Genomic DNA, 70,809 nt, shown 5'->3' with positions numbered 1-70,809 from the left:
GCGATAATGAATATTAACGAGGTGCCTGACACAGGGTAATAGTTAATGACAGCAAATTTGCAAGGATGTGAGAACGGCCAGAGTGGATGCACCTGGCGTGTGGTAGTGGCCCCCAAAATGTCCCCTGAAAGGAGACGAGGACCCTGAGTCAGACACTGAGACCCCACGATGAGAAGCTGTAACCCGGGGTCTCTCCCCTGCCCCCTCCTTTCTCCCATCTGGCTCTCCCTTCCCCCGTCTACTACTTTGACAGAAGGGTGGGATGGGGGGTCCGCCTTGCCCCCCTCCCGGCACCATCTGCTTGGTGGCAGGAGGGTGATGACCAAAGGCTGAGGTGTGGCCGTGTAACGGGTAATTGTACGTGTCAGCTCGATGGGGCAGACGGAGGCCCAGAGAGCGGGAAACATGATTTCTGCGTGTCTGTGGGGTGTTTCTGGAAGAGGTGAAGCACTTGAATCGGTAGACTGAGAGGGGTCACCCTCCCCGTGGAGGGGGCGCGTCATCCCGTCCGCCGACGGCCCGGACACAACAAGGAGTCGCAGGAAGAGCGGACTTGCTCCCTCCTCCGCCGCGAGGGCTTCCACCTGCTGCCCTCAGACGTCGCGCTCCTGCTCCTCGGGCCTTCGGGTTCTGCGAGCACTGCATTCCCAGAGCAGCTCCACAAGGGGCGAAGGAGGACGGTAGGCGCCCCACACCTTCCGGTGTGTTCCACACGCTCGCGTGCTGCCCGAGCGTGAGCGCCGGTCCCAGCGCTTGAGGCAAGTGCGGCCGAACATAGACACACCCCGTCCCAGCCAAGTGCCTGCCAACGGCCCCCCAAATGCAGGACCTCGTCTCTCCGTTCAGGCTGATAGAACAGAAACACTAGAGACTGGGTGGCTTATAAACAGCAGAAATTTATTTCGGACTGTTCTGGAGGCTGGGAAGCCCCAGGTCAAGGCACCAGCGGATTTGGTGTCTGGGGAGAGCCTGCTTCGCGGTTCATAGATGGCTGTCTTCTCACTGTGCCCTCGCAGGACGGAGGGGACGAGGGAGCTCTCCGCGGTCTCTTTTCTAAGGGCACGAATCCCATTCCTGAGGGCTGCACCCTCATGACCTGATCACCTCCCCAAAGCCCTCCCCTGCTACCACCATCACACTGGGGCACACAGACATTCAGCCTGTCGTCAGTGTTCATCACAGTTTGCTCGTCATGGCCCCAAAATGGAAATAACGCAGAGGCTCATCAGAAAGAGAACGGGGCAACAAACTGCACGTAGTCGTACAGCAGACTACCACGCCCGCACAGCAGTAAAAAGAATGCACCGTGGCCACATGCAAAAACATGGATGAGTTGGGACATGATGTTCAGTGAAAGAAGACAGATTCAAAAAATACCCCATTTATATGAAATTCAAGAACAGGCAAAACCAACCGCTGGTGATAGAAGTCATAATGGTGGTTGCCTGTTGGGGGTATTGACTTCCAAGGGGCATGCGAGAATTCTCTGGGGGCTGTAACTCTCCGATCGGGGTGGTGTTACTGGGGTGCTGACATATGTAAAAACCAGCAAGCTGTATACCTGGGATCAGTGCGCTTTACACACACTTTACTGTATGTGTGCCGTATCTCAATAAAAACGGGGAAAGTGATTATGTTCTTTTACCAGATTCTACTGTGTATAGAGGAATGAAGGAATCCAGTAACTGTCTTGGGAAAGCACACTTACATTGTATTATATTGTTTTTATTTTTTTTAAGATTTTATTTACTTATGTGACAGAGAGACAGCCAGCGAGAGAGGGAACACAGCAGGGGGAGTGGGAGAGGAAGAAGCAGGCTCATAGCGGAGGAGCCCGATGTGGGACTCGATCCCGGAACGCCGGGATCACACCCTGAGCCGAAGGCAGACGCTTAACGACTGAGCCACCCAAGCGCCCCTGTATTATATTATTTTTTTGTGCAAATGGCCTTAATTTTAAACAGGTACACATTAGAAATACGCTACGATTTTTGCAGCCTGTTTTAACGTTGCTTCCTTGTTTAACAAACCAAAGCTTAAAGAAAGGCAGCAACGGTCTGGCCCTCTCTGAGCTTCTGAGAGGCCCCATCATGGACACAGCCACAGGATGAATAAAGACGGTCAGGACCCCCACGCAGAGCCTGGAGAAGCAGTGGGGTTTGGCCAAGTGCCCAGTTGGGGATGCTGATGAGGCAGGAGGGCGACCTCAGAGTGTCCAGTCCACACACTGAGCCCTTCCTGGCTCTTGTCTGGGAGGCACCTGCCGCCATCCCAGACTTCCTAAAGCCCAGGCTATGCTGGTCCTTTCCACAGCTTTCTCGGCGTGAACCCAACCCTGGAAGAGAGGCCCAGGAGATGGAAAATGCCAGCAAACTGCCCGAAGTGGGTAGTCCAGACAGACTTCCTGGGCATGTGTTGTGTGCAGACACACAGGACCCTTGAATGATTAATACTCTGATGTCCCTGTCTCAAAATTCTTAATAGTTGTCGGACAAAGGGCCCCCCATTTTCATTTTTCCCCACAGATTTGACGGCCAGTCCTGGAAGTCGCAGAGTCTGGTGTTAACAACCCCGTGTCCAGCATTGGGGTCTGGTCCCCGCTCGGCCCCTCGCCGGCTGGGGCACCTGGGCCAGGCTGCTTCCTGTCCGTGCCTCAGGTCCCGGTCTGTAACGTGGGGGTGACAGCAAGACTCGTTCAGGAGCTGTTAGGAGAATTAAAGCAGCTGCAACAGTGGGCCTGCCACATTACAAGCACTCAGTAAAGTGTTGTGATTGGCGTTAAGATGATTGAGGGCCGATTATTGAGGCCGCAGTCTTGCCTGGACCTGTCTCAGAAATGCCTTTTCTAAAGGCAGGAGCCAAAGAAAGAAGCTTTGGGATTAACTCTTCGAAACTAGCAAGTGTTCTCTCCTCGGCATTAGGTCTAACACCAGCTGCATGATTACACCCCAGGAGAAATGTGTCCTCATCAAGTCACAAAAGCCTGGTTTCAACCCAGGGAGAGAACAAAAAATAGTCTGAAATCCTGAAAAAGCCAATAGCGTCAGGTACACGATATCCAGTCCATCTTTGATTTGGGGGTTCACTGAAGCATGGCTGACGCGTGGTTATCTTGGGTCCTAGGTGTCACTTCTGTAAATAGACTTTTGTTAAAAAAAAAAGAATTGACTGACTTGGAAAAAAACGAAAGAAACACGAGGAGCAGCGAGAATACTTTCTCTCTGTATCCTTTCCCACGAAATTGAAGGGTCTGAGAACTCCACGGATCCTGTGTGTTCTCATATTAATGAACTTCTTCCAGACCCCTTTCTGCCCTCATACGCAGACATACACAGCAGAGATTAGGAATGCAGATGCTCGAGTCAGACTCTGGGGGGTGTCTTAACACCCTTCCTCCCCAGCTGTGTGCCTGGGACCAGGCACTGGGCCTCTCTGTGCTTCTGCCTCCTCACCCATAAATAGGGATACCAATGGTAATTCCCTCCCGGGGTTCTCATGAGGATGAAGCAAGCTCATACATGAAAAGTGTAGAGAATGGTGCCTGGCACATGGTAAGCACTCCATAAATGTTAGCCGCACGTCATGCGTGTGAAGCACCCAGTCACAGTCACGCAGAATCATGGGAGAATAGCAGTAATGCCAGTCATTGTTGTTGTTTAGACTGCCCCAGGGACTTTGGTCGTATGACTGCAGATCCCTTCTGAGGAAGCCTCCAGAAGACAGGAGACCCATGAGGAGCACGAGTGATTGCTCAAGGCCTAAGGAAAACCTCAATCTAAATGAGATCTTCTCAACCTTTCAAGGGCAGTGGCCATAGAGCTCAGTCATTTTAGATGCCAGAGTTAAAAACAAGAACAAAAAAACAGACCTTAAAGGTCAGCAAGTCCACATCTCTCATCCATCTATGAGGCTCAGAGAAGGCAAGTGACCTGCCCAAGGTCACACAGCAGAATAGGGGCTCCACTGGGAAGACAGCACAGGGCTTCTGACTCGCCACAGCCTTGCCCTGCTCGTCGCCTCTTACAGCTCTTTCAGCCAGAGCTCCCGGCTCCTCACACAGTCCTCCCCACCTCTCATCTCTCTGGTGGGCTTTCTGTCAGCCATGGGCTCATCTCATTCTTGGCCACATCCTGCTGAAGACCCATTTTTCTTACTGAATCAGGCCGCCATTAGGTCCTGAAAGCCCCATACGTCTTCTATGGATGAGCAGATCCTTTAATCTATTATTCCACAGTCCTATTTATATATATTTATCCATATGGCTATATAAATAGGGCTTTGAGACATATACGTGACAGGTTATTGCTGTGGCATAGTTGTTCTCCCCAGGAGGAAAACAAAAATGGTGTATGGCTGAGGCTCTTTTCCATGCAGAAAGCTGCCGTCTGATTTATTAAGAGTGAGGCTGCAGCCACATGCTCTGAAGGTAGAGAATGTATTGCAAAGTTATCTAAGAACAGGACACTCCGTTCCACATGCCAAAAGGCAATCAAGGGCGTGTCGGGAGCTCAAGGCATCTTAGAGCTGTTGCTCACAGGCACTTGCCGTGTCCCGGGCTATTAACTAGGATTCCTCTGGTTGCTAGTTTAAGCAAAAACAGGGGGCGTTTCTATGAGGGTACTGGGTGTCTCCGGGAAGTCAGAGAGGAATGTGGCTGGGTGTCAGGAACGGCTGAGCCTGGAGAGATGGACGCCTGGGTGCCTCTCCCCTCTCCCAACTCTGCCCCTCCCCAAGTCCATTCTCTCTTCCTCCAGAGTGACAGCCTCCATATGGAAGAAAACAGGACAGCCAGTGGCCTCCACGGGCTGACTCTGTGCTTTCTCTGGAACCAAATACAAAACCCCCCGGAAGGGGACTCACGCTCCCTGCTTGGTCTAGGGGTCGTGAGCGGGGTCTTGGGAGCCCTGCGCAGCTGCCGCAGGCATCAGGACAGACGGGTGTGACAAGGAGCAGAGCTCCGACGGAGGTGGGGGAGCTCTGCGAGGAAGAGCCAGCAGACAAAGCAAGCATATGTGCTCCACTCGCTGTGTGGGCTCAGAAAAGCACTGAACGTCTCTGTTCCAGCATCCTTACCTAGAACGTCAGGACCGCGGTGTGCTGTGTAAAGGCAGAGAACTGTGACTGTTGGGTTCCCCGATGGACCTCCAGTGCCTAATCAAAGCCTGGAACGTAGTCATGTTCGAGAAATACTTGCAGAATAAAGAAATGAATGAGAACTCCCTTGCAGGACTGTTGGAAGGATTAATTGAGATAAAACATTTAGAGGGCACTTCCCCACCAGGAACTGGTCTAAGCACAGAATGGAATATCGGAAGCGAGCTTAGAACAGTGCCTAAGGGGCGCCTGGGTGGCTCAGTCGTTAAGCGTCTGCCTTCAGCTCAGGCCGTGATATCAGGGCCCTGGAATCGAAACCCACTTCGGGCTCCCTGCTCAGTGAGGAGTCTGCTTCTCCCTCTGAGAGAGCACGAGTGGTGGGTAGGGGCAGAGGGGAAGCAGACTCCCCACTGAGTGTGGAGCCCAGTGCGGGGCTCCATCCCATGACCCTGAAATCAGGACCTGAGCCGAAACCAAGAGTCCGACGCTTAACCAACTGAGCCACCCAGGGGTCCCAATAAAAAGTTTAAAAAAACTTTTTCTTTTGGTCATCTTATATTGACACTCACATTGCAAGGACAGTCCTGAGAGTTCTTGAATACCCTTCGCCCCATTTCCGTTCCTCTGCCTATTTGCTATCATACAGGACGGCATTGTCAGACAGGATATACGTTTGTCAAAACAAAAGACACCAACACATTAAGTAAAAAGATGTCGCTGGTTTTTCTACTTAGGTCCTTTTTCTGTTCCAGGATCCAGTCAATCGAGGCTACCACATTGCCATTAGTCAGACTTACATTTTCACCGATCCATACTCATTTCATGAGTAAACGTTACAAATGTAAACCTGGAGTTTTGTACTAATAAAATACCAATTTTATCTTATTTTGCAAAATGAAATCCTAGGAAGATTTCTTAGAGGGGAGAAAAGAAGGGATCCACTGCTTTCTCTTCTGAAGTTTGCGAACAAGTGGAGGGGCTGCTCCTAGAGGCCGGGTCGGACGGATGGCCCGGTGGCCCGCAGCCCCAGCACAGAACTAGTTCTGTTGGGACTTGCCAAGGACAGCCAAGGGCCTTCAGCTCACAGGGTGGAAGTTTCACACCCATTTCAGGATGAAATTATCTCTATTGTTCATCCTGGGGGGGATTGGGACGCTTTTCTCCAATAAAATGAACATGAGCCGGCTGTTCACTTATTCATTCTTTCTTTTGACCTGCTATGTGCCAGCAACTCTAGGAGCTGGAAATACCAGTGAACAAAGCAGACAAATGATTGTCTTTGTGGAGTTTCTATTCCGACAGAGGAGACGATGACAAACGAGAGGGAGGTAAACTATATAGTGTGATGCCTAGAGAAAAAACAAGACAGGAGAGGGGGAAATGAAAGGTTGGTGAGGGGGAAATTTTAGCAGACATCTGGGAGAAGAGCATTCTAGGCAGAGGGGGAAGCAAGTGCAAAGGCCCTGAGGCAGAAACACACCTGCGTGTTGGAGGAAGAGTAAGGGGGGCCAGGGTGGCTGCAGGAGAGACTGAATGAAAAGGAGAGAACAGTCAGGAGGCTGAATGGAACACGAAGAAATGCCGATGAGAAAGCCCAGAGCCTTCCAGAAATAGCTGGGCACCCTGCGGGGCAGCAATGAGGCTCTAGCTTGGTAGCAGGGGCTGGATGTTCGTATGTGAGCTTCACAGGAGTGTGACCATTGTGCACCTCTGCGGGCGGGGTCCAGAATATGCCTTGGCACGGTTGAGAGGCACAACTGTGTCCAGCTTGGACCAAACTGGTAGAGCAGGGCTAGCGTGGACACCATGCTCAGCGGTCTCCAGGACCTCTTCTGACCCAGCTCCCTGGGGAGCCACAGACAGGAGGAACAGGTGTTAGCCTGCCCCCGACATCCAGGGCCCAGGTGGCCGATGCGGATAAGACGATAAGGGCAGAGTGAGGCCCGGGATGGCCCAGGGCCTGAGGTTGGGCGGGTCTCCCCGTGCTGGCAGCAGACCCTGAAAACCAACAGACAGAGAAGTGAACCCCACAGCCTTTGGGGCTCTTAAGGATTGAGGAGAAGCCTGGAAAGAGAGAAACATCTTGCCATTCATGGCACGAGGGGCGTTGGACATATGTTCATTTGAAGATCAAACCCACACATCCTTCCACAGGTGGCTGGATAAACAGTGTGGTACATCCATTCAATGGAACGCAGCACAAAAAGGAAAGAGCTGGTCGCACACCGGCACGAATGAGCCTCAAAGCGTGCTGAGTAAGAGGAGGCAGGAGGAAGAGAGTACACATCGCCTAATTCCATTTACAGAGAACCCCGGAAAACACCAACTAATCGACAGTGACATTCAGCAGATTATTGACCACCTGGGGACGGGGTCAGGGAAGGACAGGGAGATGAGGGACTCAAGTGAACTACTGGGGGTGACTGGATATGTGCATTATCGTGACTGTGGCAATGCGCTCACCAGGGCGTTCATGTCGAAACTTACCAAGTTGTATACTTTAAATACGTGCAACTGACTGTATGCCAATTACACAGCAATAAAGCTGAAAAACGTAAATGGACTGAATGCTCCAGGTAAAAGTTAGAGATGGTCAGAGTGGGGAAAATAAAAGATTTGACTTTGTGTCCCAAGATTTTATATATAGAATATTTTATGTATATACATAAATTATACATATTTAAAACATTCTTACATGTTCTATATTTTATGTATAATTATATACATGATTATATACTATAATGTGTGCTTTTATTGTGTTACATTTGTATTATGGGATATAGTTAACTTTCATATCTTTTTTTTTAAGTAGGCTCCACGCTCAATGTGGAGGCCAACGTGGGGCTTGAACTCATGACCCTGAGACCAAGAGCTGAGCTGATAGCAAGAGTCGGACACTTAACCAACCGAGCCACCCAGGCACCCCTACCTTTTATATCTTTTACATGTTATCTCTTTTATGTGATTTTTTAACGTTTATAAATATATTTATACATATTATATATCATTTATTCATATTGTATGCAATGTATAATTTTGCATTTATACATTTTATATATTATGAATATATTCATGTATGTGTGTGTGTTTACTTAATCCCAGATGTCAGCCACAAGAGACCATGGCAGGGCTCTTGGCTCCATAACTGGTAACGTTGATAGGATTGCCCCATCCACAATTCCCCAAGATTTCTCCAAATCCCCAGCTGCCTGAAGTTCTAGACTTCCAGCCTCCCCTGGCTCTTGCTCTCAGCCCTGTCTCCCGGATGTGGCTTTATCAACACCCTGACATTTGTTCACAAATGAGACACACACCTCTTCTCCCCGCCCACGCCCTAAGCAACTCAAATACAAGGCTATGCCTAAAAACCAAATTTTCCATGAAGACTCGGGAGTGACATGGACATTTCATGGCAAATAGCTTAAATGACAGGATATTCCTTGAGCCGCCCTGGTTGAGAAGGTGGGGGTGGGTGGGATTCTCCTTGGCCACACCAACCCAGCCCTCCTCCCTCCCATCTCCTCCCCTCCTGTGCAAATGAATCCCGTGCTAACCCAAAAAGCAGCACCTGAGATGGGCAAGCCGCCCCTCTGGGTTCCTCTCTCCCTTGCCCACGCCCACGTTTCTGGGACGTGGGGGCTCCGAACCCCTGCCTTGCCCCCCTTACGCTCTGATGTGCCTTCCCTTCCTGTCCTAAACTGGGGCTCGGTGTCCCCTGTCTCCCCCTCTGGGGGCTGAGCTTCCTGAGTAAGGAGCAAGCCAGCCAGCACAAAGGCTGAATAAACAGTCAGTAGAAATTAACTTGAACGTTCAGGGAGAAGAACAAAGACCTTCAACGTGAGCTGGGGAGGGAATCCTAATTGCCAGAGAGAGAGGAGCGCCGGGTACCTGGCAGGACACACGAGACGCGGGATGTTGCCGGTGGCTGAGACAGGCTGGTGCGCTGCTGATTTGGGAAGTAGAAGGGCAAGAATTCTAATGGAATGAAGACACTGTTGGGAAGGGGAATTAGGACTGAGAGAGGAGAGGCAGGTGAGGGGTCCCGGAGGCAGCCAGCCGAGGACATGTGCCTGGGTGGGGGGGTCCCAGCCTCTCCCACAGCCTGGCTCACGAGAGGGCATTTGGGAACAGGGGCCTGGTTGGCAGGTGATGGTGGTGCCCCCTGCAGATGGAATTACAGTGAAGGAGGCATCCCGTGGTGGTTCCAGAGGACGAGGAGGGAGTCGAGGAGATGGGTAGAGGGGTCTTCAACGTGGGGGAAACGATGGGCCTCCTGGACCCAGAGAGAGTGGGGAGACCTCATCCTGCGACACCCCGCAGAAGCAAAGATGACCAACTGGTCTGAGAGACTTCTACAGATCTTATCCCCATACCTACCCCATGGGGCAAGCCAAAGGGTACAAATAAAAAACCAAATATTTATCAAGTGCCTCCTAGATGCCAGGAACATTTAGTTCCCACAACTAGAGGTGACCCTAGTTTACAGATGTGCAAACTGAGGTCCAGAGACATTAAGTAACTTCCCTGAGACCACACAGCTCTTAGCTGGTATGCCAACCCAGAGGCATCCATATATGTAGATTGCCTTTGAAGTTGGGAGGTTTCAGTCTTAGTGGCATGTACCAGTGGTCAAATACATCGTGTTCCAGGGCCTCAAACCCAGCAGGACATGTCCTTTTTACCATACAACCTCATGCCTGAACTGCCAAACCTAGCCCGGATCCACCAGTCCTAGACCTCCCCGCCGCTGGTGTGAGCCACCTGCCAACGGCCCCGCACACATTTTCTCCCATAACCTCCTCCAGCTCCACCCGAACGCAGCTCTCACTGGCACAGACAGGATATGAGGAAGGTTCCTGACACAGAGACGGGAGAGGCTGGAACCCAAGACCAGGTAAGAGGCATGGAATCCCTTTCGGGCATTTCATCCTACACACTGCGTTTCTGTGGGATCTGTTTGAAGGCAAATGCCCTCAATCACTTATTCATTCAAACCAAATATTCTTGAGGGCCTCTGACATTCTGGGTCCTATTTCACACACCAGAGTCACAGAAATAAAAGATATGTGCCCTGCTCTCAAGGGACGCACACCGCCAGGAAGTGACGTCACGGCAGCAGGACGAGTGGCCTGCTCTGGGAATGAGTGGGCTTCGGGCTGCATCCCACGAGTGCGAGGAAGGAGTGAAGGCAGGAAGTACTTCCTGGAGGAGGGAGCCTCAGTGTGTTAGGGGAAGAAGGGGAGAACCAGCAGGGGACACAGCCCTCGCAGAGGCTCAGAAGGGAGAGAGGCAGAACTTTCCCCCGTCTGCAACAACGGGAGTTGAAGGTTGAGGGTGGCAGTGAGCCAGGGGCTCTGGAGGCCCACAGGGTTTTGGAAGACCTTCTCGGTGGCATCAGGGATCTCCCCTGGGGATGGTGAGAATGGCCGGTGCCCCCATTCACCCAGGAAATGGGGATAAAGAAACCTTCCCCCAAGAGAAATGGAAGAGACTCCCCAGGCCCCTAACCGGGGCTACCCAGGCTAGTCCACAGGATCTGAGCTTGCGCACCGCATCTCCTGGAGGGTGACCGCGCCGGGCCACCTCCGGACGCCCCCGGAAAACCACAGGAGGGACGCGCCATGTCCCTGTTGCCGAGTTGCACCGTGTTCTGTATGTCCTCAGGTCCGTGCGTATGCCATAAATATTCATGGCTGCAAAAACAAGGTGACGGTCCTTTCGTGCTCCGGAAGAAACCGCAGAGGGCACCTGGCTTTCACGTCCTCCTGCCTTGAAAGGCTGTGTCAGGGCCCAGGAAGGACTACACCTTCTAAAACCCGGCTTCCTTAATTTGTTTAACAAAAGACATCTCCATGCTCTGTGGCCTCTTAATTTCCGTAGATGTTAAAGTGCAGAGAATTAAAGAATCAATGGCCAATTAAGAAGGCACTGGCAGCTTCTGGCCAACAGTATATTATTTATTTATTCAGCCAGCCACGCTCATTTTTAAAGCCCCAACTTTCCATTTTGTTTCTGACATCAAAAATAAATCAAACTGAACTGTACACGTCATAGCTGAAAAAAATTATTTGCATGATGCATTGCCCCTCTGAAAGCTCGGTAGCCACCTGCAAAAGAAATTTTTGTCTGTGTCAAAAAAAAAAAAAAAAAGAAAGAAAGATATAAATTCATGCTGGCAATGGACTCCCCTGAGGATACAGATAGGATTGAAAAGACAGAAATAAGATTTTAATTCACCAGTGATTTTTTTCCCCCTACTCTAGCTTCTTTTTGATTTCTGAGCATCCATTTTCCTGGATTGTCCTGGGAGGGTTGCAAAGGTTTTAGTCCATTAACACAGTGGTGCTGTGGTGAAATGTCAGAATGGACAGAGGGAAACAGCCATAGTGGGGACATAGGCTGGCCTTTTTCTGCTCCTGGTCCTGGCCTTCCAACCAGAGTGGGGGTTACCCAATGACCCCCTTTTTCCTCCATCCATATGACACCCTTTGGCATGCCTTACCTTAAAAGAAATACAAATCTGCCACCCAGTCTCTTGTTCCTTAACTGCTCCCCGATTTGCACGGCCCTGCCCAAATTTGGACAATTTGGAGTTGTTCCTGCGATGGGTACCTTCACTTTCTCCCACTCTTCCCCTTATCGCTGCCTCCCCCACCCCTCCTCCCCTCTCCCCCCCATCTTACCTCACTCCCACCTTTTCTCCAGCAAGCCCTCAATCCAATTTCCTACTTATTATCTACCCAAGCTACCGCAAGGTCGACTCTAGGACAGTGATTTCAAACATCCATGTGCACCAGAACCACCTGGATGGCTTGTTAAAAAACAGTTTCTGATTCAGTGAGTCTGAGGCAGGGCTTGAGAATTTGCATTTCTGGCAAGTTCTGAGAATGAGACCATACTTGGAGAACCACTGTGGAGGCAGGTGTAGGGAGGGCATCCTTCCAGAAACTTGTGCTATGGCGCCATCTAGTGGTCTGAGGCCACAGAGGCGGCGACCTGTACAGGGAAAGTTGCAAGACCCTGAAATTCACCCCTCCCCGCACACCAAGAGCGTCTTGCTTTGAGTGGAGGGCATTCACTTTTGTTATCTCTACGTTCTTGGTAAGATTTTTATTGAAATTAAATGATCTCTTTTCACCCTCGGAACAACCACAGGGCAGAACTGAGACTGAAATCTTCTGAGGCCAGAAGCGACACAGTGTAAACAGACCTTGGTGTTTGTCCTCCAAATACTGCTAACCAAAGGCGTGACAATCCTAGCACACTGAAAGATAGCAAAACAGCCATCCAGGTCACACAATACTCAAACCCTAATTTAACCCAAAATTTGGTCCTGAAAACTCCTGGTAGCCAAGTCAAGGGAGGAAATAAAGAGTTTCATCTTGTCCCAATCTGAAGCAAAGAAGCATACCTTCTAAGAGGGAAATCAAATTACCCCAAGTTCCTGCAAATTGCATTTTAAGCAAGCCCTCCAGGTAAGTTCTGAAGCAAACGGCCTGAGCCCCAACTTGAGGCTCCAACAGGAGCCCCGGGAGATGTCCACGCGTCCACCAGCCACCCTTTAAAAAGCAAAAAGAAACACGTGTGACTGATCGTATCTTGTTTAACCCACTATAACCAAAATGTTTCATTCTTTTTCTCTAATCGTGCTTTTTCTCCCAAGGTTATCGTTTACACTTACACCACCTCTCCATCTGGACAAGTCATGCCTCAAGTGCTCCGTGGCCCCACGTGGCCCCACATGGCCAGTGGCTACCATGATGGACAGCGCCGCTCTTGATGCGTTGAAACTTGGGGCCAATGGAAATGTTCTTCCATGATCTGCATTTAGGCATCATTTATTGAACACTTTCCACCCGGCTCTGTGCTAAGTGCTTTCCATGCTTTATGCCAGTGGTTTCATGCCAACCCTCTTAGCACTCTTGAGATAGAGAGGATGCTGGGAATCGTCCACTGCCACCACCATGGCCACATGTCCGGAGGCTCCAGAGGACGCAGAAGGAAGAGCGTGATTCCACCGCTGCAGGTCCTGTGGGCTCTGGCGGGAGAGATGCTGGGGCGAGGCTGGAATCCAATCAACCGGGATGAAGTGGATTCAGGGGTGGGGCGGGATTGGCCTGGAACCACACACCTGGTTAGATAGGATTTATAGTGGCAAGCAACAGAAATGGATTAGGGATTATCACCAGGAAGGCCACTGGGCAAGGCGTCAGGACAGCAGCTGGAAGGGCAACTGGGTAGGAAGAGCTCAGAGCGGTCTCTCTCTCAAGCAGGGTTCTCAGTCCCAGAAGCACATCAGAGTCACCCGGTGAGCTTTTTTTTTCCTTAAAGATTTTATTTTTTTAAAAGATTTAAGTAATTTCCACACCCAACGTGGGGCTTGAACTCACGAGCCTGATCTCAAGACTCACATGCTCTACCGACTGAGCCAGCCAGGGCCCCCCCCCTCCCGGTGAGCTTTAAAAAATCCTGATGTGCCAATAACTACTGAAGCTAAACATATTGCGACCCCCCGGCCCAGGAGTCCTCCAGGCGCAGGCCCAAGAGAAATGTACACGTACATCACCGAAAACCCAGGAAGGAGTCATAGCAGCTTATTCCCGACAGCCCCAGAGGGACACCTAAATGGACACTCATGAAGGAATGGGAAGAGAAGTTGTGTGGTGTTCACGAGGCAGAAGCCACACACCGTCAGACCCGGCGGCCAGTGGAGGGAGCGGGATGCAAGAGTACTTGCTCAAAGTTCCGAACAGGCAAAGCTAACCTTACAGAGGTCAAAGAATAATGGTCACCGCGGAGAGGGTGCTAGCCAGACAAGGGCATGAGAAGAACTCCGGGGTCCTGGGAATGTCCGTCTTCCCCTGACTAGGGTGACCCAGGTGTATCTGTGTATAAGCACATCGCGTCCTACCCTCAGGCATTGTGCACTTTATGGAGTTTAACAGAGGTGTTTGTTACACTCCAGAAGTAGTAATTCTAAAAAATATATCTCAATGCCCAGGCTGCCACCCAGCCCAGCAAACTCTGCATCTCTGAGAACGGGTCCATGCACCGGTGGTTTTCAAAGAGATTCCAGTATGCGGCCACAGTTGGACACTACCGGCCCGGAACAGCACTTCTCGAACTCGTGTGAGCACATAAAACCCCTACGGGTCTTAGTAAAAGGAAGAGTGGGTTCAGTACGGTGGGGCTTGGGATTCTGCTCCCAGGTGCTGCCGGCACTCTGGGATGGTGGACCACACTCTGCTGCCCAAAAAGGGTCTTCCTGGTCTACCCTGGGTTCGTGCCCACCCTGCGTCAGTGGACAGTTCTGTGCTGGATCACCCTACCGGGAACAAGGCTTCTACCGGGAGGGGATCTACAAGACACAGAGCTGCCCACCGCGGAGAACCTTAGGGACCCTTTAGATTCTGTAATGCTCAAAGTCTAAAGAATTCACAGTTGGAAAAGAGGCAGGAAATACTAAGGACGCATTTAAGTTTGGTTGAATAGGGGGGCAAATATGGAGGGGTGTTTACAGTGGGGAGGTCAGCAAACTTTTTCTGTAAAGGACTAGTTTTTGTTTGTGTTTTTTTTTTTTTTTTAATTTTATTCATTTGAGAGAGCACAGATGGGGAGCTGCAGGAAGAAAGGAGAAAGAGAAGCAGACTCCCTGCTGAGCAGGGAGCCTGATGTGGAACTTATCCCAGGACCCTGAGATCATGACCCGAGTAAGCCGAAAGGCAGATGCTTAACCGACTGAGCCACCCAGGCGCCCCAAGGACTGGGTATTTCTGACCTCACAGGGCATACGGTCTCTATGGCAGGTCAAGTCGGTGGTTGTAGCACAATGGACATTATGCAACCCAATGCCGTGGCTGTGGACCAATAAAACTGTACTTACAAACACAGGTCTGGTTTGTGGCCTGAGGCCGACACTACGCTGTCATCTGTGTGTGTGAGGGATGGGCCCTCTCGGAGAAAACACGAGAAACTAAATCATCTCCCTGGAGAGGAAACGAGGGGGCCTGGGGCACACGGCAAGGAGACACCTTTCACTGGTTATCCTTCGATACCTTTGGAATCACGAATTGTATCACCTGCTAAAAAAACTGCAAGGACGAAAAGATAGGACTTCTACACATGAAGTATTTGCAGACAGCCTCCCGTGAAGACGTGCTTCCTCTTTTACCATCCCTTTCTCCAAGTGGCCCTGAGCCAGAGCTACAGGACAACCCCCATCCTGTGGGAGGGTGGCCCTTGCTATGCAGTTGTCCCCTACCACCCTCACCTCTTTCCTCGGCCTTCTCTTCCTTCAAGGTGGTGGGAGGCCACCTCCCGCAAGGAGCCCGCCCAAAAACACGGGAATGCCAGCCTCACTCACCCTCCTGGCAACACGGCCCTGTGGTTAAGAGCGGTGTCTGGAGTCTGGAAGGCCCAAGTCCCCGTCCTGGTGCTGCTGGTTTGCAGCCCGTCTCCCACCTCACCAGCAGTTGCCAGGACCCCCTAAGGAAGTGAGGGAAGGCCCCTCCACAGGAAAGCACCATCTGTGTAGAGATCACCGAGCCCCCCTCCCCAGGGAGCAATGCTCCTACGGACCGGCGTGTCTCCCTCGCAGCCCCCTCGCAGGATGCCCGGCAGACAGCAGGCTCTCAGTGGAGAGAAAGACATGAGTGGGAGCAGGCAGAGCTCCTGCCTGTCACCAAGCCAAGGAAGCTGAAGAAAGGCAAGAAATCCATCCCAGGTCGAGGTAGGAGGTGTCTGCCTTCTGGGGCCTTCCAGGGCTTCTCAAATGGCGTCTGTCCGACCAGATGTCAGCCGGGCCTATTTCTAGCAACGAACAGCCAAGATCTCGCCTAGATAATTTGCTTTGTAAAAATACAAAGTCAGCCAGCCTCGTTAACGGGAATCTTCAGGAAGGCTCTTATTTACAGAACAAATCAGTCTAAAGGCAAAGCTGGCAAGACCTCTGTGTTCATCTAACTCACCCCCAGGTTTTACGGATGGAAGGAGGGGGGTAGAGAGGGGTAGAAACTTGCCCCAAGCCCCATGGCCAGAGCTCTGAGTCCTCAGAGGAAAGGTCAGGGGCCCAGAACGAGGGACCATCGATCAGGTCAGGCTAGAACAGGCTGCAGAGAACACACCACCTCAATCTCAGTGACTCAGGACAGACTTGCTCCGCACACCAACATCCATGCGGGACTGGCTGCAAGTCTGCTGCTCGGTCGTCTTCACGCCGGGACCCGGGTGCACGGACTGGGCTCCACCTGCAGCACAGCCGCCGCAGGGAGGGAGAGAGCAAGTGAGTCCGCCTCGGGACACACTCTGCCTCTACCTGCCGAGCACACGTGTACGAGGGTGCACCGTCCCACCGCAGGGGAGGGGGGGGGACAGGCTTTTTGGCGGGAGACCTTCACTCCAGCAGAGACGCTCAGCTGAATAACTGCTGGTGTCAGGACAAAAAGACAGAAATGTTCAGATGTACAAGGCGTTCTGAAAACCAAAAAAAGTCAGGCCTACTCCACACAAAAGTAAATCAAAATAAGGACCTCAGGAGCAGGTGTGTAAGAAATAGTAGGAGTAATGCTGGTGCATTATGCACCATTTATGCAAAAATGTTTCCCGGTAACATGACTAAAGTTTAATGTCACCATTCTAAAACTCTTGAGATAGATGCTGATATGAAAAAAGTTTGAATTCTGAACTGGATTCTAGAGGATTCTAACAAAACCCAGGAGACAGAGAAAGTGTGTGCATTCACACTTGTAGGAAGAAAGGCAAAAATCTTTCTGCTGAGTCTCCCTTTTGGGGGGAAAGGAGGACTTAACTATGTGATATTAAGAGAAATACAAATTCAAAGTTACTGGCGAATAACTGATATCCACTGATAACAAAGAAACAAGACGTTAAGTGCTAAATTTAGGGGGTGGCTCAGTCAGTTAAGCATCTGTCTTAGGCTCAGGTTATGATCCCAGGGGCCTGGGATCAAGCCCCATATTGGGCTCCCTGCTCAGTGGGAGCCTGCTTCTCCCTCTCTCTCTGCCCTCCCCCTCCCTCACTCCCTGCTTGTGCTCTGCCCTCTCTCATGCTCTTGCTCAAATAAATAAATCTTTTAAAAAATAAAAGCTAAAATCATTACAAGGAAAAATTCTGATCAAGCAAATGAGAAAAGCAAAAACAAAAACTACCCAAAACCAAAACATAACAGAAAAATGAACTACATGGCAAATAACATCACAACAGTGACCACAACGAACAAGCCACATTCACCTGACCTCTTAGATTTCACTAAAAGAAAATTTTAAAAACTTCTAGCAGTGTGCTGTTTATAAGCCATCCACCCACCTCATTAGTTAAGTGACAGAAAAAAATATAAAATTTAAAACAAAAAGCACCAGACAGAACACCAACGATGAGAAAATATCACCCATGGGCTTCTTTCAGAAGTTTCCACCTAAGAAGAACAGGAAAACGTTGATAATACCGGAATCTTTTAATGCACTTTTCTTGGAAATGGAAAGTACAGACCCCCCCCCCAAAAAAAAAAGTGAAGGGAGGGGGCAAGAACGAAAAACTAGATATGAATAATTTACAAGCTCAATTTAATATAGTACATAAAACTTTATAACAAACCAACAACATGCATTATTTTTTCCAAATGTCGGTAGAACATTCACCATGATTGCCTCTCAAAAAAATCATGCTAAAGGTCATCTGGAAAAATAAATGTGCAAAAGAACCTAGAGCTTTTTGAATACGGACAAACAAAGGTCAACCTAAGGCCGTCAGTACTGGTGTGATGCTGATCAGTGGGACAGTCTGGTACCCAACAAGGCAGCCACCTGTGGCTGAGCACCTGAGCCGTGGTTAGTCGGGAAAGACAGGCTGGAAATGTGAAATATACACACAGGATTCCCAAGACTTACTATGAAAATACTATACAATCTCATTGATATTTCCAATGTGCATGACGTGTTGAAATGTTGGGCTAAACAAACTATTCAAATTAGTCACACCTGGTTTTTTCCTTCCTAATGAGGCTCCTAGAAAATTTTAAATTACACACACGTGGCTCACACGTTTCTACTGGACAGTGCTGGTCCAGAAACCATCCAGATGTTCTCTTAGCTGTCCATATCCCTGACGACCTTTCCCAGTGGAGATTTTTTTCCTTTCTAGATCATCAAAGATCAAAAACGTTCACTCTGGCCTACATGCTACCTCTTCTTCTTGGCTTTATTTGCATTTCTCCAATTTTAATTTCTTATAGAAGCAAAATGATTGATCACCTTCTGCCATGGTGTTTTTCCCATTCTCAGTTTAAGACTGTTTTGCGGGCTGATGACTTAACGACTGTAACCTCTACTTGGGGATGCGGAACGAAGTGTGATCAGTTCTCACGTTGCTCCGGAGGAGCTGTGGTCAAGACCTGCCTTGGGACAACAGCCTGGCTTTGAGGGTCCAACTGCAAACCACTCTCTGAAGTCACCATCTATTTCCAGGGTCAGTCCCTGCCTCCCTGGGGTTTCATGAGGACCAAGTATCTCCCACAAAACAGCACACTGACACAGTAAGTTCCCCATCACCCCGGCTCATCTTGACTTATCTCAAGCCCGTGATGGTTAAGGGGCATGCGCGAGGCTGTACAAGGCGTAGCAGTAACCCCGGCCCCAGCCTCCAGGCTGACACCCTGCTGGGAGCAGCCACACGTGGCAGGGCCCCGAGGACTGGAGTGAGAAACAGTTGAAATAAACACCTGTAGTGAGAACAGGCTGGAAGCTCCAGCCTCCCACGCCCAGCTCTCCACCTGTCTCCCCCATACCCTGGGCAGGTGACCAAGTCTCCCTCCAGCACCATGAGTTTTCAGTCATACTTAAGCTGTCCCCTGGATGGCCCGGTTAACTCGGAGCACATGTCTGAAATATACTGGCCAAAGGACTGGTGTCCAGAATGGGGGAGCCGGGACCTCCATAAATCTACTCCTCTGTAAGATGACCAACAAAATGGTCAAAATCAACTTTTTCCCAACTCCGTAATCTGAGAAGGGTTAACTCAAAGAGTACATGCCCTTCACCAACCTCCAAACTTACTTTACTCCCATATACCAAAGCCTTCTTAAATGGACCCAGCCCTCGGGCTGAGACTGTAAGCCCTGAGCAGCCCACCTCCTCATCCCCACTACCTATCTGCCCCGATCCTGGGGGCCTTGTCCAAGGAATCCTGACCCATCACTTGTCACCCCAGGAGTTGTCTCACTGGGAGCCCTTATCTTGTCTGGACCACCCCATCCCCCACCAGGCAACAGAATTCTGGGGCTCCCTCCATTAAAACCTCTCAATAGCTCCCAAAGGCCAAATCTGCACACCAGGCTTTGCGACTCTCCTCAAACTAGCTTGAAGGCTCCCACACCCCCTTGTCTGCTCCAGTGATGCAGAGTTTACAGAAAAAGCTGAGACTGGGTGTAACCCAAGCTGGCCAATGTCACAGCCCATTACTGCTGGGGCTTAGGTCATCCTGCAGCTATGATCGCATGAGAGCTCGCCTTGGGCCAAACTCTAATGGAGCACACTCCCATGATTTTACTTCATCGCCCTGAGGTTGAGGTTAGTCCCATGAGCTGATCCTACAGATGAGGGTAAGCAAGCACTCATTACCTACAGCTAGGGGAGTGGCTGCAGCTCTGTGGGAGGATTCCCTCAGGGTGAAGGGTCCTCAGTCCGTCAAGCATCAGACCCTGGATTTCCACTCAGGTCATGATCTCAGGGTCGTGAGACTGAGATCGAGCTCCATGTTGGGCTCAGTGGGGCGTCCACTTAAGATTCTTTCTCTTTCTCCCTCTTCCTCTGCCCCTCCCTCCTATGTATACATGCTCTCTGTAAAATAAATAAATATATAAAAAATCAAACGTCATTCTGCTCTCCCCATGTAGGCATATATTGTTCCTACCGCTGCAACCGATGACGTAACTTCAAAGATCTATTGAGAATGCCCAAAGAATTGTGGAAACCAGTGCTTTAAACTCAGGCCTGGCTATCTGAGACACTCACCAGGGAAAGCCAGAGGAAGCTTGGCTGCCACCTTGAGGGGCAAGGAGAGGGAAAAATGGAAATTTCTGGCTAACTGGTCTTCCCAGAGCCCTGGGGCTCCTTTAGAGGGGCCCCTCCAGCCCACCACTCACCACCACCTCCTCACTCCCCACCCCAACCCTCTCACCCTGGAAGAAATGGACTCAAAGCTACAGTGTATACAGTTCAAGATTTATATAAGTTACTTTCTTACGTCGGCACAATGCTGAAGCCAGTCTAAAAAAAGAAACACACCACAGGAAGGTAATTCAAATGAGTTGATTTTTTTTTTTTTTTTTTAACAAATTTGTACAGGGGAAAAAAAAAAAAATCCCCGCTCACAATCTATACCCTACAGTCGCCCTGTCCAGTATGCGGGAAGCCACAGGAGGAGCCCGCAGGGGTAGCTGTGCGCTGCAGAAGTTACTTCTGCTCACAGATGATGTGGGGTGTGGAAAAATCTTTAGTTCCCTTTGTTCTCCAGTGTATCTTATACAAAATATTACATTTTTTAAACATATATTTACAGAGTTTGCACAAATAGAAAATGGTTACAAATTACAACCAGGCTTGGCAAGATAACCGTTCCCCTCCCCCACCGACCAAGGCCGAAGGTCTAACTGCTTCGTATTTACATATGCATTAAAAAGTCCGCCTTCCTAGAGACCCAGATGAAGTTTATAAAAACTGGTTAAACATCATAAATTCATTGACATAAGCTGTACAAGTAATCAATACCAATTAGTGATTTCATGTCTTGCTCCCTGAAGAAAGATTTTGAAGGAAAAGAAACCCTCAGGCAACACATCCCTTGGCCCATCTGCTGCAGGTGGTCTGGCTCTGAGTGAGGGGAGGAGGTGGGAAGGAAGAAGGGGATGGAGGTGGTGGAGGACAACCTGGTTCAGACAGTTTTACTTTCACTCTTTTTTTTTTTTTTTTTAAAGGCTTGGAACCAGGCTAAACTGACCGGCTTGTTATACACCATCCTATGGCTTTGAAGGAACCCATGGTTCCTTCCTTGTCTCAGAGAGGAGACTTCTCAACATGACAACAGTGTGGGGAAAAAAAAAAAGACGACTTTCTGGGGAAGATAACGTTTGTTATTCTGATGTAACGTCTTTGCCTCAGCGCCAAGCCCAATTTCAACAGTGCAAAAAGACTCCAGAAGCATCTGTGGGGGACGGGGGTCAGAGGCTCGCGTAGTAGCTGTCTACCCACTGAGCAAGTCCTCGCTCCACCAGCGACCGGTTTATCAACACCGCCTAGAAAACAAAGTTCCCTTGAGAGCTTTGCCCACTGCATCTCAGGGCCAGCTGTCAGGCCAACTCGGGTTCTCCCCCTCTCGGTCCCAGCTGACCACGGCATGCTAAAGGCAGGAGAGAAGTAGGGGGTGGGGGACAGGACTCTTCCAGGCCAATGGGGGCACTGACTGAATGTTCTGTCAGCATGAGGGCAGGCTGCTCAATACACTAAAGAACTCTAAGTGTTAACACCATGAAATGGGGTGGAAAAAAACCCAGTGGACACAAGGTCCAGAAAGGTCCTACGTCCAGGAAGGACCGCCGACATTTTGCGGTGGGGCCTGTCCTGTGCACTGCGGGAGCTTTCGCGCCACTCCCCAGCCTCTACCTGCCAGATGCCGCTAGCATCGCCACCCCCAACTGGGGCAACCAAAAACCATCTCCAGACATTGCTGAATGGGGGGGGCCACTGGTCTACAGTCACATCCTCTGAGTGGCTCAAGAGGAGACAACGGCAGATACAGCTCCAAGTCCAGCCATGACCGCTGGCCAATAACTCAAAGGGAAGAACAGAACTTACTTCATTTCCAACCACACTCCACAGCTGAATCAGAGGAAGGCCAGTGGGACTGTAACTTGTCACCTAGAAAAACAACAGAAGAAAACGAGCCTGTTGACAAGCCACCCCACGCACCCCTCCTTAAAGAATGCTGGCCAACCCAGGGCCCAAGCCACAAAGGAGTAAGGAATTCAAAGGTCAGTTCGCAAGAACGCAAGGTCCTTGGAAGAGAGGCCGGCAGGCGCGGCACAGAAGGCAGGCGGGGGCTCGTCAGACAGACCCCGGCCCGCGGCCCGCCGCCCACGCCCGCACCTGAGCCAGCAGCGCCGTGTTTCCGGTCATCTCGCTCATGGCTGCGTCCGCTTCAGGTGAAAAGTGGTCATCATCTTCGAAAGGCAAAAGAAAAGAAGCATTTAGGCTTTCCCGGAGGCAACGCATCCTTGTCGCTCCCACAGCTTCCGGGGCTTCTCGGGGCGGATGCCTGGGACTGCCAGGCTCCGCAGAACGTCACCGGGAAGCCCCCTGCGGCAGCACGGAGGCCAGGCCTCCGCGGCGCTGCGAGCGGATACGCTCACGGCTCTCTGCTGCGTGCGGCCTGCAGTGCGACAGAAACGCTGCCTTCAAGGGGAAGGCTCCCGCCGCCGCCGAATTTGGGCGCTGACCGGGCTGAACCTTCCCGCAGCGAGGCCGCAACCGCGACGAGGGCGGGCCGGCGAGCGCAGCGTGGGCGGGGAGGGCGCGGCGCCAGAGGCGGAAGGCCGGAGAGGCGGGGTCGGGAAGGCCGGCCGCACGGACGCAGGAGCGCGCGCTTCAGCCGGCCTTGCGCAGAGCGCGGGGACGCACGGAAACGGAGCGGAGCCGCGCAAGAGCAATAAGGGAAAACAGAAGCGGGCGTCGGCCCAGCGCGCAGGCCGCCAGGGCTGCAGCCAGCCTGCAGGGCTTCTGGGCCCTTCCCGGATGCAGACCAGAGTGTGGCACGACCCGACTATCACCTACAAATACAAATTCCCTGGTATCGGCAGCTGCGACTTGACCACCGTCCACATGCTAGCTCCTGGGTTTATGGGATTCCCTCGGCCACCCTGAAGGACAGATACTGCCCCATTTTCCAGAGGGTTTAAAAAACTGGTGAGGCTGACTCTCTTGCCCAGGATCACCATGTCCCCCTTCCGTCTGGGGACAGGGTCGTCTAGGATACCACACAGGTGAGTGTCCACACGGTCCCCACGGTGCCTGGGAGCTGAGGCCCAGCTGAGCAATGCTACACGCCTCCACACCTACCCTCGACCACGGAGGGATACTAGAACCCTGGGTCTCAGCTACATTCTGGAAAGTGCCTATGTTAGAAACCTCTCAAAGTTGGCAGCCTGGGTAAAGTCCAGAACGGTGGTCCATGGGCCAGCAGCACTGGCATCACCTGAGTCTTTGTTAGAGAGGCACGTCCTCAGGCCTCAGCCTAGACCTATCCAATCCAAAACAGAGGCAGCAAGCTGTGTTAGCCTAAGACCTCCGGGCACAAACGAGGCTCTCAGAGAGAAAGACCTACTCTCAACGACTGTGCCCACCATGTCAGGGGCCCCATCTGTTACCTGACAAGGGCATCACGCTGTCCAGAAGGACCTCTGCTCCCTGGAACGGCAGAGTCACAAAGTCAGATCTAGAAAGGCAAAGAAGGAGCACTGTTTATGAACCTGAAGGCTGACACCACCTCAGGCCAATACTTACTTCGTGCTTTAGCCCTGTGAGACCTCAGCAAACCCAAGACAAAGCCAGGCGAGGCATATACGACGGGCAGCAAGCTGCAGCTCCCAGCATGCCTGAATGCAGGCTTCCCCCTGCAGCAGCCTCACCTCAGAGGGACTGCTGGCGTCAAGCTCCCAGAGAGAAGCCTGCTTCACGTCTGCCCTAGGATACTTAGGGGACCTCTGCGACAAGACAGTCCTTTCTAGCTGAGGCGAGCATGCAGTCTGTTTCTAGCAGACTCTGCCAAACCAGAGTAGGCAGCAGGAGAAAGACTCAATCTAGGTCCCAGGCTTGGCAGAACTGAGCCAGCTCTGCAGAAATCCCACATCCCAACACCCGGGGCATGTGCATGTCTGAGGAGTGTGGACCCACCGGATCTGCCGGAGCACGTCCACTTTCACTCTCTTATATCCACCATAGTCCACGTAGCGGATCTCCACTTCATTGCTTTCCTCATAGGAGGCCACCACTTGGGCTCGCCACCAGGCACCATCCACGCCGGGGGCAGCACAGATGACCGTTACTGCAGGTCAGGAAGAGAGTGTGTGGATACTCCTGGCATGGTGCAGGGCACCAAGGGTCACCCACCTCCCCACGTTACTTCTCAGGGGCCTGTGTCTCCACAGGGCTGGGGAATAGCCAGGAGTCTCCAAAGCTTCCTTGAAGTCCGAGACTGGCCAAGGGAAAGACCTGCACGTGGGAAATCTGGCCTCCCATGTATGCCACCCAAAAAGCTCTCCAGACCAAAAAGCGTTCTTCCAGATCCATTTATTCTGAAACCCACTAAAGCCTGAGATGGACAAGGATTGACCAGAAGGAAACAAGTAAAATCCAAAACTCAGGGAATGGGGATTTATATTCTTAAGGGAAAGTCCCAGAAAGAATCAAGAACCTCCAAGTGCAGCAGATCTTGTTGGCCTGGTATCTGGAGCCTGTTCTGGCCTGTGGAGACTCAGAAGTCGATCAGAAGAGGACCCCCAGGCTTAAGCCCACCTCTTCTCGCCTTTGCTTCAGGAAGGTGTCCCAGGCAGCCAAGGCCAGGGAGCAAGTGCACCAGCAGTGCACCAACCCCACCCTGCGGCAGCTGGGCCAGGACAGGTGGAACTACAGGGTGAGGGCCTGCACACACAGCCGACCACATTAGGTCCTCACCTTGACCCTTAAAGGGAACCCCTGGTACAGTCACCTATTAGACCCCAGTTTGGTCTTCACTGATGGATCAAAGCAACGTTAAGAGACTCTGACGACAATTAAATCCTTATTTCTGCTACAGGTAGCTTCAAAGTTTCCCTTAAAGCCTTAAAACCCCAACAGAGTGGTCCAGGTTAGGAGCCCCTAGATTAGGGTGGGTGAAGAGATGTTCTGACACGGGATTCTTGCAACAAGGGCAATAAGAATATAGTGCCCGAGCACAGACTCAGGAGCACAACTGCGTTTAGACCCCAGTTCTCGCTCAGGTATCCCCTGGGCCAGCGACCTGACTCAGAGCCTGTTTTCTCACCTGTCACATGGAGGGGAGACACCCCACGGCAGGGGTCTATTGCTCTCAGGGAGCTTCTCCGAGAACCGTCATCTGGATCAGGGACTTTACATATAACACACATACAATCCAACCCTGATTCCTCAAACAAGTGGGCATCGCCCCATTCAACTGATAAATGGCAAAGCTGGGATCTGAACTCATGTGTCAAAGATCTACTCCAATCCCATGGGACTCTGTCAGCCAGTGGGAAGACCATTTCCATTGGGATAGCTGAGAAACTCAGCCCAGGAGTGACTCCACACTGACGGCAAGACTCAGGGATGCCGTTCCCGTGAAGGATCCCAGAACAGCCTCCTCCTGGGTCAAGACCAAGGGCAGAACAGGCCACCCCCAGAACTCCTCCCCCTGGCCTGGCCAGAGCCCAAGGCTCCCCAGCTGACCCCAGGGCAGCACTTACTTTCCACTGGGGTGGGCAAGGTGGGGATTCCGGGCTGAGAGTAACACAGGTACATCTGCTGGTCCAGGCTACGCAGTGCGTGGAAGGTAGGGTGCGTGTGCTGCTGCACGAACAAGTGCCCGGCGTTGACCTGGTTGACCACGATCACCTCCACGGTGACGCCATCGGGCAGCATGAGCTGTAGGGAAGGGAAAGGAGCAGCAGGCACTGCAGCAATCCTTCTCTTCTCATGTTTGAGATAAGCCCTGAGGCCCCAGGGCAAGCCTCTGAACTGGCACATCTCTGAGAAGGGCATCGCAGCCCAAAGCAACATGGTACCCAAATGGCAGAAGCCCAAGGACAACTACTTCAGCCATGGAAAGTGTGGCACCTGTGGCCCCTGTCCTGCAATGCCAAGAGTGACCTCTAGAGGAGGCCTCGTCCCAGGGCTGGGCAGGGGCCTTTCTTGAGGAGTCTAACACCCAGGGAAGGCAAGGGAATGAAGGGCCCTGGAGAACAAGCCACCAGAGAATAAGAGGTGGGCAGGCCCCAGGCCCGTCAGCCAGCAACCTGGGCCCTGCAGCTGAGCCCAGGAGCTCCAAGTCCCACAGGGTCCCTCTACTTTGCTTTCCTGCCAGCGAGAATCCAACAGTCTGAGGCATTCTGTCTCCTGCTCTCTGCACTCCACAGACCTCCTCCAACTCATTCCCACTCTGGATTTGGAATGTAGGTTTGCTCAGTGGCCAGGCCCTACATTAAAGGCCCTAGTAGAGGCCAAGACTGCTCTCAAAAAGACTTGTCCCTAGGGTGCCTGGGTGGCTCAGCTGGTTAAGCATGTGCTTTCAGCTCAGGTCATGATCCCAGGGTCCTGCGATCAACTCCCACTTCGGGCTCCCTGCTCGGCGGGGAGTCTGCTTCTCCCTCCCCCTCTATTCCTCCTGCTTGTGCTCTCTAGTCTCTCTCTCTGTGTCAAATAAATAAATATAATCTTAAAAAAAAAAAAAAGGAAAGGAAAAAAAGACTTGTCCCTAGACACTAGTTTTCCCAATGCCAAGTTACAGGCAACCCTAGGTGCTCTGGACACAGGAAGATGTTGAGACCACCTTCCAGTCAGTTGGCAGGGCCTCTGGCTAAGAGTCCTGACCTCCACCCCTCCCCCCAGTACAGCTGTTTGAAAGGCACCTGGGATCTCCTCACCAGCTCCACCAAGCCACACAGAGAACAAGGGAAGGAAGCCATCCCAGCTGCTCAATTATTTACAATTAAAGAGTGGGTCTGGTCCAAGCCTGCTGGGGAAAAAATGCTAGGATTCAGAAGTAAAGCATGGAGTGGGGTTCAGCCCACTCCCCAATATCCACAGGAAAGTAACAGGACACCCATCCCTCCCCCCACGGCACGAGTGTCTTTGGAGATACAGAACCAAGAAGTCACACCCCCCCAAACACACACCAGGAGACAATTTTCCTGAAGCAGCACATTCAGCCTGTGTGTGAAGTGCTGTTGTCATCTTAGCCTACAGAGCCCTACAATTCTTCCACGAGGGACAGAAGGCTCAAAGAGAGCTGGCGGCATGCTGCAGGATCTCGAGTGATAGGCCCCAGAGACCTCACAGCCCCCAGCACACAAAGGCCCCAGGATGTCAGCTTTCCCTCCTGCCAAACTCCAGGAGCAACCTCCAAAGAGCCACCTGGCTCCCAGGGCCGGGTGGGGAGGATTTCTTCTCCTTTATAACCTAGGTACCTCCTGTGAGAAGGGGAAGGGAATCCTTCACTAGGGCCACCACTAGACCCCACTCAACTAGGAGTAAGGAACATAAGAACCCACTCCAAGCCCATCCAGACCCACAACAGTGGGTCCCACCCAGGCCTCAGAGGTCTTAGGCTGGGACTCTGGACACATCACCAGCTTTGAAGGGACCCAAGCCAGTCTGGGTGCACCCAGTCTCCTGGATAGACTATAATCCTTTCTAGGCAAATGTCTTGAAAACACAAAAGGTGCCAGGGCAGCAGAGCCCGAGAACAGTCCTTCCAAGTGGGGACAGAGGCATATCTGGCTTTGTACCAGCACTTCAGCCCCAGAGCCTGGCGGCAGAGAACACAAGCTAGAAGCAGAACCAAACCGACCAGAGGAGGCCAGAGGTGAGAGGTCACAGGCATCAACGAGCACAGTCTTGGGAGTTTCTTATTTGGGAAAGGCTGGAGTGAAAGGGAGACAAGAAGGTCTTATCTGGTCCCCTAGGCGCATGCTCACCCAGGAAGTCATTGGAAGAGAAGGCAGTGCCAGGGATGGCAGTGGGGGAGCGTAGATATTGGTGAGGTTCAGTTCTTTGAACTTCTTCCCAATCAAGTTCAGTGCCTTGTCTACATGATGCTGAGAACCTAAATGGGGGTAGAGGCAGGAGAGTCACAGTGGGTATGACAAACAGGAAAACCAAACGCATGTATATACCCCACTCCACAAGAGTTTTCCTAGCGTTCAAGTATGTCTTTAAGGTGCCAGAAAGCTAAGTTTCGCTTTAAGAAGAAAGGCATCTAAAGAGGCCTGCAACCCACTGACCTTTCTAATGGTACCCCTGCCGCTGTGTCCATGCTTTGAACACAATAGGAGGCTAGCAGATGGGAAAGGCCCAGCCCTGCCCGACCAGAGGAGAATCATGCTCTGCTCTGTGAGGGAGCCGTGTGAGGCAGTGGGCACCATAAACCCAGGCCCCCCCCCCCCCAGCCTGCCGTCTGAGTGCCCATGCCTCTCCTGGCCAGAAGATCTGGGGGAGGGTGCTGAGGCTCCTTCAGGGAGCTGAACTGGAGAGGAGGGCCGAAGGAAGACCCCCCGCCCATGTTCCCTTCACCCAGGATGAGCAGGGTTTTCTATTCAGAGACTTGGATTCCAAAAGGGGAATAATTGGGACTCAAATGCTTTACATTTCAGGGAAGACAATGAAACCCGGGCCAGCAGCTGCCACCGACCTTCTATGTGGCAGATCTGGATGTTCTGGGTGTAAGGCAGGGTTGAGATGTAGATCTTGGCACCAGACGTTTGCTTCAGAAAACTCACATACCTCCCCTGCTTGCCAATGAGCCGACCAACTAAGTGCTGAGACAGAAAGAGACCATTGGAGGAGTTAATGGGAAACCAATTCCCTACGTTCCCAAAGACCTACCTTCGTTTTACGCAAGGTCAAGCTCAAACACATCATTAACTGTGAACATGCCAGCACTCATTTGCCAGGCACTGTTGTGAGCACTTAGCTCTGAACCAGATACCTTTATCACCATTTTACAGATGAGGTTAACAAGCTGAAAGAGGCAAAGTAACTCACCCAACATCACACAGCTACTAAGTGGCTGAACTACACAGTCCGGCTCTGGACTCAGCAGTTCCCATTTCTTCCCTGACAACCTGGCCCACATCCAGAAAGCTGCAAAGCCAGCGTCTTCTCCTCCCAAATCTATACTAGGAGAGGTTTTGCCAGCCACAAGGGTCGATTTATCACTCCTCAGACCTCTTCAAGTCTATCCAGTTTTGAAGATAAAGAGGCTCCATTTGAGAACCCTTGCACTTCTGTTGCCAACTGATAGCAGCCCGGAGCCTTCGGAGCACAAGGCTTGCAGAAGCGCCCAGCGTGCCGAGAGCTTAAGGCAGACAGGAGCAGCCCGACTTAGCCATGATGTAAGTAAGACAAGCTCTGAGACAATCCCAAATGACCCCACCCCAGCAGAGCCACCAGGGACACGGTTACGCTGTACCCAGAGCTGCCTGCCCGTGCCCTCTGCAACCACTGAAGGAGAAGAGGGCACGGTGGCTCTCAGGGTCACGGGGGGAGAAAACACCTAGGGAGCCAGCACCCCGGGGTCAAAGCAGCCCGCCTGACCCACAGTTCAATCCAAGCCAAGTCTCCACAGCGGCAGGGAGCTAAGTGCCCAGGAGAATTCAGTTGGCCAATTATTTATGAGCCCCAGCGAGAAACATCAAGATCAAGCTAATAAAATTGTTGAGTTAGATAGCAAAAAGCTCAAAACCACTCAGTAGCCTGGATTGGAGGACTGGTGGAGTAAACTGACATTCACACAAGGAATAATGCAGTTAAAATCATATTTTCAAAGAATAACACAGGAAAATTGAATTGTTAAATATTTAAAAGCATTAATTAAAGCAACATAATCTCAGTTTTGTTTAAAAACCACAGGGTGCAAGACGAGAAGGAAATACACGTCCTCACAGTCACTCCCGGGGGGTGAGTTTAGAGCAGCTTGTTATTTTCTTCATACATGTCTATACTTTTCAAGCTCTCTGAAATATGGATTTATGCTGTGCTCAATTATCAAATACACTTCGCATTGGGGAGCTCTGAGCAGAGCACAGTGAAGGAACTCCTGCCTGGCCCATGCCCTCAGTCTGGTGTTTGCTAGCATCTCCAAACAGATCAGAGCTCCAGCACACACAAGGAAGCCCCAGGGGGAGAATGAGTGAGTTTGAAGGAGATGAGAACAGGTCCCTCCTGAGGGCAGCTGAGGGGACTCCACGACGTCGCAGGAAGCTCTGGGCCCTGGCAGAGTGTGGCCCTCCCTTTCCCATCAGCCTCTGGCTTACTCAGGGGCTGTTCTGGGTTTACTGTCCCTCCCCCCTAAGCCCAATGACCCTGGGCCTGAGGGAACGTGGAGCTTGCAGCCCTTACCTTTGGCACCTCAATCTCCCAGATGATGAGGTCAACCTTCTTAGGACTGGAGCCTGCTTGGGCGTTCTGGAAACTGTCAGTCTTCCTGGGGCCACAGCAGCCGTCCACTGAATCCATGCTGTTCCCGTCCGAGCCTGCAGGGGAGGAAGCAGCATGCACAGACACACAGACGCCAGCTAAGAGCAGTCAGTAACGCAGAACTTCCAAATCCACATTCCCAGGAGGCCCCCGCCCCACACCCCCTCCTCAAGCTTGGCAGGTGACTGTCAACCCGAAGTCTACAAGGCTTAGAACAACCCCAATGAAAGGAGGACTGGGGGTGTAGATACACCTAATTTTAGCCTGTCACTCACATCCCCACTTGCTGAACTGGCAGCCACGCCCAGCCACAGCTGCTGGAGCAGAGACAAGTGGTGAGCTGGGAAGGGGAGCCCACGGGGTGGGGGGGAGCAGGCCAAAAGGTCCACATGGTCCCTGGAGCCTGCTCTCAGGGCAGGCCTCCACAGAGACCGACCAGTCACAACTGGCCCACACCCTTCCAACCACGTCAGCCACTCGGACCAAGGGACTCTAGTGCCCCAAGGCCCCGGGCCCGGGCTCATTGGTGAACATCAGTCAAGCAGAGCTAGAACAGGCCTCCCTTGCTGGCTCGTCTGAGGGCCCCATTCTTATCCTGCCCCGGGGCCCTACTGGACGTAGATGAAGGGAGGAGGCCCTCCTCTCCCACTGCTTAGGCCTGACTTGTGAACCCTGAATGCTCTTCCGGCTCATGGCGGGTCTTCACCCCTTGGTCAAAGACTGGGCTGAAGCTCATGCCCCAGACAACAGGGCAGGAAGCAGGGCCCTGGCATCAGCGTGGGTCTGCTCCACTCCCGCTCTAGAGTGTGCCAGAGCGGCTATCCCGGAAAAACACGGTCCAGACCAGCTTAAGAGGAAGGATTCGGCTTAAATACGGACAACTTAACTGCCAGAAATAGATCGCTCCTGAGATTCTACTAATTAGGTTATTATCCACATGATTTCTCCAAACCCTGGACATAATCCTTTCCAAGCATTGCATGTACTATCTGGATGCAGAGTAAGGCTTCAATGAGATTCCGTCCCCAGCTAAGGACGAGTCACCTTCAAAGTGACCTTGTCCCTCAACATCAGGGGCCTCAGCCTCTCCTGAACAGAACAGGACTGGCCAATATGGGTCACCCCAGGCACACCCAGAGGTGGCTCAGACCCCACGGGACACTAGCAGGCTGCGTTCACAGGCCAGCTTCCTCAGCTGGTGGTCCCCAGGCTCCCCAGGTTTCAACTTCCTCACGCAAGGGCAGGGCTGTGCGCGCTCGGGTGTGGATGACCGGGAGGAAGGAGCCTGTGCTCTGCCCGCCGGAGTGCCAAAAGAATGGCACTCCAGCCTCCAATCTGCTGTCCCTGTACCTCCAACCGACCGTCAGCCTGCTCTCCCGCGAGGCCTCAGCGCCAGGCCTTCACCACACCCGAGGAGCTGCCACAATCCACCTGCAGGTGGCAGGACACGGCTGACGGGCTGAACTCAGCTGACGGCCAGCCGATAAAGGGAAACTCCTTCATTCTTAGAAAGATTTTTGTTTACCATTTAAAGATCTTTAAAAAAACCAAAAAAACAAAAACAAAAAACCCTAACATCCCTGAAATTCAGATGCATCTTATAGTCTCTGGCCTTCTACAACCACGGTCACAATGATGAGCTTTGTTTCATTTAGAGGTACAGAAATCAGTGGTGTCTAAATTCATTAGCCATCTCAGAGGTGACAAATGTGGTGTGGGATACACACCAGATGCGGCTGGAAGGAGTGACATTCCCCCTAAAGACTCCCGACCTTCCTGGAGCGGAGACAGTGGGGCACGGCTCCAGGACAAGCAAGTCAGAGACCCCACAGGGAATTCATGGCCTCTTTGCGGGAGATAACTAACTGAAAATACCCCAGGGTGGCTGCGAAACCAGGGTCAGGAGCTGCTGACCTGTATGTGAGCGATCTGAACTGTCTATGCTGGGGTCAGCACTCGAAAACCCCAGTGGACACTTCGTGACCAAAGTGCCCCTCTTTCCCGGGGACGGAACTGCAGCTGCACAGAAAGTAAATGGCGGAGGCTCTCTGCGGAGGAATAGTGGCGACAACAAGGCAGGAGAGCGAGAGCCTCCCTCAAGTGTCAAGGCTGTGGCCGCTCTCTGGGCACTTACCCGGTAAGAGCTTCTGGAGAAGGAAGGCAGGTGAAGACATGGGAACAAGCACATGATTAAAAGGAAATAAACCATTGAAAAAAAAAAGTTCACACCCATTCCTGGTACTTGGGAATTAAAGCTAAGGAAGCCTCTCCATTACAAAAACCTTTAAAAGGTCAGGTTTAAGAGAGAGAAAGAGGCACAGGGAGGTTCATCACCAAACCCAACATGGACTCCTTCGGGAGGACTGGGGAGGGTCCCTGGCTGCTAAACCAAGTTACAGCTCCCGTGGCTTTGGGGGTTCAGGAGAGCCTAACTTCTCAGTGACCCACCAGCGCTACGCTGGGCCTCGACATTCCGCAGGCCAGCTGGGACACGGAGCTGAAGAGCATTACTACTGCAGAAGGAGAGGCAGACCGGCAGCCTTTGCCTGCCGAACAATGGGAGAATCCCCACCCCGTCCCTCCAAGCGAGGAACATCCAAGACCCTCCTACCTCCCGAATGATCTGCTTCTGCATCCACGGTCCATCCATCCTCATTCCCCAAGTCTGATAGCTCCCCCTTCAGCACCCCGTTGCTGAAGGGCACAGTACTTTCCGGCAGCGGCGAGGAGATGGCCTTGCTCCTGGGGCTTGAGTTGGTGTCTGTACACGAGTCTTCCAGCCCCGAAGTGCTGATGGAATCTGAGCACGGCTCAGAGGCCACCGAAGGGACATCCCGGCTGTAGTCAGAAGTGCAGGGGGTGCATCCGGCCTTTTCTGCCAGGACACTGGCTTCATCTAACGACCCTCCCTGGGGGGCGGCGGGCGGCGGGCAGGGGGCCAGGGAGATGTGGTGTGCGGAGTTCTTTGGCTTCCTGTCCTTGCTGGGGCTGGACAGAGGGCTGCTCAGGCAGCTCCTGTAGGTCTTTGGTGGTGGCAGGTCGTCTGCGGGCAGGTCCGGCAAGCGGAGGGCAGCGTCTGCGCCGGAGGCCGCCTCTGGCTCCACGGTGGCCGGTGCGGGCTCCCCAGCATCTCGCCCCGGGGCCGTCTTCTGGCAGACTGGCACACAGCTCTCCTCCTTCTGCCCTGGGAGCTGACCGGCTGAGGCCTGGTACACCCGATCTGCAATCCTGCCCATGGTGGTGGCCAGCACCTCTTCAGTTGCCTCCAAGATCACTCTGGAGATGATCTGATAAGCAGCCTGCTCGATCTTCTCATTCTGCTCCGCAGCCTCGTCTTGGCCCGGCTCCCCTGTGCAGTCTGCGTCGCGGGCTCTGCCACGGACCCGTGGCACCAGCCGCTCCTCGTCCTCCATCAGCTCCGTGTGAGCCGATTCGATGAGGCCGCTCAGCAGCTTCCCCACGGCATCCTCCTTCGCCTGCGTGGGGCTGTCCTTCCCCTTCTCTCCCGCTCCTCCCGAGGGAGCGGGACTGGGCACCTCGCTGATTGCCGGTTCAGAGTCGTGCTCCTGGGACAACACACCCTCCTCCAGCACGCTTTCTCCTGACAGCGCATCACCAGTGCCTTCGGCCCCACCCGTCTCTCTCGGCTTCTCTTGGGGGGCCGCAGCCTGGCCCTGCCAGCCCCGACCTCCTGTTGCACCAAAGGGGGGCTCTTGCTTGCACACCTCGGCTGCCTCGTGGGGGAAAGGAACACTCTTCGGGGTCGGAAGGGGACACTCCAGGGGAACGGACCTGGCTTCATCACGCGTCAGGGCTAGTTCCACCTTTGCGCTGTCATCTCTGCGTGTTCCTGGCCGGAGTCTTGGGTCGGTGGTGTTGGGAAGGCTGCCTGAGGACTCGGACCTGCGACAGGTTGGATGTGGCCGCAGCAAGGCTGGGGGCTCCGCGTGAGGCTTGCTCCCAGTAGAGGGCTCCTTCTCGGCCGGCAGTACAAGGCTGGGCGTCGTGGACACTACTCCAGGACAGGGGTCCGCCCTGGGGCGTGGCTCTTTGATGGCTCGGCCAGCCCTCAGCTCCACAGCCTCCACCTGTCTGTCCTGGCTGCTGACATGCTTTTTACGAGAGAAAAACCACCACCAGCCGAGGACTGCCAGCATTCCAGGCAATGCCAAGGGGAAAAGGGAACGGAACTGGATGGCCATCCTGGAGGCCTGAAGAAATTATACCTGGAGAGGAGGAGGAGAGAGGGATGCTATGAGAGCCAAGCAGAGGGGTCCTGATGCCACTGCAAAGAAAGACAACCTGCTGTCTCCCCCCTTCCCTGCCCCTTATGTAAGGGGCATCCCTCCCCCTTCTTGTACCCACAGCATGATCCACTGGAGGCGGGTGGGCAGGGAGACATACGCCCTTCTGCTTCCTCATCCGCGCACACTCCCTTGAAACAAGATGAGCCTTCTCTTGGACCCAAATCCCTTCCTTCACTTCTCAATGCCAAATTCCATCCTCCCCCCAAGGGGATAGTGTGTTGTGTTTTTTAGTTCTCTAAACTCCCAGAACACTTATCTATTCAGGTGACATTGGAGTATTTATTTATTTATTTATTTATTGAAAGAGAGTGCGCAGAGGAAGAGGCAGAGGGAGAGAGAACCTCAAGCAGACTCCCTGCTGAGTGCAGAGCCCGAGGTGGGGCTCGATCTCACGACCCTGAGAGTTCACAACCTGAGCCAAAATCAAGTCGGACGCTTATCCTACTGAACCACCCAGGCTCCCCGACATTGGAGTATTTTTAAAGACCCGTGAAACCACATGTATGTATGTCCCTCACATTACCCACAAAATCATAACTCAATGAAACAGTGATGCAGCAAGAAAGCACTGGAATAAAGGATGAGTAATATTTCAAAAGGATGAGGGGGAGGCTCCAGGGTGAGAGACTGCAGAACATATAGTGGCATGGAGCTACAGGTCATGCTTGAAGAATCAAGTTGTTTAGTGGACCCAATGAGGGTCTGGGGCCTCACCGTGGAGTCTGGACTTTATCCTGTAGGCAACAGAGAACCAAACTGTGTTCCCAGGTGATCCTGGGAGTAGGAGGAACAGCAATTGGAGGGACAGGAACCTGGACACCTAAATCAATTGGATCTGGGCCAGGAGAAATGATCAAGGGCCAGGAGAAGGCAGCAGACACATAAAGGAGATGAAGACGGAGGTTCCTTTCCTCATAAGAGGGGACACAGCTCATAAAGGAGGGTTGGTACGAGGATTAGTTGAGATATGTATTAAGTGCTAAGCTGGGTTAGCTCTCTTTAGAGGTTTGTGACAGACTTATTTTAGAATGCTTATAATTCAGTACCTCCCATGCCAGTAAATTTTATTCTGTCTGCAAATATCACAAGCCTTCTTAAAACCAAAAATCCTCCGCCGATATGGTGAATTATACCTTAATTTGGGTTTGTGCCCTAGTGTGCTTTATTTGGATTTGCGCCTCCACTGGGAACCACCGCTCTAGGACTCTGCTTCTCAAAGAGTGGTCTATGGACCAGAAGCACTGAGCATCACCTGGGAACCTGCTAGAAATACAGCCCCAGGCCAGACCTAATAAATCACAAACTGCATTTTAACAAGACCCCGAGGGGATTCACAAACACATTACAGTGAAGAACACTCGGAAACATGTTCTGCCCCAAAGTGAGGGGGTGGGGAAAGCCATAAACCTTCTTGCTAATATTTGGAAGTGAATCTGTGGGATTGGAAAATATCGAGCAGAGCTAAGCAGTGGCCAGACTCAGAAGATCCTACCAACCCCTCTAGGCAGAAAGTTCGATGATGCTTCTCCTAACTTTAGATTCAAACACAGAACCTCACTAGATGCTCTCCCTCGTGTCACTTAATCCTCAACCACCTGGTCTGGAATGTATTGCCATCATCAAGGTTAAAACAGCTCAAGGTTGGCAAGGCGGCTGGGTGGCTCAGTTGGTTAAGCGTTTCACTCAATCTCGGCTCAGCTCTCAATCTCAGGGTTCTGAGCTCAAGCCCCGAGCTGGGCTCCATATGCTGGGTGTGGAGCCTGCTTAATTAAAAAAAAAAGAAAGAAAGAAAATAGTTCAAGGTCAGGACAGCTGGCTGGCTCTGTCAGTGGCACATGCAACTCCTGATCTTGGGGTCATGAGTCTGAACCCCACATTGGGTGTAGATATTACTTAAATAAAAACTTAAAAGAATTAAAAAAAAAAAAAAAAAGCAAGCTCAAGGTCATACAGCCAAGGACTAGAACTCGGGTTCTAGCCCACATTAAGTCTGGACCGCACTAATGTGTCTGAGGAAATGAGGCAGCATATGGACCAAGGAAAGGGGAAGTTCATATTGCTCCTAAAACGTTGTAACCTATGACCTAAAAACCCCACAGCAGCAATCTTATCTTAAAAAAAAAAAAATGAAAACAACTCTGTACAGGCGAAGGTCTATATAAAGGCTCACTGGGGCATCACTGAAACAAAATTCTGGGGCATCACTGCTAAATACACTGCAGAATTCATCGAGAAGTAGGCTGATCTCATGTACGGACGTGGAAAAACTGCCACGACGCAGAAAACAGACGTAGACCCCATACGTGGAATGTGTACGTCCACATAATCCTAATGAAAAACCAGGAAGGACACACGCCAAGCCTTCGGGTTGTAGGACAGGAGACCGTTTTGCACATTGATCTCGTATCCTACAACCTTACTGACCTCACTTACTAGCTCCAGTAGTTTTTTTCCTCATCTGCTAATATAGGATAAAAATCTCTTCCTTTTGGGGAGAGAGAATTAAAGTCTCTCAGCGGTTCTCCAACTCAGTGGCGTGTTAGCGTCACTTGGGAAGCTTTTAAAATCCCAAGGCCAAGGTGGCACCCAAATCAATTCGATCAGAATCTCTGAGAGTGAGACCAAAGCACCAGGTTTTTTGGTTTGTTTGGTTGGGGTGGGGGCAGAGGGTGGTTATTTAAAATTTTTTCTGGGGCGCCTGGGTAGTGCAGTCGTTAGGCGGCTGCCTTCGGCTCAGGGCGTGATCCTGGCGTTCCAAGATCGAGTCCCACATCGGGCTCCTCCGGTGGGAGCCTGCTTCTTCCTCTCCCACTCCCCCTGCTTGTGTTCCCTCTCTCGCTGGCTGTCTCTCTCTGTCAGAATAAATAAATAAAATCTTTAAAAATAATAATAATAAAATAAAATAAAATAAAATTTTTCTAAGTAATCTCTATACCCAGCGTTGGGCTTGAACTCACAACCCGGAGACCAAGAGTCGCACATCCCACTGACTGAGCCAGCCAGGTGCCCCTAACCCAGGTGACTCCAGTGTACATGCAAGTTGGAGAATCACTTTCCTGGAACATTGTGCACACCCCCGAAGAAGTGGTAGACTACATTAGGGTATTTGCTTTGTAGTCAGTGTCTTCCACATAAAAATAAAATCTGAGAAGGAATAGAGGCTTTGGGGGAAGGGTGCTCTCAGGCTAAGGTGGCAGGCCTGTGACATGGCCTACTGTCACATCAGTCCTACCCGACAGGTGACCTGCAACAGTAGGTGTGGCTGGGGTCTCACCCTGGCTTCTCCTCTTGCCAGTCAATTTAGGTTCTGATTCCTTACTAACTAGACAATCTCATTTCAGCAGATTTATAGTTATGATTGCCATGGTCTGCTACCGATTCTCTGATCTGAGAAACAAGATTCCATGGAATGGGGCAGAGAGGAAGATAAAGAATCCTCAGGCTTAACAATGCACAGAGGGCAGTCTCCTGTTTTACACACCAAGGGCCCAAGGCCAAACTCAAGCTGAGGTGTCTAAAGAGGGAGCTGCTACCCAAGATACAAACTGCCCCTCAAACAGCTGGGAGAAGCCCCCACCCCTCTGGTACGAGAAACAGATCCTAAGGGTCCAGCAGGTGACCCCCGCTTCGCCTCTGGAGATTCCAGGAACGGGCTATATAAGGCAGAGGCCCACACTCAAGCAGACAGTCCTGGCCTGGCTTAGGTCCTGCACCCTCGCTGATCCACACCACAGCCCACACCCTGGCCCCCGCATCACTGTCCCCCAGCCCCCTCTTCACCTCCCAGCCCCAGTTCACACTGCGCGCAGAACTAGTCACCTGGGGACACAACACTGCTCTGCGGCTTGCCTGGATACCTCCACCACTCACCCACTGAACCCTCCCACCTGCCCACTTGTTCCCCAGAGATGGAGGCTCTGAGCCCTCAAACCCACCCTCCACAGCCCTCTACAGACAGTCCGCTGCAGCTACGTGGCCATTTCAGCTCAGGAAACCGCTTCTGCACCACTTCCAAGCCAGATGCCTTCTACTGTTGTGGCACGAGGGCCCTGACAAGGTGTGTTAACACGGGTACCCAGGCGGCGTCAGCCAACACAAAGATTACTGAATGCCCCACCTGGATCCCCAGTGCCCACCACTGCCCCCTCGGACTAGAGCTGGAGAGCCAGGAGACAGGACCCCTGCTCCTCCAGGGAAAGCCCTTTTCTCCATGAAGACCTCCAGGCACAGGAACTGCCCAACTGAAGAGCTCCTGCAATTTGAGAAAAGAGGTGTGAGATCCCCAGCTAGGAGAAGGCGTGCTTTGTTTTCTTCGTCGCTACCTGGGGACTGTGATTAGAGATATTAGCCATCTCCACCAAGAACAGAGCCAAGAACCCCAGGATCAGTAGCCACCCCACCCAAAGGAGACTCGCTGGGTCTCACTGAAGGCACTGCTCAGGGAGTGCCAGGTGACTGAAGCCCCCCACTGTACCCCCAGTCATGAGACGTCCCTCACTTCCTCAGCCCTTCACTTCCAAGGGTCTTACTGGAGCCAATCTCACCTCAAACAGACTTCTTGTGGATCAGCAGGATGCCATCCTCCCTGCTTTACCTGGTCTGATAGGCCCAGACAGGTGCTGCAAGAGGCCCCAAGTTTCTCTGAATTCTCAGGTAGGGCCGCCTTCACCCGTGCACACACACGTAGGCCCACATGCACACATGTGCACACTTCAGCCTACCTTCCTCCTCTGGGAACAGACTCTTGAGGTGTTCTCTTTGCCCTGGTTTTTGGGTTTTTGTTTTCTGTAAAAAACCTGAACTACAAGATATAAGTGGCATTTAACACCGTTGGTCTAAAAGCCTTCACACTCACAAGCTAATTGAAGGCAGCCACCTCCCCCAGGGCCTCCCCCTCCCGAGGCCCCAGACACTCAGGCAAGCCAGAGAAAAGCCTTGCAGAAGGATGCAGAGCCCTGCCTGAGGGCTGGTGGGGAGGAGACGTGGCTATTTTGAATCTGCTGGAATTAAATAGCTGCCTGCTTATTTTTAGCAGGTCCATTTGCCCGGGACTAGATGCACGCTGGCTGGCTGCCCGGTGGTCACACACAGCCCAAGGCAGGCACGTGCCGCGGCCCCACAAAGCCTTAGGTTCACCTGCGCTGTCCGGGTTCTGAAAGGATTCCTTTCCTTTCTCCCAGAGGAACCTGTGACTTCTTAGAAACGCTTACCTCTGGAAAAGTAATGGCCTCACTCCCAGCACCGATGACCAACCCAGTTACTGCAGTCTAGAGCCTTCTGCTAAACAAGAAAACAAATTTCTGGGAACAGTACAAACAGTGTTGGTCCCAGTGACTAAGCCCATTTGGCTGCAGTTATTGTGGAAAAAAAAAGAGCTGCATGTAATTAATTGATGGGAAAGTTGATCATAAAAACAAGCACTTAGGAGCCAAGTGGCTATCAAGTCCAGTGTGGACTCGGGCCTGGTCACTGAAGTCACATCCACTCAGCATTCTGAATGGACTTTTCTAGTACACACTCCCCCCAGCGGAAATGGAATATTTCCATTACTCTAGAGTTATGTGTTCGTATTACCAAAGACTGTCCCCAGGTGTTTGAGACACTCCATCTCTAGAATGCTCAGCCCACTAAGTTGTTGCTGAGGGGCTTCTCCCCTTGAAGGGGGTCTTCAAAGGATGGGACTTGCTGCCACCACATTCAGAGAACAGCAGAGGCTGTGGGCCAGGTCAAGGTCCCGACCCGGTCCCCCTCCCCCTTTCCCATTCCACCCCCACCAGTCCACTGGAGGACTTGTGCAAAACCACAAGAGGGCCTCTGGGTTTCTACAGGATGCGTTTACCTGATTCCTCATCAGGTGGAGGCTACACACATACACTCACTCATGTGATAATTCACACATAAATATGGTTAAGCTGCTACAAGAAAAAGGTTCTGTCCACCAGAAGCTCACAATGCATGCTGAAGAATCTGTGTCTCTCACACCTGCACCAAGCTGAGCCCAATTTCAGAAGCAGGCAAACAGAACCCAAAGAAGACGGTCTCAAAGGCAGCCAGAATTTGCCTAGGTTGCAATGGTGGGTTAATGACATAAATGTAAGGTTCTAAACCCAAGATGCCTTTGGGGGTGGAAGGGAGCAGCAGTCGCAAAGCAGAGCAGAACAAGTCCTGGGAGCCAAGGCTGAAGAGCTGGTAGGGGGCCAGACAAAAGCAGTTTGACCTTTCCTGCCAAGGCAATGGGAACAAGTGGCAGCGGCTGAAACACGGCCAAAGCAGAGCAGGTCACAAGAGGCAAAGGCCCGGGTGATCTCTAAGTGGCAACTACAGTCCAATACTGGCGGCTACTTACTCACTTGAAATGTGACGAGTGTAACTGAAAAACTGAATTTTAAATTTTATTTACTATTAATTTAAATTTAAACAGCCACATATAGCTCGTGGCTCCCTACAAGACAGAGCAGTCCCAGAGGGTGTTCCCAGCAGACCAGAAACAGACACAAGAGCTGGACAGATGCCCTGACAGCCAAAGCCCACCTTGCCGAGTGGTGTCTGGTGCTGCCACTGAGGGTGGAGAACGATGGTACGGTGGGCCACTCACCCTCCGCAGCATGGCTGGGGCCCAGGAATCAGAGTGCCGGAGCCATGCCTCAGGGATGTAGGTCTCAGCCCAGCCTTGATGTTCAAGCAGTTGTTACCTTCATCCGTAGGGGGCCTATGTGGGCTGTGACTCATGCTGGCACCCTAAAGATTCCGCATTAGCTCACAGTGGGGCTGTGAGGTCCTGGCCCATACTGTCCCCCACACCCTTCATTGTGATGGCCCCACAGAGCAGTCAGGTGAGGCACCGTGGCCGGCCCAGCCCCACTCCCTGTTCCCGGTGTATCAGCTGTCCAAAAGTCACAGAACACTTCCCGGGCTGCTCTCCAGGAAACTGGAGGCTTAACCTAGTACCGTCTGGGTGGGAGCACCTACTCAGTGAAGCCTTCTCCAGCCAAAAATGGAGACCCAGAGCCCAATCCTAGGAGCTCCAGGTAAGAAGAGCCAGGAGCAAAAAAATCTCCTCTCTGGACATGCTCTCAAATTAAGAGCTGTTTCTCCTCTATTTCGATTACAAATTAAACTAACTCCCAGTTTGGAAAACTTGGTAAAAAAGGGAACCCCACACAAAGGTGACATGCCCAGTCTTCCTTGCTCTGCTGACCAAACACCTGGCAGGTCCAGTCTCATTAGGTTTCAAATGATAAAAGTGGGGGGTGGGGGGAATCAGCATTTTCTACAAAGGTCTTCCCACTGCTTCATCTGGGGGGGTAGGAATGTGGTTTTCAAAAACTTTAATAACAACCATGGCACATCTGTCCTGTCCCTTACCCCCTTACCCCCTGCTCTTGGCAACCAAATCGCTTTACCAGTAAATTCTGACAGATTTCTGAGGATAGTGATAAAGCAGGTGGCAGGGAAGTGTTCCTAGGTACACAGAGTTCCTGCCCATGACCACAGAACACTACTCAAGACTGCCCAAAAGATAGGAAGTTGTGCTCTGACAACAAGCATACCAAAAAAAGCTAATGAAGATGACACATGCCTTCAGAAGGAATCAGAAAAGATGGTGTGAGGCAAGCAGCCCATCACACCACCACCTCAGGTGGGCAGAGCAACAGGTGAGACACCGATTTTCAAACGGCAGACAGCAGAATACGACCAACTCAGAAATCACATAGAGGCCTAAGGTCGTTCCTACCCAACAATATTTATGGGCACCTACAGGGTACAAAGCACAGCAGAACACAGAAATGAAACAGACAGAACGTACTTTCGAGGCACTTTCAAATCTCACAGTTTCTTTTGGGGCAACCCCCCCACCCCGTCAATGATCATCTTCTTCAGTGGGCCTGTCGGTGCCACCCTCTGCCACTAACCAACTGACCATTTTGGTCCAAGAGTCAGGCAAGTATCCTGGCTGGGGTGGGGGGCAAACAGGAATCAGGCTGCCAGTTTCCACAGATTAGAAAGTTCTCATGTCCTGGGGTGGAGAGGTTAGCAGCCTGAACACCAGTACTGAGAGAGCCAAGAAGGCTTGGGTTGTCCCATTCAATATGCACTTTCGCTCCACACCCATCTTCCTCACGACCTGATGCCCAAATCCAGACCCCTCTCATTTAAACTATTCCGTGAAGTGAAGCCAGATATCCTGCTGCCACGGTGAAAGGGTTGTGGGTGCCACGTTGTCTTTGTTGACTTCCCACCAAGTGCTCCGCCACGCCCCAAACCCATGCCTTCAAAAGGACTTGTCCTTGTGCATGAATCAGCTTGCCTTCTGTTGGCTGCTTACCGGCCCCCACTTTTTCTCAGCAAGCTACTGAAAGATGGGCTCCACCAAGACAAGGGAGTAAACCAAGAAAGGAGGGGGCACCCATCCACAAAGCAACACAAAAGAAGGGAAGAATGGATTCCCCGGATGAAGAGGAAGCAGAGCCAGGGACAGGGGTGCTTCCCAGGAATCGCATGAACATCTGAGAACCTGCTGTGGTTAAGAACAATGAGGCGCTCTGACAGCAACAGCCAAGGCGCACTGGAGAGCTGGAGATCGGGTGAGAAACAGACAACGGAGTTAAAGAAACACAGGAAATTAACTAGGAGAGGAAAGTGGGGGGAGGGGCTGGATATGAAAGGAAATATGGAAAACTAACAACTTTACATCATAATGTGCACTCTGAAGGGCAGCTTGACCAGAAGTTGTGCTAGCTGTCCCTCTATACCAAGAGGATGAGGGGAGGGAGAAAAAAGTGTAGGAATGAGCCACGTCCTTACCGTTCAGACTAGAAAAACAAATCAGGTAATACTTTAAAAAAAAAATCAAAAAAAAAACGGAAGGAAAGGAAAAGCATCCCACTTAGAAATACAGACGTAAATAGCAGGGAGGACAGCCTAGAAGAACTGAGGGCAGCTGCCTCTAGATGAGAGGACTGGTTGGGGAACACTCAGGGCAAAGGGCTGGTCTTTCAAAGAATAAGTCTGTGTATAACTTGTGTAACCAATCTTCCTACCAGCAGTGCTCTGATAGAACAAAAAATACATTTTTGGGCGCCTGGGTGGCTCAGTCAGTTAAGCATCTGCCTTTGGCTCAGGTCACGGTCTCGGGGTCTGGGGATCGAGCCCCACATTGGGTTCCCTGCTCAGTGGGGAGTCTGCTTCTCCCTCTGCCGCTCCCCCTGCTTGTGCTCTCTCTCTCTCCCTCTCTCTAATAAATAAAATTTTTAAAAAAACACATTCTTAACTATTCAATAACAAGAGATGTTCTATCACCATAGAGCTTTAGGATTCTTGTTAACCAGTATAATACGTAGTGTCAATGCATCTACGTACAAACTTGTAATGCTGTAATTTCCCCGTAACTGATGTCAATTCTGCTTCAGAGCCCCCCAGTTGACCTGCTGATATAACAGTAGTAATCACAAAGAGCAGGGGCTTATTGATGGTAAGACCTTTCCAAGCCAATGCACTGGGTCTCCCCACCCCACCGAGGCTAACCAGCATCAGGTAGCAGGACCCCTCAGGGCTAGTCATTCAATAAAGATTTTAACTCCCACTGTGAGCCAGGGTCCACCGGAGAGGGGGCTGAGGTGGTGGAAAGAGTCCTCAGAAAGCAACGGTAGCAGGAGGGGTAGGGAGTCACATTTCAGAGAAGACGCTGTGAAGACACAACAGCCCAATGGCATAAACCAGCAGCCTCTCAAAAGGTGTTCAGAGCACTGAGTGTAGGCACTCTTTGTACGTAAAGAACTAACTATATTCCTGTGCGTCTGGAAGGATTCTAGTTGATTTAGTCACTCAATCATGTGTTCTGTAGTGTAGATGAGGAACCCAGGTTGAGAAGAGCTGGGTCCAGTGTGCCTGGAAGAGAGGGAGCTTCAGACCGAAGGGTCAGGGAACGCCTCTCCGAAGGTGGCAGCAGAGCTGGAACAGCTAGGGGCAGCCCTGCCAAGATCTGGGAGGACAGGGAAAGGAGAGGGGGAGAAAGTTCCAGGCAGGGAGAGCATGTGCCAAGTACTAAGGCAGGAACAAACTTGGCTGACTCAAGCGACAGCAACAAGGGGGGAGGTGAAGATGAGGTCGAAGGGCTGCTGCCAGAGAAATCGTTCCCCTCCATCACCAAGCCGAAGCCGTGCTAAAGGTCAAGAACCCGGAGGGACAGGTTCACCCAACTTCCTCCAGACAGGAGAACGGACTTGCCCAAAGAGCCATGGGGCTGTAGTTTCTTTTCTTTTTTAAATTTTCTAAGTGATGCAGTTTTGAATTTTATTTTCTTAAGAGTATTTATTTATTTATTTGAGAGAGATAGAGCGAGTGAGGATGAGGGGGGTGAGGGGCAGAGGAAGAAGGAGACTTCCTGCCGAGCAAGGAGCCCAATGCAGGCTCGATCCCAGGACTCTGAGCTGAAGGCAGACGCTTAACCGACTGACCCACCCAGGCATCCCTTGAATTTTATTTTTAAAGATTTAAATAATCTCTATACCCAACATGGGGTTCAAACTCACGACCCTGAGATCAAGTTGCATGCTCTTCCAGCTGAGCCAGCCAGGTGTCCCTGTAGTTTCTTAATAAACAGGAACAAATTCTAGAATCTATTTCAGAAATAGGGTGCTCCCCTGGCTGGTAGATCAGCTGGTACACATTATGTGAGTCCAATAGGGGCTCACTTTCTACTTGGAGTTCTCAGCAAATGCATCTGCCAGGAAGCCCTGGGGTCATACCACACATCAGCGTTGGAGTCAATGCTAGGCCCTTGCCCTAGCCCCCCACCCTCTCAGATGAATGTGTTCCAAGAAGGCAGTCCAGCCCCAGGGAGCAGATGGGAATGGATGCATGCATGCGTGCGCACACACCCCTTGCTACTTCTCTGAACCAGACTTTGCAAAAACAACCTCGGTCTCGAGCCAACATAAACCATAGGCAACAGAGGCCCTTATACGGCTCGAAGGTTTCTTAATCAGAAAAAGATAGATGGGCTGGAGTTGGCAGCTCCGACTTAGAGGAAGGGAGGAACAGAAAAAAGGGGGAGAAATAGGACGGGGGTGAGGAGCAGAATTCATCCAACTCCTTCATATCTCTTCAGCTTCAGTGGCCCCCCAGTAAGAATGCCTAGTAAGGGGCATGGCTCTTACCGACTCTCGTTTTTGTTTTGGTTTTTAAGCCAGAGAACACCAGTAATCAGGCTGCTGACAAAACCACAGTTTTATTACAGAGTTTTTAGCGTCTGTGTAGATAGAGGCCTGCTCTTGAGTCAGTGACTTCCCATGAAAATGGATAATGTCATTTCCAGAGAAATTGGCCACTAGGGCAACCAGAGGTCCTAAAACTAGGGAGTTCCCTGGCTCCTGAGCTGCCTGCGTCACAGGCCTCCCTGGCCCAGGAGGCAGAACTGGGCCTCTGCCACAGATCCAGAACAGAAAAGGCAGCCCCAGGGACCTCTTCAGCAGCCACTGCCCCTCCCCCCCCCATACACACACCTCACAAGAGTTTCAAGGGCGACTTTATTCTCCTTCCTCCCCTGACTGGGAGACAGCAGCAGTGTCCGCACCAGGACCTGCTTGCATGCTGAAACCACATGTACTTGGCCTTCCTAAAGGATGCCACCTGCTAAAAATAGCACACAGCACAAGCTTGGCTGGGTGGGCCTCACCAAAGTCAAAGGACAAAGCAAGGAGGTTATTCTCAGCACAGCCTTTTCTCATCAGAGCTCAAGGCACATCAGGGTGCAGGCCTCCTTCCAAGGCAGCTCGGCAAGTCACTCCTGCTCCTTTCTCTGTGGAGGGACAGGAAGGAGGTCTACGGAAGACTGGACTGGCCTTCCGATCCACTGCCCAGGCCAAGGCTGGAGGAGCAGGGGTGGGGGAGGCGGCATGCTGAGGGCTGGGCTTGAACAGATCTGTGCTTCCTCCAGCACAGACCAGGCTATTGCCAGGCAGCAGCCCATTGAGGGCTCGGGGATGGGTCTCATGACCTTCATGTGAGGTCTGGCAGGCTGCATTATTATGAGCCAAGGAATGAGGGACTTGAGGTTGTCTTTTCAACCAGGTGACTGAGCTACACCAGAGGCCGCAGAGCCGTTTCCAGGCCCTAAGGCACAGCGGCCTAGCCTACAAGGCTGACTTAGTCACAGTCATGATTTGTGCTGCTCAAAGGCACTGGACAGTTGCATAATTTGGAGCTAAAACAGGACTTGGAAAAGACAAGAGTGTTCGAGCAGGACCCTAAACTTCAGTTTCCCGTAACATGAAAACATCCTGTAAAATGGATTATGAATCCCTCCATAGGGCTGTAATGAGGCTGATGACTCAGAACACCCAAGAGCTTGCCTCTGTTCGTGGGGTACATCATTTTAATCTTTGAAAAACCCAGTTTCATGTTCCAGATGAGGATGGAAGGATAACGGGGCAGTTAAGTGAGAAACCGTCTCTAAGCATGCGGGTAAAGAGAGAACCGTCACTTAAGCGCAAAGCAGCCCTGCGTCCTGGGGTCCGCTTAGTTTCCTCAGGGCCTCAGCTCCCTCACACACGAAGGAGAAATACTTTACCTCGTAGGGCTGAGATAAAATAAAAAGGGGACACGGCTGACTCTTGAACACAGGTTTGAACTGCGTGGGTCTACTTGTACGTGGATTTGGGGATATAGTACATTACTGTAAATGTTTTCTCTTCCTTATGATTTTCTTAATAACATTTTCTTTTCTCTAGCTTACTTTTTTGTAAGAATACAGTATAGAATATACATAACATACAAAATATGCGTCCACTGACTACTATGTTCCCGTTAGGCTTCTAGCTGGCATTACGCTAGTAGTTCAGTTTCTGGGGAGTCAAAAATTATACACGGATTGTTTTTTTACTGCAAGGCATGGGGCGGGGGGAGGCAGGGCAGGTTGGTGCCCCTAACCCCCATGTTGTCAAGGGTCAACTATAGTTTGAAAAAAACCTAAGATGCCAGGTATACAGTAGGTGCTTAACAGGTACCTGTTAATGCCTCCTATGCTGGCTGGCTTCAAGACAGGAGAGCTCTCACATTATATGCCTGTCTAGCCGGGCTCAAACTAGGCATGCCCCGGACTAGATGAGGGGGTATCTGGAAATAAAGCTCACTCCCCAGAGCTAGCCCCACACCAAGACTTCAGGACCCCCAGTGTGGCCCAACTCTCCCCAACACCTTCTGTAAAAACAGGCCTAACCCCCAGATGGACTGGAGGGACAGAATGAAAACGACGCTTGTCTGTAAGGAGCCTGCCAGTCTGGTTCAGCACTAGTCCTGCAGTAGGATCCTGCAGGAAGTCATCAGGTATGAGTGAGGGACCAAGTAGCAAATCCGCTGACAGTGAGCACGGGCCTTAGACAACCAGCAAGGACCTTTAAGATAATAAGTTTTTAAACCGAAACAGCTTTCTGAGGGCTTAGCATCTGCCCCTCCTGCTTCACACCCCCATCCCCAGATTCCTCAGGACGCTCCTCTCTAGAACCATTTCTTAATTGATCACTGCCTTCCAAACTGGCAGACCAGAACTTGCTTCTTAACATGCCATAGATAGAGCTGATAAATAATTTGTCACCAAAGCTATGGATTTGTGGACTCTAGAGGACTAAGCCCAAACATGTGATACTTTATACAAAGTGAGGCAATCAAGCGTTTACAGTTGGACCAAAACTAAGACCAGCGCTGTCCAACTAGAACCTTCTGTGATGGTGAAAATGTTCCAGGCCTGCACTGTCCAGTACTGGCCACATGAAGATACTGAGCACTTGAAATGAGACTAATGTCACCAAGGAATGGATTTTTAAACTGTATTTAATGCTTAAAAGTTTTTTTTTTTTTTTTAAAGATTTTATTTATTTATGTGACAGAGAGACAGTCAGTGAGAGAGGGAACACAGCAGGGGAGTGGGAGAGGAAGAAGCAGGCTCCCAGCGGAGGAGCCTGATGTGGGACTCGATCCCGGTACGCCGGGATCACGCCCTGAGCCGAAGGCAGACGCTTTAACGACTGCGCTACCCAGGCGCCCCTATTTTTTTAAGGTTTTATTTATTTGACAGAGCGAGAAAGCACAAGCAGGGGGAGCAGCAGAGGGAGAGGAAGAAGCAGGTCCCCAATGAGCAGGGAGCCCGAATGTGGGACTCGATCCCAGGACCCTGGGACCATGACCTGAGCTGACCCAAGCCGAACCAAGTCGAAGTAGCCGCTTAACTGACTGAGCCACCCAGGCACCCTTAATGCTTAAAAGTTTAAACTGAACCAGGAACACGTGACTAGTTGCTACCCTATAGGACAAGGCAGCCCTAGACCCTCTTCCCTAAAGATAGATTTAGGAGATAAGAATAGAGATATAATAAATAATAATAATAATAATAATAATAATAATAAGGGGCACCTGGTTGGCTCAGTCAGAGGAGCATGCAACTCTTGATCTCGGGGTCAGGAGTTCAAGCCCCATGTTGGGTGTAGTGATTACTTAAATAAATTAAAAACTTAAAAAAAAAATATTTAGCACAGTAGCATCTTAGAGCTAAGAGAACCCGAGATGCACTTAAAACAGTGGACTGTGGCATTTTTTTAGTCTTTGACTTTCACTATCCACAGAGCTATGCTTTCCAGCCCAAACACACCCCTCCCCATACACAACCCTGCAGATAACCCACCTTGTAGCAGCCCAGAGGCATTCAAGGAGCAGAATCCGAACATCCCTGATTGATGGTGACCAACCCTCCCTTTACCAGCTGAAGAAACTGAGACCCCAGAAGAGTCCAGAACCACTGCCACGTTTCAGCCCTGAAAACTGCACCCCGTCCTTACCCACAAACCAGGGCTCTTGCCAGCTAAACCCAGTGTTGAAACAAGCCTCATTCATGAGCCCTCAGCACTGTACATTTTTCGTCTACAACTCACCTGGGGCTTTGTTCCTGAATGGATGGGCCTCAGCAACACCGGGCTGAGTGAAGGCAGCCAGCCAGTATTACCAGATGGGGACAGAATGTTTACTATCAACTGCTGCAAACTACCAAACTGAGCTGTAGAAATGCTCAAATGGCCAGGATTCGGACAGAAGGAAGACCATTTAGCAGGAGGAAAAGAAAGTAAGGAAAAGGACACCTTGAAAGCTACTTATTACTGAAAGCCAGTCTTCAAAATGCTGCATGATAACATACACTCTCATTGCAACAATCTGCTTAGAAAGCACCAGAAAGATTAGGAGAAAAACCCACGGATTTCACTATTTCTTGGTTCTTCTCAGAAAAGCCCTCCAGAGGACGTAGTTTAAGCGCAAAGCCATACTTGTCAGTATCTCTGCCCCTCAATTTGTATTTATATTAGCCATCGAAACAATCCCGATTGACCTCCAGCGTCACCCACCTCAATTGTACTCAGAGGTGTGAGGATTAAAGGATCAGGGAGGTGTTTGCTTGCAACTCTCCCAGCATAAGGCAGTAACTGTCAAGGAAAAGGCATCCTTTAAATTATAGTTCCCACATCCCCACCAGCTACCTCTCCAGCCTGACTCTGTCCCACTCAAAACACTGTCATTGATCCTGTTTTCCAAAACCCAAGTAAGAAAATCAGGTACTGGAGCCAGCAGAGCTGCTCCTGGGAGTCCCACACACAATGGGTACTTAATGTTAAATGATCATAAAGGTGAAACCTGCATGAGGCATTACACCAGAAAGGGCTGTGGAAAAAAGAACTTGCCTTAGAAAGCCAAGTTTAGGATTTAAATACATCCCACGCAGATTAGCAACTCAAATGGTAGGAGGGGATTTCAGTGGGACAAGAGGCCCAGAGGACCCCTGCCTTTCCAGAATAGAGGAAAACAGAATGGCAGACATAAGGTGGTTAACTCATAATACAAAATTGTTGACTTCCTCACAACAGCACAACAGACCAAGCTACAGAGAGGTCCTCTTATTCTAGACTCACAAGAAAGATCAGGAAGGAGTGGCCTGGGGAGAATGGGCTGGAAGGCACCAGCTGGCCAGGCCCATAGGGTGCCCACTCCTCAAAACCCTGAAACATGCACTCGACCGTATCATGTTGTTGCAGGCCAGAGCCAGGAGGCTGGTAGCACAGTGTGGGGAAACCAATTTGTTTTCCTTCCAACCAAGTTTCCGGGTCAGAGTCTAGGGGGAGGGGCATTTTTAATAAAATCCAAATCACTCAAGTGATTCAAGAGAAACTTAACGTTAATCTCAGAAATTCTTTAAGAGGAGGAAAAAAGCAATGCTTGAACAGCCATCATGAACCAGGCACAGTGCCCAGTCTAAAATATAATCTCAATCTGTCTTTAGGATGAGAGGGAACACTGTAAAGGCTAAAACTAGCCTTCACCCACAAACGATGGCTATGGCCAGGCCTGGGTCCAACACCCACGAATAATTTAGATTACCAACTAGAGCAAAACAAATTGCTTCAAAATACTGATGCTAAGCGATCTCACCCTGGAGCCACATTCACTTGGTACTTGAGCAGACCCCTTTGACAACAGACACCTACGTGCTCGCCCTGCAGTGGCCAAGCGTTGACTTCCTAGATACAGCTGGGAGAAGGAGAGGATATTCATACAAAAGGCTCCAGCGACTCAGAGACGTCTCACTCAAGGGCTTAGATGGGATCAATTCTCCACAAATTTTGGGCCATCACCTAGCAACTGCATGACAAAGGAGCCAGTTTAATCCAGGTAGGCACTGAAGCTTCAATGATTTGCATACCTCTAGGATCAAAAGGCCCTCTTCTATCCTAGAGCCATTATTTCGCCTGAAAATATATCCAGGAATAACTACCCAGAACCCACAAAACTAGTTAAGAGGTGAAAGAGGTTAAAGTTCAACACAAAAGCCCCCCCCCCAAACATAACTTCACTTGTTTCCAATGCTAAGAAAGTTTTTTAAGTTTTATTTATTTTTTAGGAATCTCTCTACAATGTGGGACTTGAACTCACAACCCCAAGATCAAGACTCTCATGCTCTAACCAGTGAGCCAACCAGGCGTCCCTCAGGAAGTCTTAAATAATCAGCAGGTGAACCACTTGAATGCCAGAAACAGAGAAATCTGATAAACGATCATGTTCACGCTGCCTTCTACTCATTTCAAAGATGCTCTGTGCCTTTAAGAGCAAAGGGGATGGGTGGTGCTTACTAAGAGTCCAAGCTTTGCTTTCTGAATAGAATTAAAAAAAAAAAACTAATTTGGGAAGCACTTGGTTACAAGAGCACAGTAAGGTTACTAGTTGCCAGAATTAACAGCTTTTTGTGAATGGTGTTCCTTGATCAGTAATTGCGACAAGGGGGGAGGGGAGGATAGCAAACCAACAGATATGACCGTACCAGGTGTCCAGCAGCCCAGATTTCCCTGCATGAGATACATTTAAATACTAAGTAGCCTGCACTTCAGTAGGGAAAAGATAGCTGGCTTAACCTAATTGTTCTACTCATACCCCCTACCCGGCTTGAGCCGCCTCCACTCACACCTGGTGAACAGCACCGGGTTTCTGTTAACCGCTGCGGAGCGGGAGGAAGGCACCCGCCACCCTGGGCATCTCCGCAGGAGAGGAAGAGCTTGAAATGCCCAGGGCTTCCAGCAGTCCCGGGTCGGTTTGGCACCGCCCACCATCAACAGCGCCTTTCCTTCCCTAAGCATCCCTCTAAGGGGGATAGGGAGGGACTGTACCCTAAGGCACAATGGGACTGATGAAAGCCTGCCCCCGAGGCGTTCAGACCACAGTCTTCCCAAGCACATTTTGACCCATAACCCCGAAACTAGCGTGGTCCCTCCACACCACTGGCCTGGGGTGGGGGGGAGGGGTGCAGGTCGACTGTGACACGTGACCCACGCGCCCCGGGGCATGAAGTCAGCAGGCACACCGGGCAGAACAGCCTCCACCTCTCCCAACACCCTTGCAGGAGCTGCAAATGCTAATCCTCTCGACAGACACCAAGCCTTTGACCTCAGGACCCTAACTCGGTTCAAAAGGTCCCTGCCCCCAAAACAGGGTTCCAATCACCACCGTGCCCTAGCCCATCCTCCGCGTACCGCAAACCTAGTCTCTTCCCAGGTTCGCCGCACTGAACTCCAGGGCTAGGCTACCTGCACGGGTTTGCCACCGCCGGGCCTAGGTGGGGAGCAACCCAGCGCGAGCTAAAGGGGCCCAGAAGTTGGGTAAGGTTCCTGAAGTGACCATTTCAACTCCAGCCCTTCAGGAGGAAGAAAGGGGTGCCCGCGGGCCTCGGGGCACCTCCTCGCCCTTACAAGCACCCGGCCCTGCCCAAAGCCCGCCCCGCCGCCGCCTCTCCCGGCTCAGACTTGGGTACACACGACCTTTGAAAAGTAAATGCGTGTGGGGTTGGGCGACCTTGGGTGGGACGCGCTCGGGTCTGTCTCACGGGAGGGTGTGCGCGCTCGGGGAAAGTTAAGCCGCAGAGGGGTGCCTCGGGCGCCGCGTCCTCGCCTCCCCCGCCCCAGAGGACTGTGACGCGCGTGGGGGGCACCACGCGGCCGCAGACCATGGCCCCAGCCGCGCACACGCGACCTGTCAGCAGGAGCCCGCAGGCAGACAACCCTGGCGGGGGAGGACGAGGGGGCGCGCAGGCGACGGCAGGGAAAGGGCCTGCTTCACCGCAGGCGGCGGGCCGGAGCCCCTCCGCACGAGCTCGGCGTCCGCAGCCTCCCGCCTCCGGGACACCTGGAGCGCGCGTCGCACACCGCACCTGCACCCTAGACTCCCCTGCGCCCGACGGCGCCGCCCTCGGGGGCCTGGCAGGTGGTTCTCGGGCCAGCCGCCCCGGCGGCCCCAACTCACCAGGTCCTCGGCGACAGTCGGCATGCACAGTCCTCGCCCGCCGCCGCCCCCCCGCCCCCGAGCCCAGCAGCACAGCCCCGCTGCGCTGCGGCCGCTCCCCCACGTGCTTGCCCAGGCCGGAGGAACACAGAGACATTAAATACTGAGGACGCGCAGCTACGTGCCCGCTGCGCGACGCAAGGCCCCGCCCCCCGCCCTGGTGCCCCCGCACCGCCCCACTCACCTGCGCGTGCGCGCCGCCTGCCTCTCCCGCCCGCGCTTCTCCCAGCTGCGCCAGAGAGGGCGCGGTCTGAAGCGCTCCGCCAACATCCCGCAGCCGCCGCCCGCAGCCTGGCCTCGCTCGGGCTCTCGCGAGAGGAGCTGTAATCTCGGCGGGGTTGGGGAAAGCGGCCTGGCTAGAGCCCGGGAGACGTCGCGGAATCTCAAAGGTGTATCCCGCGAACGCAGTGTGGCGTCCCCTGCCTCGGCTCTGGACGGTCTCCCGGCGTCAGTTAGACCATCTGCCTGCCTTGTCGCGGACAGCCCCCTGGAAAAGGCGGAGAGGCCGGTGAGGGGCAGGGCTCCCCTTGCTTCCCCGGAATTGTCCGCACTTTGTAATGCATAATCAGGTGGCCATTAATAATTGTTCAGTAATGACTGCATAATAGGGAGTACCGGGCGCTGCTCAGATGCAACTTTTTTGCCCATTTTCACATTCGGTGATGTTGAACCGAAACGCTTTCCTCTAAATGGGTTTGGGTTTTGGAAAAATTCCTGCGAAGAGGAGGTCACCATGAGCCACTAACTCTGCCAGGAAACTTGGGAAAATAAATTGCCCCCAGACAAGTGACAGGATGGGGTCGCAGTTGGCTAGGCCTGTTCTCAGTCTTAAGAAATAGGGACGTTAAGTAAACATTTGGGCAAAATGCAGAAAAGAGATCATGCCGACCACTAACCCTTACTTGGGAAAACGCTTCATCCTCGTTAGTGATCAAAACGCAAATTTAAATGACAATGAGATCCCATTTACCTATTGAGTTTTAAGTATAAATTCATATATATATGAATCCCAATTGCATGCTGCCATTAGTGTTATGAAGGAAACAAAGAGGAAGCTGAAATAGGAAAGAAATAGCAAGGTTCTATGGTTCCAAAGGCATAAGGTAAAATTTAAACTGAAACGTAGTGGATGAGAAGGAGTTAGCCTTGCGAATAGGATTTGGGAATAAGGATTAGGAAGTATTTCCAGCAGAGGCAACAACACAGGCAAAAGGAGGAAAGAGCTTCTGGTGAACTAGAGGATCAGTGTGGATGGAATACAGTGGGGTTGGCGGCCGTGCTGGAAAAAGAAGGTTGCAGACAGAGGGAAGAGGGTTGTGGGGAGAGGGTAAGAGAACTAGACCACCTTATAAACTATAGTAAAGCTTGGGTTTTGTTCTACTCTGCTCAGCCCCAAAGCCAAGCATGCTTTCATCTCAGGACCTTTGTGCTTGCTATTTCCTTCAACTGGAACATTCTACAGACCTCTGCAAACTTCACTCACCTCTTTCAAGTCCTTTGCTCAATGGTTATCTACTCAGTCTCAGTGAAACTCTCCCTGTTCTCCCTATTTAAAATTGTAATGACATGTACACACACACACCCACACAATTCTCTGTCCCTCACCCCTTCTTTATTTTTCTTCATAGCTCTTATCACTATCTACATTCTATATACTTCATTTATTCACAAGAGCTAATATCATTGGGGGTATGGCATATGGAGGGCATTCAGTAAAAAAGATGTTTAGTGAATAAACGGAAAGACATTAAAAAAGGTTAAGTAGAGAGTAATAGTAGGGGCACCTAGGTGGTTCAGTCAGTTAAACATCTGACTCTTGATCTCAGCTCAGGTCTTGATCTCAGGGTCATGAGTTCAAGTCCTGTGTTGGGTGTGAAGCCTACTTAAAAAAAGAGAGAGAGAGAGAGTGAGTGATACAATATAACTTCTGTTTTTAAAAGGGAACTGAAGCTGCTATGGAAAGAATGGATTGAAAGAAGACCAGTACAGAAGCAGGGAGACCAGAAGAGAAACTGCTACAATGGGCCAGATGAGAAATGGTACTGGCCTGAGCTAAGAGTCATGGCAGTGGGTATGCAGAGACTGCTTTGGACACAAGATATATTTGGAAGGAGCACCAACAAGACTACTTCACTCATGTTGTTGGGGGTAAGGAAAAGAGAACAATGAACGATGCTTCCCCTGGCTTGGATCACTGTGTTAAATGGGGTACAATTTATTGAGATAAGGGAAGATGGGGGCAGGGAGTCATTGGTTTCATTTGGGACCCACTATGTATATAGTGTTTTGTGACATTCAAGTGCAAATCAGTAGTTAAGTTGTATATGGAAGTCTGGAGTTCAGAAAAGTGGCCCAGGTTGGAAATACAAATATGTATTGAAAATCATATAAAAAGTGGATATTTTAAAGAAAGACAATGCCCTGATGGTGGTGGAGGGATGGAATGTCTACAGGGGAGAACCTGGTATAATGAGGTCGAAGTCGTTATGTCCTGGAAGCATTGGTAGGAAAAAATGGGGAGAGGGAGGAAGTAGAAGGAAGAGGGAGATGAGACTATGAAAATGGTTATGAGGAGGGGCAGAAAAGCAGGGGCAAACGAGATCAATATGTTAGTCTCATCCTCGGTGTGGACACATGAGCTGAGGAAGAGGCGAAGTGGGTAACTGGAGTACTAGGGAAAGTGCAAGACACAATTCACAGGAGGGAAGCTGAAAACACAGGATTAACTATAATCACAGCTAAAGATCAACCCAGCAGCTGTGGCTGCGGAGGAGGTGGCCACAAGGTCAGGGCAGTGCACAGGTCACAAGGTGGCCCTAGTGTGAGATGAGAAGGTGGAGGAATGAGAAGGGAGGTGAGAATGGAGGGCCATCCTAAGGACTTGGCCTTGAGGAAAAGAACTTAAACTTTAACATCAGCTCAAAATGGGCAAAAGTCTGCTTAAGGCAGGGATTTTAAGCTAGGGTACATAAAACAGCTTCAAGGATGTGTGAACCCCCTGAAATTGCTCACATGGTTTTTTAAGTATGATGTTTTTCTGTGAAAATAGTCATGGATAGCTTCTATCAGATTCTCTAACCCTGATGCTAAAAAGTAATAATTACAGGGGCACCTGGCTGGCTCAGTCTGTAGAGAATGTGACTCTTGATCTCAGGGTCATGAGTTTGAGCCCCACATTGGGCATAGAGTTTACTTAATAAGAAAAATTTTTTTTTAAATAAAAGAGTAAGAATTTGGTAAACACGACAGAAGGCAACACTGTATCTTTAAAAAAAAAAAAAAAGAATCTGTCAGTCAGAAGGATGAAGTGACAAAGGAGACCAAAATAAAACCTGGGGAGTAAGGAGTGCCCATCTAAGGGAGAAGGTACTCAATCCAATCTAATCAAGACACTGTCCTCTCTGTAAGTGGAAATGGTCAGATCAGAACCCAATGCTATTATTCATTTGCATCCTTGAATTCTGCTCCTCGTTCTGACTCCGTACCCACCAAGCAACCTTCTGATAATTCTCTCCAAGGAGAGAAGCCATGGCTGGACCTGTGGCAGGTTGCTGGTCCCCCTTACGGGTAGACTCTGGTCACCGTAAATTACAGAAATGGCCCTCTTGTTTTCTCCGTCTCATAGACCCTGTGAAGGTTTGTTGTTTGAGTCAGCTTTCAGTTCTGGACCCCAAACATGGTGGAGGTTCTGAGCCTGTCATAAAGTTGAGTGAGGGCTTGATACAGGACCATGGCAACTTTCATCAAAACATCATCAATACATCATGTTGTGAGGTTCTTGTTTTTTTAAGTAGGCTCCACACCCAATGTGGGGTTTGAACCACGACCCTGAGATCAAGAGTCACACACTTGTACCGACCGAGCCAGCCAGGCAGCCCTGTGAGGCTATTACAAAGTGAACCAGTTGTCTTCTCTTGGCAGCACATTCAACTTCAGGGGATATATATTGAGAAATGCCCTGCCTTTCCTACCGGAAGCATCTACAGAAGGAACTTTTTCAGTGCTAGCAAATATGAACTGTCTCCTTAATGGGCAATACAGCGAAGGAGTGTCCTAGCACCTTCAGTTTCACTGAATAAACAAGTGAAACCAAAACCCTCCCATTCTCCCCCAGTTATGCCCCAGGATCATGTGTCTACAGAGAGGAGTAAATTATCTACTCCTAAAGAAGTCAATAGATAGAGTTAGGGAGGGGCGCCTGGGTGGCTCAGTTGGTTAAACGTCTGCCTTCTGCTCAGGTCATGATCCCAGCGTTCTGGGATCCAGCCCCGCATCAGGATCCCTTCTCGGCAGGAAGCCTGCTTCTCCCTCTACCACTCCCCCTGCTTGTGTTCCCTCTCTTGCTGTCTCTCTCTCCCTCTCTCTCTCTCTGTCAAATAAATAAAATCTTAAAAAAAGAAAGAGTTAGGGAATAATAATACCCATAGCAAATATGAATGAGCACTTAATGCCCAGCGCTATACAAAGTATTTTCTCCTAATCCTCCACCAACCTCAAATACTAGATGCTCTCATTCGCTGCGTTCCCATTCTGCAGCCCTTAGTCACACAGCAGTGGAGGCAAGGTTTTAACCTCAAAGATCTGGCTTGGAGCCCATGGATTACCAACTCACTACAGCGCTACTGGAGGCAGACCTAGAAAATCAGCAAGCGGTTTGATTCAGGAACCTGTCTGCTCCATGTTTGAATTGTGTCCCCTTAAAAAAGATATGCTGAAGTCCCAACCCCGGTACCTCAGAAGGTGACTTTATTTGAAAATAGGGCTGTTGCAGATTTAAGTTCCGCTGAGGTCATGCCAGAGTAGCTTTGACCCCTAATGCAATCTGACTAGAGTGCTTATAAGAAGACAGCCACGGGAAGACAAGAAACACAGGGAGAAACACCACGGTACAAGAGAGCATTGGATTTATGCATCTGTAAGCCAAGGAATGCCAAAGATTGCCAGCAAACCACCACAAGTGAGGAAGAGACACCACTTCTCAAACACCTTCATTTTTTTAGTTCTTCCCTGGAGAACTGTGAGACAACACATTTCTGTTGTTTCTGAGCCACCCAGTTTGTGATACTTTGTTCCAGCAAGCCTAAGACATTGAGACAGTACCTTTCTTTCTTAAATCCACGGAAGCCAGTCGGAAAAAGGGAATGTGAAGTCACTCAGCTGGTGATAAAAGGGGGCTGCCCCCTTCCTCCCCTCTGGACCCAAGGTGTCGTGGCTTCACAGGACAGAGGTCCTATCCAAGTGGCTGTCCTGAAAGGGCCTCAGCTAACCAGTACCCAGGCTCTGGCACCATCACCTATATTTCCGGAGACTTTTCGGCTATATATTTAAGACCTTGATTCGGGTTCTGTTCAGTGGGCATCCTGCAGGGGTATGGTTGGCTCTTTCCCAGAGCCTACTCCACTCTTCTCAGCTTCCTCCAGTGGCAGTACAATTGGGAAGTGGAGCCTAAGAAACTCTGTAAACTACTTCAGACCGAGTGAAGTTGTACCCAAAAGCAATGCAGGTCCTTCACTTATAGCCAAACTCATGCATATAGAGAAGCAATTAATTATCAGAGATTGTTACCTATTTCATTTCATCCCATGGGCGGGATTTCCTCTGGGCCCACTGTCATGATGCTCCCAGGAGGTCACCTGACCGTGCTGCGTGTCTGTGTAGGGATACTCGAGTTGCTTGGACTCTATAAGAAAGCCGCGGTGAGCCCTCTCTGGTAAGGTTTATAATCTGTTGTGCAGTGTTTATTTTGTTAGTTTGCATACCTTTTTGTATGCCACTGCAGCTGGCATTGTCTGCAACAACAAGATCTAGAAGTCTTAGATAACTGCAGGGATAGGAACTTCCATGGGGATGAGACCTTCTGCCAAGGTGACCCACCTCCAGGAATGATGGGGTAGAGCACATAATGACATGGGAGCTCAGATACTGGACCCAAATTTTCCATTGTCCCCAACTTCCACACATGTTCCGAAAGTTCTCTGGAACCATTTTCTTGCTCTATCTATTCTAAAACCTGGCAAGTTTCTGTCTTCTGTTTCATGAGACACTCCAGTTCCCTACAAACTAACGTGTTCTACCCAGGACTGCCACTAGCCCACACAGTGGCATTGTGCAAATTAGTTAACAGGTGTCCCTTCCCCCAGACAGACACAGCTCTGTGCCAGGCTCCACAGTGAGCAGAGTGCAATAGCACAGGCTGTATTTCAGCCTCTACCTGCCCTTGAGCTAGATGTCCTTGTACAGGACACAAACTGCACAACTGTCCATGACATTCCTGCAGTTGGGAGTGAGTCCTAACAGAACAAGTGCTGTCTATTATGACACGATAAGCCAACCGGACCTCCGGGGGTTTTGTGCACAACACTGCAATGGCTTCATTCACTTAATTGCTGCCGAAGCCTACAGTATTGCCTTGTTCAGCATAGATTTTTCTTTGGTTGTTTTTGTTTTTAAGATTTTATTTTTAAGTAATCTCTATACCCAACATGGGGCTTGAACTCACGACCCTGAGATCAACAGTCACATGCTCCACCCACTGAGCCAGCCAGGCATCCCTCAGCACACGTATTTAAAAAGTGGGGGCACCTGAGTGGCTCAGTCATTAAGCATCTGCCTTCGGCTCAGGGCCTGATCCCAGAGTCCTGGGATTGAGCCCCTGCATCGGGCTCCCTGCCCCGCATCGGGCTCCCCGCTCAGAGGGAAGCCTGCTTCTTCCTCTCCCACTCTCCCTGCTTGTGTTCCCTCTCTTACTGGCTCTCTCTCTCTCTGTCAAATAAATAAATAAAATCTTTAAAAAGCGCTTGTTGCAGACAGTCTCTCCTTTGCCGGCCTGCCCACTGCTCCCTTGCAGTGTATTCAATACACCTCTATCTCCTTTGTTCTGCCTTGGGTGAATTCTTTCACTGCCCACACAGCTGGCCTCCACCCAATCAGGTCACCCCCCATTTGGTGGCCCTCACAGGGAACCGCTGCCGTGCAGGCCAGGACTGTCCCCAGATTTTCTAGGAATTTCTCGGGACTCTTCCTCAGTGGACTGACTGTAGTTCTCCTTGGGGATCTGATGACCTCTAGCTGAGGTTACTCCTCCATGAGGATCCAAAGCCCCAGGGGAAACCTGCCAGACCACCCTTGCCCAAAAGGGTGAGGGATTTTCCCCCTTCCCCTTCAGAGGGATCCTTCCCTCCCTTTCCTTTCTCCTTTCGGCCCTGGGGCAGCCTAACCCTAGTACTCCTCAGACCACTGACGGTGTCTGGCCAGGGTGGCTCCCCGGTGTGGACTGAGGGTGGACAAGTTGGACTGTCCATGTCCTTGCCTCTCCCACTCCGTCCCCCTGAGGCCTCTGTTCCCAATGTGTGGCACAGCTGGCAGTGACAGCTTGTCCAGGGCGAATCTGCACATATTGCAAACTTGATTGGGACCCTCCCTGAAGCTGGCTGACTCTCAGCCACCTTGCTTCTTTCTGCACCCCCTTTTCCTTTGTCCCCATGGGTCTGGCCGCCATCTTGATCCGTAGGCACCACACATTCCTCTTGGTCTGAGTGAACCCAACAATTCCGTACATGAATGATTATTCCACAAGGGTTCCAGCCCATGCCATCGGAGGGTCCCCTCCCCCAAAATCCCATGGACCTGGCCACCAGAGAATCTCACTCGGATCTCCTCTCAGCATGTTAATCTAATGCCACGCTCTGGTCTCTAACTTCACAGAACCCCTGATGGACAGTTTAGGGAGAGACAGCCCCCACTCCCATCCAGCAGGAAGCAGCTACTGAAGATGAGACCTCCACCCAAATGCCAAAGATTTGTCATCGTCAATCCATCAGGGAGGAATGTAGAGGCCGCTTTCAGGCGAACAGGCTTGAGCAATGGAAGCTTGAGTAAGGCCGAAGGGTCCACAGTGACCCCCAGGCTGAATACAGGCAGGCCCAGCAGGCAACCCACCTCAAAATAGCCATAGGCCTTAGGTGACCAGTGAGCTACTTACAATCAGGAACAGGGACCAGAATATTCCATATGTTCCCATACCTTCTCACTGCCCCCCAATAACAACAGCCCCCCCCCACCTCCTGGCAGACAGTCTCTGCTTTGTTGTCCCGCCCTCTGCTCCCTTGCAGTGTGTTCAGTAAACTTTGATCTCCTTGCTAATTAATCAATTAATAAAAGGAAAAAAAAAACCACTTGTAAACTCAAGTAACTTGACCTAGCCTCTCAGCATCCTCGTCTGTAAAATGAGGGTAATAACAGGACCTACTTCATGTGATTTTTGTGAAGGTGAAGTGAGATAATCCATATGAAATATTTTGCACAGTGATGAGCCCAAAAAATAAAAGCTATTATTCCATTTCAAGTGCTTTTATTAAGCAATCAAGAGCAAGTCAAGATTCATTCAACAAATATGTATTAACAATTATTTTGTGCTAGGTCTTGTGTAAGGTGTTGTGGTTACCAAGGTGAACGCCCCCAGTCTGGTAGAGAAGGCAGACACGAAGATGCATGAAGGCCGTGTGCAGTGGGCTCGGTGCTGTGACAGAGGTGAGTACAGAGGTGGGATGAAAGGTGGTAAATGCCGGTGAGTTTTATTCCGCCTGTGTTAGAGTCAGGGAAGCTCGAATGGTACTCCTTCTGCATTTGACATTTGCCAAAATAAAACGTGTTGCTCCCGTTGGTCGTTGTTGCATACCAGACCATCCCAAAACTGAAATGGCGTCAAACAGCCACTGTTTGTTAGCTCACTGGGGTGGTTTGTTTCTGCTCCGTCTGTTGTTGTTGGCTGGGGGACTCCACTAAGGTCGGGGGATCCGAGATGGCGTCCCTCACGTGTCCAGTGCCTCGGCTGTCATAGCTGCAACAGCTGGGCTGGCCCAGTGTCTGTTTCTCTCTCTTTGTGATCTCTCCAGACCTCCCTCTTTGCTGGACCTCCCTTCGTAGGGCCTGGGGCTCCAAGAGGAGAAAGGCTGAGGCTGCCGGTGTCTTAAGACCCAGACCCAAATCTGGGCACGTTACTCAAAATCTCTTCCACCCTTTCTTCCTCTGTAAAATGAGGGGCAATAAGTTCTAACTTGCCAGGGTTTTGTTTCATGTTGTGTTGGGTTGTGTTGTTTTGAGAATTAGAATGCAAGGAAAATACTGTCACATGGTAGACGAGATAGTTGAGCAGTGACAGAATACTGTTATTCGTTTTCTTGACTTACTTCCTAAGGAGGGTAATAGGACTGGTGCATTTGGAAACATTTTTTCCACCTGTTATGGGAACACCCAACAGGCCTCTAGTATTGCCTGCTCCTCCCTGAAAACTCATAAAAGATGTTCATATCCTTTGACCCAATAACTAGATTTTCAGAAAAGTATCTCAGGGGAATTGATTCAAAAGAAAAGCAACATACACATCAAGCTCTTCATTGCCGTTTTCTCTAGAGCAGTCTAAAATGGAGACAAGGGGAACCTGGCTGGCTTAGTCAGTGGAACACCAGACTCTTGATCTCAAGGTTGTGAGTTCGAGCCCCACCTTGGGTATAGAGATCCTTTAAAAAAAAAGAAAAGAGAAACAGCTTAAATGTCCAATAGTAAGGGAATGGTTAGCTAAAATATGATACAAATAAATACTTTCTGGAATATTATATATTTCCTAAAATGACAATTCTTATCATTATATGATAGCATGGAAAATTTTATAGATAAAATGCTAAGCGACAAATTCAGAATTCAAAAATGTCTCTACATGAGGGGCGCCTGGGTGGCACAGCGGTTAAGCCTCTGCCTTCGGCTCAGGGCGTGATCCCGGTGTTATGGGATCGAGCCCCACATCAGGCTCCTCCGCTATGAGCCTGCTTCTTCCTCTCCCACTCCCCCTGCTTGTGTTCCCTCTCTCGCTGGCTGTTTCTGTCTCTGTCTAATAAATAAATAAAATCTTTAAAAAAAAAATGTCTCTACATGAAAACGGACTAGAACCAGACATGGAAAATTTTTTTCGTGGGTTTGGAATGGATTTATTTTCTTTAAAAAAAAATTTATTTAAAATCAAAATCAGAGGAAAATTTAGACAAGGCCATATGGAAAAATGGTTTATTAAAAAAGAAAGGCCATGGAGTAAATGGTCAAGAATAAATTGCAAAGCTTTTAAAAATACAAGTGCCTGGGGCACTGGGTGGCTCACTCAGTTAAGTGTCCACCTCTCAATTTCAGGTCATGATCTCAGGGTGCTGGGATTGAGCCCGACATTGGGCACCCTGCTCAGTGGGGAGTCTGCTTCTCCTTCTGCCCCTCCGGCAGCTCGTGCACTCTCTCTCTCTCTTTCACTGTCTTTCTCTCAAATAAATAAAATACAGGTGCCTAAGATTCTCCATACAGATTCTAATTCAGACGGACTCAGGGAGGGCTCAGCTATTTATATTTTTTCAGAGCTCCACAAGTGATTTTGGTGTACACCAGGGTGAGACCCACTGAGATGGATACATCATTATCCTTTCAAATGATCAAATAAACACTCTGATCAGAAAGAGTAATACAAGGGGTACCTGGCAGTGTTACAGCATGTGACTCTTGATCTCAGGGTCATGAGTTTGAGCCCCACACTGGGCATAGAGTTTATTTAAAAAAAACAGTAACACAAGGAAGATTTACATAATTAAAACATTTTCCCCCTAATAAAATATGTTCCTACTTGTAGGCTTTTTCTATTTCCATTTATTTACTTGTGCTCTGATAAATTTGTAGCCTTTGTACATAATCCAGAACACAGATAGGACAGCTTTCGATAAACATGTGTGGTTCTGCACAATGTAAGGAAAAAAACATGGCATAAGAGCTGATGGCCTGGGGTTTAGCAGGAAGAGCAACAGAAGCAAAGAAAGATCTCATCTCCATATCAGTCAAAATATATTGACAGTTTCAAGGATGATCTCCCACTGTGACCAGCTGTGGACGTTTCCTGAGGAATAGAAGTAGTTGGTAGTCTCATGAGATTTAATATGCATATTTTTCTTTCTTTTATAATCCTGGCATTAACCCATAGGGAGTTATTGTTAAAGACTGAGGAGTAGAAAATGAAGATGCCAAGTAGAGCCTTGTTCCACCCAGCCCAGCTTCCAGAGAATATAGTGAAACAGACAGTAGATTCTTTAAGAAAATCCTGGTGTTAAGCAATTTTCACAATGACTATGTTTCCTAAGACCATCATTTCCCAAAGTGTGCCCTTTGTAAAAAGTAGTTCTTCAGAAGACTGGAAGATATTGCTTGAAAAGGGGTTTCATGATGAAATCAGTTTGGAATGTAGGATTTAACCAAGTTAGAAAGATTTCTTTGCAGGACTTCTCAGAGCTTTTGTGTATCTCTAAGAAAGAATATTGTATGAAATATGAAAACCTTATGTTGGTGGATGCAACACACTTTGCAAAACACTTCCATAGACCATAAGATTTCTAGTCAGAGCTAAATAAATGCTAGTTTATGTATAAATATTAAAGCGAGGAAAATTAGTACAGGGTATTATGGTCCTAGATTTGTATTATTTCATTTGGATTTTTCACCTAAGAAAAATTAACTTTCATGTCAAAATTAGGAGTCATATAATATATAGAAAATTCAAGAGCCTCTCCAGATAAACTCTTAGAACTGATGAGAAATTTCACTAAAGTTTCTAGACATAAGATCCTTGTCCCCACTCACAAATTGCTTTCTGATTTACCAGTAGCAAACAATTAGAAAATTTAATTTAAAAAATACCATTTATAATAGGGCCAAAATCTATACACTATCTAGGAAGAAGTCTAACAAAATGAGGTCAAAACTACTACGGAAAAACTCAAGTCTTTATTCAAAGACATAAAAGAATTCCTAAACAAACAGAGAGATTATATACCATGTTTGTGGTTGGAGAGACTCAACGTGGTAAGGATGTAATGGTCTCCATCTTTCCCTTGCTTCATTTCCTGATTAAAACTTGTATTTCTCCCTTCATTCTCTTGTTTCTTGTAATGTCTAAGAGCAAAGATGGTCTCTGCTCTTTCATTGTCAGAATGTCTTCTGCCTGTCTTAGCAAGCCTCTCATGAGACATGTTTCAGAGATCCATCTAAAGATGTCCAGTAGTACCCAGCTGGCTCAGTTGGAAGAGCGACTCTTGATCTTGGGGTTGTGAGTTCGAGCCTCATGTTGGGTGTAGAGATTACTTAAAAAATAAAATCTAAGCAAGCAAGCAAGCAAGAAAGAAAGATGCCCAGTAATATCCTGGGGGTTGTTTGTAGGGTTTCCCGTACAGCGTGAAAAGGTCTTGAAGCATTTTAGTGTACTGTCAGAGTCTCTCAGCAGCCTATGCAATTTGTTTGTGTCTTCCAAACACTAGATCTCTCTTTGGATGCCTTAGCTAGAAAGGGCTTTATCCATGCTCAAAACTGCCCCATTTAATCTACTAAATGGGGTGCTGTCGTTGTAGATGAAGCTCACAGCAATACCACAGGGGCCACACTGGTGCTACATTCCCTCTGATAATAGACTGAACCCCAAAACATAAAGGTGGGGAGGAGGTGGTCCAGGCTGGGTCAGTTATAATGCCTCATTCCTCCGGCCTGTAACTGGACAAGGTGGTGAGCATATGACCCAGGCTGGGCTGATCAGTCTTTCCTGATGGAGGAAAGAATAAAGCTAACAGGAAAAGAGCAGAGGAGACCAACCGTTTTTAAACTCCTGGCTTTCGTCACCCCTGCACTTTCATGGGTTGAGGATAGGAGCCGAGCAAGGTCCCCTTTTTTTTGGCTTAAATTTGTTCAATATGGCTTTCTGTCTCTTGCAACCAAAGAATCTTCGTAATAAGTAAGCAGGTGGAAACTTCCATGTTTCGATTGCCCTGGAGTCTACGCAGGCTACTAGTAATAGAGTCAGAAGTTATTCAGGGAAGCAGAAATCCTACAAGTTATGGGATGAAGAAGTGATTACAGGAAGGAGAGCGTGGACAATGGTGGGAGTAACTCAGGAAGTACAGGACCAGTCGGAAAGTCCGGGATCAGAGAAGAGGTCACTGCTTGGTCAAACTGAGAAGCTAAACACATCCAGCACTGAAATGGGACAGCAAAGGCAAGCTCGCTGGAGGTCAGTGGGAAGCTGTGCCCCTGTGTAGTTACTTACTTTGAGGATTCCTGTCAAGCGTTTGGCGGTGAGTCTGGGGCCGCCGTCCGTCAGTAGGGTCAGCAGTTGGTAAAAAGAGGCCGATCCGGAGCGGAGGAGAGCAAGAACAATCTGGAACCCGCGTGCACTCTGCATCTATCTGTAACTGCTTCCAACCCTGACAGCCTTCACAAGGTAATGGCAGCTGCTTCACCTCCACCTTCCGAATCTTATGCAAATTCCTCTTCTGGCCAACTCCTACCTGGAATCACACAGAGAGAAGGATTCTGGGAAATATAGATCCCAACTTATTCAAACCGTCACCACACAAATTGCCCTAAGCTTTATCCAAGCAGCCACGCGTGGAGAGAGCTTCATGTAAAGGCCGTCCAGTAAAGAAAGAATCAGACGCTATAGCTCTTGATCTGCCTAGGGGTTCTGCGGCAGTCTGACCCCGAGCCACCCGCTGCCCTTCTCCCTGGGCAGTTATTCTCATACCCTTCCAGGTTCCTGGCTCTGCAGCCCTCTAGGCTACACCTGAGAGCCCTCAATCCTCCTCCCAGATCTGGAGGCTCAGCCCTGTCATAATTTTTAGGACAAATTCTAACTTTGGAAAAGGAAGATTAAGGATGTTAAGTCTGCTGCTCAGGGACACAACACAAAGTTAATTTTGCTCAGAGACTACCTGTGACTTCTTTCCCCTTTCTTAGGTTCCGTTGGCTGGCTTCTGCCTTGTTCCCGGAGCCAAAAATGCCCTTTTGATTATCGGTTGAGCATTCTCTTTAGGCCTCCTAGGACTAAGTCCCTGACTTGCTGTACCCTACCAACCCCCCCCCCAAGTCCTCTGAACTCCACCCAGGAGCCGTGGGCACTCCTTGCAAACAGGCTTTCCTGATATCAGCTCCTTCAAGTTTGAGTTCCTATTGCAGCCAACCCATGACACGCTTGAGCAATACTCCTCCAAGCCACTTCGAACCCCGACATCGTTTGTACAAGTGGTTCTTCTCCAGAAGCAGTCACCCGCCTGTTGTACATGGCCTCATCACATTTTCGTCTCCTTTTCAACTTTCACTGAAATGTAACTTTCCCTTGATCACCAGCTTTTGTGGCATAGTCCAACAGCTTCTTCGTTGTTTTTTTGTATAGAGTCCAATTGGAATGTTCCTCCCTTTGAGCCCAGCACAGCTGATTCTGACATTCAGTTATATTTCATTTTCTGACTGAATTTCTCTTTACTTTAATACTAGCATCAGCAGCTGACTTTCTTTTCCAAAGAAAAAAATTGTGTTTATTGTCATTTTTTTTTATTACGTAAAGAAAGTTTCTGCACGCCCAATGATGAGCTAAGAACCAGAGTCTTAGTGGGATGGGATACTCATCATTCATTCAACTGGTTCCCATGTGTCAGGTGTTTAAGATGCTTGTCCTGGCAAAATGACAAATGACTACATGTCACAGATCTTTGGAGGTCACTCCAAAGCATCTTAAGCGGTGAGTGTGGCATCCAAGAGTACCAAGGGTGTTAATTTATTACTTGTTCTGTTGCTACCCTCTATCAACCTCTGTCATATCAGATACCTCCTGATACCTCCTGCTTTACTAAATAAATGCTTATTATCATCAATTGTCCTGGTCCCCAGATTCCATGCTCTGCCTACAGATTGGACAGCCTCCCAGAACCCACACTTGTGGACCATCTCCCCTGGGTATATCCGGAGTGGGTTTTTTTTTTTTTTTTAAGTAATCTCCATACCCATCGTGGGACTCAAACTCATGACCCTGAGGTCAAGAGTCACATGTTCTACCGACTAAGCCAGCCAGGCACCCCTGAGCAGGTGTGCGAAGTACCAGGTCTCCACCCCTTCCCTTGTGTCTTCCTTCAGTGCTCTGGGCCAAGTTGGCTAGGATGACCACCGTTACCAGTAACACATTGAGCACTTGAGCACTGGGTGCACTGACTCACGAAAATAGTTCAAATTACTTTGCTGGCTCCAGGGAGATACACCAAGAGAAAATAAAGGCTCTATGAGATAGTTTGGATCATTAAAGCATCTCGTACGAGCCATCCTAAACTCCAACAAATTGAGCAAGATTTTCATTGGCCATATTATAGCCATCCAGTTAGGCTCTAGATCAAATATAATGCAATGGCACTTTTACATACTCCACCGCTCACTGGACTCCTTGTGTGATCATTGCAGAGAGTACATTGAAGTCCGTCTTATGGAAATTGTGGAGTCGCACACTTCTATTGTTCTAGGTGATTACAGATTCTGTCATCTTTTACGATGTATTTTTGGCCATATCTCTGATTTATCCAGTGCCAAGTCCTCGGTCAGGAGTCCACTGTCCTATTGTAATAGTATTCCCACGAGAACATGAATGCATATTTATTCTTTCACTCAATGAATGTTTTACTTTTTTTAAGTAGGCTCCAGGGGTGCCTGGGTGGCTGGCACAGTCTGTTGAGCCTCTGACTCTTGGTTTTGGCACAGGTCATGATCTTAGGGTTGTGAGATTAAGCCCAGAATTGGGTTCCACACTGGGGGTAGAGCCTACTTGAGATTCTCTCTCTCCCTCTCCCTCTCCCCCTCTCCCCTGCTCAAGCGTTCTGTCTCTGTCTCTCTAAAAAAATTTAAAAATTAAAAATATTTGGGCACCTTGGTGGCTCAGTCAGTTAAGCATCTGACTCTGCTCAGGTCATGATCTCAGGGTCCTAGGATTGAGCCCTGTGTCCAGTAGGCCTCCATGCTCAGGAGGGAGTCTCTTTGTCCCCCTCCCTCTGCCCTCCCCTCACTCATGTTCTCTCTCTCTCTCAAATAAATAAATAAAATCTTTAAAAAAATTTTTTTTAATTTAAAAAGTAGTCTCCAAGGGCACCTGGGTGGCTCAGTCATTAAGCGTCTGCCTTCAGCTCAGGTCATGATCCCAGCGTTCTGGAATCGAGCCCTGCATCAGGCTCCCTGCTCAGCGGGAAGCCTGCTTCTCCCTCTCCCACTCCCCCTGCTTGTGTTCCCTCTCTCGCTGCCTCTCTTTCTGTCAAATAAATAAATAAAATCTTAAAAAAATAAAAATAAAAAGTAGTCTCCATGGCCAACGTGGGGCTTGAACTCATGTCCCTGAGATCAAGAGTCGCATCCTCTACTGACTGAGCCACCTGGTGCCCTGAATACTTTAATTTTTGAATGGTCCACTCTGCCACTGAGCACATCGTGAGAGTTCTGCCTGATTTGTGCACTGAGGATGTGTGTGCGTAGCAGGCAGGGAAGAAGGAGGTGGTGTGGAATGGATATGATCCTTGAAGAGAAGCTCCATTTAGGAAACTGTGACAGGTTTCCTAAATAGTGAAAGCAAGCAGGAAGGAAGGAAGGAAGGAAGGAAGGAAGGAAGGAAGGAAGGAAGGAAGGAAGGGAGGGAGGGAGGGAAGGAGGGAGGGGAGGGGGAGGGGAAGATGGGAGAGGACAGGAGGGGAGGGGAGAGGAGAGGGGAAGGAAAAGGAGAGGAGAGGGAAGATGGGAGGGAAGGGAGGGGAGGGAAGGAGGGGAGAGGAGAGGAGAGAAAACAGGGAGCCTGCTGGTTAGGACAACCTTGAACCAGGTTTTACCCCAAAGACCCAACACCTTCAGCTTCCTCCATTTTTCGCCTATGGAATTTCAACTTATTCTTGCTCTTACTCCGGACAAAATGGAGCCATTCTTTCTTTCCCTGACCCTACTTTGGCTGAAGTCCCTAGCATCTTTCCCCTGAAGCCTCAGCCTCTCTTAAGCACCTGTGGTAGGCAAATACTGCCTCAAAAAGATGTCCCATCTTAATCTCCAGAACATGTGAATTCACCATCTTACATGGTAAAGGAGACTTGATGGATGTCATTAAGTTACAGATCTTGAGGTAGGGAGATTATCATGAATTATCTGTGTGGGCCCAGCATAATCTCAGGGGTCCTTATGAGAGAAATGTGAGAGGGTTAGAGTCAGGGAAGGAGATGTGATTATGGAAGCAGAGGTGGGAGTGATGGGGCCATGAGCCAAGGAATGCAGACAGCCTTCTAGAAGCTCAAAAAGGCAAGGTTAACAGTTTCTCCAGGAAGAAGGCAGCCTGATCAATATCTTAGCCCAGTAAGACCATTTTTGGATTTCTGACCTCCAGAACTGTAAGAGAATAAGGTTGTATCATCCTAGTCCATGAAATTTGGGGT

At 50.2% G+C, this 70,809-nt stretch overlaps 1 protein-coding gene and 1 long non-coding RNA gene across 3 annotated transcripts; one reads left to right on the top strand and one right to left on the bottom strand.

Moving 5' to 3' along the window:
- Positions 1-17,658: 17,658 nt before the first annotated feature.
- Positions 17,659-53,728, bottom strand: AKAP1 (A-kinase anchoring protein 1). 2 transcript variants are annotated; one of them, XM_045773531.2, is made up of 11 exons: positions 53,706-53,728; positions 32,962-34,576; positions 30,273-30,406; positions 28,564-28,690; positions 27,851-27,978; positions 25,622-25,799; positions 24,054-24,204; positions 23,528-23,595; positions 22,251-22,324; positions 21,960-22,022; positions 17,659-21,400 (listed from the first exon to the last, which is right to left on the bottom strand). In XM_045773531.2, the coding sequence occupies exons 2-11, from the start codon at positions 34,550-34,552 to the stop codon at positions 21,326-21,328; spliced, it is 2,589 nt and encodes an 862-aa protein (XP_045629487.1). In that variant the 5' UTR covers positions 34,553-34,576; positions 53,706-53,728; the 3' UTR covers positions 17,659-21,325. The 2 variants fall into 2 exon arrangements, with proteins under 2 accessions (XP_045629487.1, XP_045629485.1); XM_045773529.2 differs by lacking the exon at positions 53,706-53,728 and adding an exon at positions 53,483-53,635.
- LOC123777073 (uncharacterized) lies at positions 53,728-60,314 on the top strand. Its single transcript, XR_006775569.2, has 2 exons — positions 53,728-54,029; positions 55,462-60,314. It is a non-coding gene; the product is annotated as an uncharacterized LOC123777073 (long non-coding RNA).
- The last annotated feature ends 10,495 nt before the right edge of the window (positions 60,315-70,809 follow it).

The sequence above is a fragment of the Ursus americanus genome, chromosome 23 (assembly GCF_024610735.1).
Source record: "Ursus americanus isolate L20-20 chromosome 23, mUrsAme1.1.p, whole genome shotgun sequence".
In the NCBI taxonomy this organism is placed as follows: domain Eukaryota; kingdom Metazoa; phylum Chordata; class Mammalia; order Carnivora; family Ursidae; genus Ursus; species Ursus americanus.
The sequence above is the reverse complement of the archived record's forward strand: the minus strand, read 5'-3'. Positions and strand labels throughout refer to the sequence as shown.

What these genes read in the sequence shown, in the direction of transcription:
- AKAP1 (XM_045773531.2), bottom strand. Translation starts at nt 34,552, where the DNA reads ATGGCCATCCAGTTCCGTTCCCTTTTCCCCTTGGCATTGCCTGGAATG. An exon ending in CCAGATCTGCCACATAGAAG is followed by an intron (nt 27,979 to 28,563) that starts GTCGGTGGCAGC and finishes ACCCCCATTTAG; the next exon opens with GTTCTCAGCATCATGTAGAC. An exon ending in GGAGTGTGGTTGGAAATGAA is followed by an intron (nt 21,401 to 21,959) that starts GTAAGTTCTGTT and finishes TTTGTTTTCTAG; the next exon opens with GCGGTGTTGATAAACCGGTC.